A 72,089-nucleotide genomic window follows, 5' to 3' on the forward strand; every position below is an offset into this window, starting at 1 on the left:
CCATAGCCAAGAAAGGTCGTAAAATGGGGCAAAATTCATAATGGTTTCACTTAACAACAGAATTTTTGGATTCAGTTGTGGTTGTAAACTGAGGAGTACAAAAAGTGAATTCTTCTTAGATTCAGTTTAAAAATCCTACTTTTAGAACTGGAATGGCTTTAAAATAATCAAAACTGTAAAAATAGAAAGGGAGCTCAGTCTCAGCTATATCAATTTAGGAAGCTGGCCCACAATGTTTGTTTTGAAAAACATCAGATTTGCCCCAAAAAAGTACGGTAAAATTGTAGTAGGAAGATCTATCATAATTATAGGAATTTTGCTCAGAAAAAATGATTGATCTACAAATGCTTTCAAGCCAAGCTTTTGCTTTTATCAAACAAGCAGTAACTAATTTAATTGCAGGGTTTTTTACTCATTCTTTATCACACCTGGAAATTGCTTTTCCTTTTCACACTTTGTACTTTGTATACTTTGTTTCTGTAAGCTGTCTTTAATACTGAAAGGCACATCATCAGTAAATGGTTTAAACATGCTTGAGATAAACACATGTCCATCATTCAACCAAAATAAAAAATATAATAATAAATTGCAAAAGGCAGCTTTACTTAAAACAGCTTACATACTGCGACAATACCTTTAACCTCATCAAACATTCACATCTGTCTACCCCAGGTCCTTGGAAAGGATTCTTAGGTGGATAAAAATGCCAAATCCAGTCTGAATACCTGGCTGATTGTGCAATGAACACATTGTAATTCAAAAAATAATAAATTAATTAAAAAGAAAACAAAAAAAAAGCGCAAAGGGCAGATTTGATGGGCTACTAGGGCTTTTTTTTTTTTTTTGCTGTCAGCTTTCAATGTTTCTATGTTTCACATATTTCATGTTTGGTTTGTTCAAACATATCCATGAAGAAAAACTTAGGAGAAAATGGAAAACACCAGTTGGTTAGCATCCATTAAAATCTACGTAACCCTCAAGATATAACTGTACTATGCTGAGACTCCAGTCAAAAGTGTACACTTCAATATCAGATTACAACACTTCTTGTTGAATTCAACTTTTGAGGTATGCACAAGGATGCTGTTCCGTGCCCAAAAATCTGCCACTGAAATACCAAGCAGACATGATGCTCCTTCCCTTCCAAATCCCACAGGCAGGGTCAGCCAGGTGTTTAGAATAGAATAGAATAGAATAGAATAGAATAGAATAGAATAGAATAGAATAATTGGAAGGGACCTTGGAGGTCTTCTAGTCCAACCCCTGCTTAGGCAGGAAACCTATACCATTTCAGACAAATGGTTGTCCAAGCTCTTCTTAAAAATTTCCAGTGTTGGAGCATTCACAACTTCTGGAGGCAGGTCGTTCCGATGATTAATCGTTCTGTCAGGAAATTTATCTTAGCTCTAGGTTGCTTCTCTCCTTGATTAGTTTCCATCCGTTGCTTCTTGACCTCTAAGATTTGTTGAAAGGTCATTCCGGGTTGACGGCTTCGCCTTAAGAGTCTGGGAAAATTAAAGGTGAGTCAAGACGTCTTACTATCCTTTGCTTCCTGACACTTATAACCACCGCAACAACAACAATAATAATAATGCTCGACGTCCGGGCGGAGACCTTTTTCGCTTTCTAATCCACCCCGCCTATGAGAGGGCGGACCTGTTGTGCCACCCAGGACAGCGGCCGGGGATAAGCTAGGCGAATAATCTTGCCCCACTCTCGGACCATCTCGGAGGACTCGGCATGATCCGCTTCGGCACCCCCTCCTCCTCGGACAAGCGCCGCCAGCGGTGCCGGAGCTGGTACTGGGGCGGACTTTTGCTTTTCTGGGCCGTGGCAGAAACTCGAGCAGGTGAGGAGTCAGCCGCTTGACAGGGGAGGCAAAGAAAGCCCTTCTCCCGGCCACTTGCCGCTGGCCCGGGAAGGGGATCGGGGGGCTGAGGTAGCCGCGGGAAGAGGCGGCTTCCCGGGAGGAGGACGTTTCCCGCGCCCCCTCCGCGTGGTCCCGCCAAGAGAGCTGTGCGCCGGGCGCTCGGCGATCCCCGCGTTACCGCGCAGCCGGGAAATCTCGCTTTTGGTCCGCATCGAGGAGGAGAGGGACGGCTCCGTCGGTTCCTCTCGGATCTCCTCTGGCTTAAGCGAGCCCTTTTTTTAAAAAGACATCAAGAAGACCTCCGTTTGGAAATGGCGCACGACGCAAATAACTCCAGAATTCCTATTCTAAATTTCAAAAAGAAACGTGTTTTTAAAACAACCAGAATAGATAGTATGGAACGGAACTGTTTCGAATTCGACTTTTGCCTAATGAGTAAAAAGAATAAAAGCAACAAGCAGCAACATTCGCCTTTTTTGAGGGGTAATTCTCTGCTGCATATATTACAAAGCCACGTTTCCGAGTATTAAATCCTGAACTGAAATCAATAATAAGCAGAAATTTTAGAGTGTGGGGCACTTTTGACAACTTTCAGTAAGTCTTCCATCCCTCGTTTATTTTCAAGAGGCAAATATATTCCTGTTCCATTATTCGAAAAATTGCTCACAATATATAAGGGATAAGATACTTGTATACAGTAGGTAGTGTGATTCCGAATAAACTTTGAAAACTACATTTAAATTTGTAAACACAAGGGAGGATTGGTTGCCCTCTTGAATATTATTCTTTTTTAAAAAAAAAAAATTGCAATTAGAAAAGGAAAGCCTATGGATCCTAAGAATTATTACTGCAATATTAGAAGAGAAGATGTTTTGTGATATATCATGTAAACTTCAGTTTCAGTGAGTTTTACAGTAAGTGTTTTGTAGGCTCGAAATATTTATAATTAGCATATACAGATATGTCGGCACCATGGATTAAGAGAGTGTATAAACTTCCATTCCAATGAGTGCTAAAATACATAATAGAAAAATTACCATGGAAAAATATTTTGTAACTTGATTTGCATATTCAGCCAGCACATCTGCAGTCAGTAGCTGGATAGATTGGCTACTAGAACAGAGTTTCTCTGCCCATGAAGTGTTGACTCTGAGGGTTAAGTTTATTTATATTTACTGTATATTTTATTTATATTGGTGTACCTGAGTGTCAGTTACTTTACTCGTATACTGATTGTATCTGTTTTAATAGGTATTTTTATCATACAGATATAATCCATAAGGAGTTACTTGTGACCAATCAGCATTGAATCTACTTCCTTATATTCATAGGATTTGCTATTAATATGCTTGGAAAACATACAAATGAGGATGATCATAAGTAACATAAAACTTTTTAGAGCATATATTTATAGCGTGTTCTTTGCTTGCCCTTCTTTGTCCACTAACCATTCCTAGCATCATTGCCTTCTCCAATGAATTCGCACGCAGAACATGGCCAAAGTAAAACAGATGTAGTCTTATGATTTTAGCTTCCAGTAGTGTTTCTGGTTTTTGATGATTTAACACTCTCTGTTAGTCACTCTGGCTGTCCATGGTGTAGACACACACACACACACACACACACACACATATACATTCCACTGCTTAAATATTCTCCTAGCATAATTCCTACATAGCACTTATAGAGGTTGATTTGTGATTATTTATAATGGCTGTGATATGTTTCGCTAGATGATAACTTACAAATAAATGTGAATGCCAATTCAGAATGACTAGCTTTCTTAGTGTCGTCTTAAAACCATTTCCAGTGTAACTGTTCTAATAAATTTGAAGTACTCAGTTTATTGATTAAGATAATGGAAGACAGGCTATAAGAACTAGAAAATACACAGATAACAATTTGATATCTGTGAAATAAGAGACTTAAAAAGAGAAAGTATCCAAACTTTCTGAACTGAAAGGCATATTTCATAAATACCTTATCTTATGTTTTTCTGTGTATTTAATTATGTATATTTAACTTAATCTGTAAAATAAGTTATTTCTTTCCAACCTTTGAAAAGAGGAGCACAATTCATGTAAGGTAATATTATAACTTAATTATACAGTAATATTCTCTTAAATTTTCTGGGACAGATGGCTGTGTAGTATTATAATTTAATGTATATTTAAAAAAGGAATATCATATTTTCAGCTGCACTCCAGAAAAAATGAGAATAATACTGGTAGTCTTCAACTTACTGTATAATCATTCATTTAGGGACCGTTCAAAGCTACAACAGCACTGAAAAAAAGTGACTTTATGACCATTTTTCACATATATGGCCATTGCAGCCATCCCCATGGTCACATGATAAAAATTTGGGCACTTGGCAACCAACATGTATTTACGGCAGCTGAACTGTCCCAAGACCATGTGATCACCATTTGTAAGCTTTCCAGACGGCTTCCGACAAGCATAGTCAATGGGGCAAGCCAGTTTCACTTAATGACATCATGATTCACTTAACAACTGCAGTGATTTTTTTTAACAAACGTGGCCAAAAGGGTCATAAAGTGGGGCAAAACTCACTATAACTGCCTTGCAATGGAAATTTGAGGCTCAAATATGGTTATAAGTAAAGGAGTATCCTTAGATAGACCATGGTCTGGCTTAGAAGGATTAAGTAGGAAAGTGTCAAGTGAATTCTCTAAGATGAGCAACTGGAGTGGTGCTACCAAGAAGGCCGCCTACAATTAAGTTGATCCAAAAGACAAAGGAGGCCCTCTGTTAAGGATACCGATTGGTAGAAACATACAGACTTCCATGCATCCTGGCTTAATGGAGTGAAGAATCTTTAAGATTAGAAACATCAATTATTTGAATTTGGGCTGGTTTGGACCCAAGGCAGTGTTTTTCAACCTTGGCAATTTTAAAATATGTGGACCAACTGAATTCTGGGAATTGAAGTATTAAAGTTGCCAAAGCTGAGAAACACTGATATAGGGAATGCAAGAACAATTGACAAGAATGGTTTAACACTAACTCATAATAATCTTATAAAAACTGTATACTTATTTTTTAAAATAATTTGGTCATATCAGTAGATTAAATAATATCTATAAATTATGAACCTGTTTCTTAAGAGTGATTGTAAGAGTTGGGGGACAGCTGCTTATTTGGATGAATTACAATCTACAGAATCTTTTTAAAAACTGTTTAAATGTAACGATTTTTCTCCTTTCCCTGACCATGTCACCAGCTGATTTACAATTTTCATCTGATTTGTTTCAAAGTCCTGAAACCAGATAACACTTCAATTGAAATAGTTTAGAAAAATATAGTCTTATCAATGAGTGTCAAAAATTATATGATAATCAAGTATGTGATCTCTTCCTTTTTTATGTAGTATTCAAAATTCTCACTTTCTCTAATAATAATAATAATAGTAAAGTTGGAAGGGACCTTGGAGGTCATCTAGTCCAACCCCCTGCTCAGGCAGGAAACCCTATACCATTTCGGACAAATGGCTGTCCAGTCTCTTCTTAAAAGCCTCCAGTGTTGGAGCATTCACCACTTCTGGAGGCAGGTTGTTCCACTGGTTAATTGTTCTAACTGTCAGGAAGTTTCTCCTTAGTTCTAGGTATAAATAAATAAATAAATAATCAGAAATCATTTTAAAAGTAGGTAAATTTATTTTTTTCCATATAATTTTATTAAAACTTTGAAGAAAGAAGATAAAAAAACTAATAGAAACTAATATAAAAAGAGGAAAAAAGGAAAAAAGAGCTCACAAAAAGAGCTAAAAGTGCAAAAGCAAAGAAGTAACTTCTGGGTTTCTTCACATCAGTTATAAGTACAAATAAATTATACTACTTGGTTGCAAAATACCTTATTTTTTCCCCTAAAATATCCTGACTCATCATCAAAACCATAAATCATAAGTTCATTTTTTCTCTTACTCACAAAAACTCTATGAAGGACTTCTAGTTAGCAATAAACACAGATATTGTTTTTTTCTCTAATCAAATAAGTCAATTTGGCCATTTCTGCAAGTTCTATAATCTTCACCAACTATTCCTCAATTGTGAATAATACCAAATCTTTCCATCTTTGCACATATAATAATTTTGATGATATTGACTTAGTATTTGTATTTGAATCCAAACTTTTTGAGTTATTTTTACAAGTCCACCAAGTGTAGTAAAACATCTCTTCTGGTTTTTCACTTTTCCAACATAAATTAGTAATGTCTTTATACATTCTAGACAATTTTTTCTGGTGATGTGTACCAATACATAACTTTATAAAAATTCTTCTTAAGATCATAACATACAGTGATGTAAATTTCAATCTTTTCAATCACATATTTTCCCATTGTTTCAAATACCAAAAGTAGTTGAAGTTAGTTGAAATTTTAATGATTAAATTACTCAAGTTTATTTTCAAGAAATGATAAGTTGTACTGCATATCTCAGCATTCTTAAATTACATTGTTACTTTCTGGGTATGTTTTGAGTGATAGATTGGAAAGAATAGATATGGGTATGATCCCCTTACCCAAAGCCACTTTTATATAATGGTCAAGGCATCTGGCTGGAGATTTTGAGTTCTTGTCTCAGCTTATGCACTAAAAGTCTGGATGATCTTGGGTCAGTCACTCTCTCTCAGTCCTAAGAAGGAGGCAATGGCAAACCACTTTCGAAAAATCTTGTCAAGAAAATGTCAGGGACTTGTCCAGGCAGTTGCTAGAAGTCAAAGCTGAGTCAAAGGCACACACACAAAAAGCAACCCCTTACAGTAAGGAAAGAAAAGAGACTGCTTACTGCAATGTACTGAATCTGCTTTTCATCTGCCACCAATGAATGCTTAGCACTGTAAGTTCCATAATATAATATCAATATGATTGTAAAATATATGCTGCTTAATCTTCACAATGTTAATTACATTTTGTTGGAGTAATGTTATAACAAGGCTGTCCAATGCAGAAAACACTTTAGTCTTAAATTAAGAACTAAAGCCTTTAGTATGCAAATTGTAAGTTAAGATGCTGACCTTAGCTTCCATGCTATGTAACCATGCCATGTAATCAGCATGTTTTGCTGGCTCACATACTGCATTTGTGTAAACTTAATCTCCATGTCTACACATTCCCTTAGTCTTTTGGATCAGAAACAGTATAGTCTGTGGATTTGAGACAGTATTGCAAAAGCTGATTTTCTTGGTATGGTTTCATTTTGATTAAAACAATAACTGTCCTAGGTTTGTGAGGAAACTCTGTACAACATGAAGTCTACTGAGAAAAATATAATGAATTTAAGACAGCAAAGATGGATTTAAGAATTATGAATGATATATAGAAAGGAGAGTATGAGTATATTCCCCATATCTCCTAATTTGTTAAAAATATTTATAAGCAGCTTCAAAATACCCCAGCTTTCTAACACTGCATAAAGGGGCACTAAAATGAATAATCCTGTATTAAAATACTTTAAAAAAAAGTACTGGCGATTAGTCCATCCTACATGTAGGCAATAGAAGGTGAGGAGTCTCATGGCCCCACTCTCTGTCACTATTCTTGCACCACATGGCTGATGCCAAAGAGGTAAAGCTGCTGCACCAATCAGCTGTATAGTGGTCAGTGGCACCGGGCAGGCACAGCAATGGAGCTGGATGTGCATTGTTGCTGCTGGCAAACTTTTGTGGAATTCACTCTTTTGGAAGCATTTCTTTGTGTGTGACTTTTTGGGAACTTATGAGAAAAATCAATTCATTCTTTTCACTTTCACCTCATCATTGGAAAATGTAGCTGAATGTGAAAAGACTTTCCCAGACAAGATGGATTGCTCATTTTGAAACTATGCCTGTAGTAAATATAAACACTGAAGCATTAATGTCAACCTTTGAAATGCTGTGAGATCTCCCCCCCTCCCAAAAAGAGGGTCAACGGCTTAGATCAGGGGTAGGTAGCCAGCTCAGGAATTCTGGGAATTGAAGTCCACGAGTCATAAAAGAGCCAGTTTTGCCTACCCCTGGCTTAGACTTTGCTCCCTGCTCTATGTGATTTTTCTTTCCTGAATTATTTTGTGTTCCTGATGTGAAATTTTAGATAACGTTAATTAGATACAATATTTGCAAACAGCTGGGATCAGTCTTGAACAATGTACAATGTGAGCCCAAGGCTTAAAATTTGTTCCTTGAAGATTAGCACTTAGAAATTGTGGAGAAATTAACTATGCAACAAGAAAATCTCAGGAAATAGAGATTAGCTGAAAAAAAAAGAATAAAATGTTGAAGAAGAATGCCAGGAGAAATTACAAACATGTTGGTCTTACACTGCCAGAAGAAATCTAAAGGGCAGTGTTTGAATGCCTTGAACATTTTCACCAAGAACTAGATACTTATTCTAAAACGATGGATTTAAATAATATCAATGTTCACTATCATTCAGCCATTTTCTTTGATTTTTTTTTAGAAAAAGGAAAACTTAGAAGTTTTTCCCAAATAAAAATTTATGATGACTTTTCTGGTGAAAGTATTTTGTGGACATTACAAAAGAATAAGTGCAGCAGAATAGGTCAGATGGTTTAAATGCTTGAAAGCTGCTAAATATGCATATAAATACTTAACACTGTGAAATAAACCAAATTATATATTGTTAAGGAGTTTTGTATGTGTGTTTCTTTGAATCAGTTTTGATTCCTGGTGACTGCCGGGACTAGAGCCTGCAGTTTTCTTGACAAGATTTTGGGGGTGGTTTGCCATTAGCTCCTTCCTAAGACAGAGAATTCCCAGAGGTTTTTAGTTTGTTTTCAATAAATATGTACAATAAATATTTACTATATAGGAGTACTATAAGAACATCTTTTATATATAGCAGCCCCTGAATTTGCCACTAGTAACTAGGAATTTTATGTATGAGTTACTAGATATTGTCACTTTCATATTCTCATGTAGCAGTATTATTCTCTGGCATATATATAGAAATATACAGCAATAGTAGTGTCATTTTCAGTTCTACACACATGCTTACACTACTGTAAACTCTGAAAACTTCACTAAGTCATTGCTCTATGTAGGACTTTTCTGCCAATTATTGGCTGCTCTTCCAGCTGATTCAGGTCTCTAAATTAAGATTCTGGATCGAAACATAGGTCAGTCCAGAACCTGATTGGGGAGAGAAATGGATTAAACTAAGAACTATGGGGCTAGAGAAAAGGGAAAATTCAGATTCTGCTCACTAAGGACAACCGACAACATAATGGTAATATGGTTCAGATTGTACTCCCAAATTACTACATCTTGTGGCCTGCTTAAAGGGAAAGCATTACTTTAACATCAGAACAGCTAAGGAAAACTTTGAATTGGCTTAGGTATTTGAGGATTAAGTTGAAGGCAATATCATGAAAAACAGCAGAAAAGTTACCAGGGCATATTCCTGTTGTGGCTTAGTTTAAGCAGGAAAACGTCCTGGGAGAAATCTGAATAGGTCTGCTAACTGTGCTGTCTTTGGAAGTTGCATGACAAGCACCAGAATTCAAAACTGCTTGTTTCTTAATTGTTTAGCTAGTAACTCTGAGAGGCAATTACCAGTTCCTATCTGGAATTGGTGGTCTTGAGGATCCTTCTTTAAATTTCTGCATATTAAAAAGCAGCTTAACTGGAGAAACTCCATCTTTCCATTTGTTATCAAGGACTATCTAACTTAGGGCTGCTGAGGTTTGTGGCAATCCCACAAAAGGGAATACATTATGGAGGACAATTGCAACAGACAAGACAGAAAGCAGAATGAAAAAAAAGCTGAAAATTCGCCAGATTCATTGTACTTATATAGTATCAGTAAGGTGCCTTTAAGAAGTCACAAAATAGTTATGAAGGCGATGGCTCCCATACCTGTAACACCAGGGGATTATTTCAATCTTAAACCAATTTAACAGGACTAAAAATAGTGCTACACTGTAACACAAGTGGGTATAGGAAATATAAAGTTCACTGAAGCTATGGAAAATTTTGAGTCCAAAATATGCTGGGTATCCCTGACTGCCTAGATTTACTGAATTCAGCAAAGGCAGTTAGAGGCAACAATGATGAAACACAAAGATAGCAAGCAAAATAACTTTGAGCCAATGTTACATTTTAGATATACTTATTTGGGTGTCTGAGATTCAAAAATTTTGAAAACTTTTTTGAAATTTACAAAATATATAAAGCTGTATTTAAAAAATAGAGAACTGTACATATTAAAATAGTATCTCTGGTCTTTTGTATTTTGGCTGTTAATTTTGTGGCAGAAATGAAACTGGTAGTTTCATTTGTTCATGTTTTCTATCTGTGGTTTTGTACTGATTGAAAATGGTTTTGCAATAATAATAGAGGAAGTGAAATTATTTAGTTCTTCTATTTGAAAGAATAAATAAATATAAAAAATATATATAAAATATAAAATATATAAAAATATAAATTTTTATAAAATAACATTTTTTAGTATTTAGCAAACAGCATGTTGTCTGGATTCATGTGTTTAGAAAACAATCAATAATAATTAGTTTCTATATTTTCATAATCAATATGTTAGTTAATAATATATTTCTTAAACCTTCTCTTCTCCAGATAGTCTTCTTCTTACTAATACATATTTAATGTTACATAGTACACATTATGTTCCTTTCTCTCTAACTCGTTTTTCTAGCCATTGATAAAAATTGTCCCATGTTCTAAAGTATACTGAATCTTCTTTCTCTTTTATCTTCAATGTCAACCTGTCCATTTCTGCACAAATTAAAATTTTCTTAATTAATTCTTCCTCTGTTGGTAGATTTTCATTTTTCCAATATTGAGTAAATACTATTCTTGCTGCCGTTAATACATGTAAAATTAAGTATATACATTCTTTCTCATATTTTCCTACTATTATGCCTAACAAAAACAATTCTGGCTTAAAGTCTATATGTTTTTTAATCATTTTCTCTAACCATATATGTATTTTTGACCAAAATCTTTTAGCTTTAGAGCATGTTTACCAGATATGATAGTAAGTACCTGGTTTTTGTTTACATTTCCAACACTTACTAGACATATTTTTAAACATTTTTGCTATCTATAAAATATTTTGTATAGGTTTTCTTTATAGGATGCCGCTTTCATTATTCTAAAGTTTCTTTCCCATAAGTTTTGCCAATTTTCTAATCCTGTATTATATCCAAAGTTCTTTGCCCATATTATCATTGTTTCTTTTACTTGTTCCTCTTCCATCTTTAAGCTTAACAATGTTTGTAAAGTTTTTTAATCAGCTTTTCATCTGTTTTCAGCAGTATCTGGTCAAATTCTGTCTGTTCTTTGTAAAATCCTGTTGTTTTAACATTTTTTTCACATCTTGTTTGAATTTGCAAATATGACCACCATGATAAATCAATACCCTGCTCTTCTAAATCTAGTCTATATTTCAGTTTCCCTTCATTGTCCAGAATATCTTTATAGGTCACAACTTTCTTGTAATTAATCAAGTTTGGGTAAGCAAACGCTTCCATTGTTGAAAGCCATCCAGGTATTTTAATATAAATTTTCGCTTTTATTTTTTCCCATTCTAAGAAAAGTGCATTTCTTATATAATGATTTTGAAAATATCTATGTATTTTATTCTTCCCATACCACAGAAAGGCATGCCATCCAAGTTGTAGGTCATGTCCCTCTAGGTATAGCAATCCTTTGTCTCTAAGCATTATCCATTCTTTAAGCCAAGTTAAAATAGATGCTTGGTAGTATAATGTCCAGTCTGGCAGTCCAAATCCTCCATTTTCTTTTGCTTCTTGTAGCATTTTCAGTCTAATTCTGGCTTTTTTCCCCTCCAAATAAATTTCAGTATTATTGTATTTAGTTCATCAAAAAAGGTTTTTCCCAATCTTATAGGTATTGTTTGAAATAAAAAAAAGTATTTTTGGTAAGATATTCATTTTCACTGTTGCTATTCTCCCCAGCATCGAAAGTTGTAGATTTTTCCACTTTTCCAGATCTAATTTTATTTGTTTTAATAATCTTATGTAGTTATTTTCTTTTATTGTTGCATATCTTGTTAAATGGATTCCCAAATATTTAACTTTTTTAACTATTTGGAGGTTTGGGTTTTTTTGCTAGTTAATTTTTTTGTTTTTCTGTAAGATTTTTAGTTAAAACTTTAGTCTTTTCTCTATTTACTTTCTACCCTGCTATTTCTCCAACCTTTTCTATTTTCTCCATAAGCTTGATGTTTGTTTCAAGCAGTTCTTCTAATATAAAAACCAAGTTGTCTGCAAATGCTTGTAGTTTATATTTTTCATCTTTTATCTCCAGTCTTTTAATTTCTCTACCTTCTCTCCACTCTCCGTGCTCTAGGATCCAGAGGGAGTGGCCCTTGCTCTGAGCTCTGTCTCTCATGTTCATCCTGTCCCCAGTCCTAGGCCTTCAATCCCATCCATGAGCAACCTGCATCAATTCCCGCGCAGGATAAGGTTGCCGCACCCACACCCACCTCCCCAAGCATTTTTTTTTTACTAACCTGCCTTTCAGCTGCATTCCATTTCTCCGTTCACTTCTTAGCCTTCGCCGTATGTTTGTGGGACTATCAGTAAAAAAACAAGTTCCATCAGACTTTTTAACTTCTCGCGAGATCTCAAGAAGTTAGAAAGTCTGAGGGAACTTTTTTTTTTACCGATAGTCCCACAAACACGCGGCGAAGGGTGAGAAGCGAACGGAATGCAGCTGAAAGGCAGGTTAGTAAAAAAACACTTGGGGGAGGCGAAGGCATCTGGGCAGGGATGGGTGCGGCAACCTTACCCTGCATGGTGGTGGGATTGTGGGGCGCATGCCCTTCCCATGCCAGGCCAGCCCCTGCACCCCTGGGGCGGCCGTGCTGGGCGGCAGTGGGCAAGGTGTTGAGGTGGGGGCCAGCAGGCTGACCAAAGCAGCAGTTGGAATGCCAGAGGCTTGGGGAGAGAGGGCGCTGAAGTGGGCGGTCGGGCCACTGGCAAGAGCAACACGTCTGAGCGGAAAGCAACCTTGGAACAAGTGGGGCAGGTAAGGAAAGAAATCCTCGTTCCCCCCAGAAATTGCCTTTCTTTTCTTACCTGACTTCCAGCCCTGTGCCGTTTTTCCTTCGCAATCCGCCACCGCCACGTGCAAGGAAACAAAGGAAGGTTTTTTGGGGAAAAAAAGGTCAATCAATCAATTCCAACTTCTCGTGAAAGATTACTGATTACTGGAAATAGGGTTGCTACCTTATCAAAAAATTTAGCCACTATTGTGTTTACTTATGATTGTTTTTTATGATTGAAAAAATAAATAAAATTTCTTTGAAAAAAAAAAATTTTTAGCCACGATTCCAATAAAACGTATTGGTATATAGTTTTTTGGTTCATCTGTTTAGGTAAGCGAACTATAATGGTGACTTTCCATCTGACTGGAATGCATTCTGTATTGTTTATATGAGTGATTTTAAGATCAAATAAGGATGTAACCATCCTCTGTTAAACTGCAAGTCCAAGACAAGCGACTAGAACAGACATGTCAAACACAAGGCCCAGGACCGGATGTGGCCCGCGAAGTGGTTTCATGTGGCCCGCGAAGCCATCCTGGAAACAGTGAGAGAACGGCCCCCTCTGCCTTGGCCCTGTCCCAGGCCGGCTGGGAGCCAATGTACAATTTTGTGGTGGCCTTTCAGTCTTAGCTCCATAAGCCCCCCCCCTGCATGGCCTGAGAGGAACAGTGAGGCTCCTCCAGTGGACCATGCCTTGGCACTTGCCCTGGTCCCACCCCCTTCTGCCAGAGACTGTCAGATCTGTCCCACTCCTGCCCAGGCCCCCACAGGCACCCTTGACGCGAACGATGTAGAGCTGGCCACACCCACTCTATCCACACCCACCCAGTAGGCCGCACCCACCCTGGCCACACCCACCCAGCCCCCTGACGGCAACCGCAATGCTGATGCAGCCCTCAATGAAATTGAGTTTGACACCCCTGGACTAGAATGTTGCATGGAAGGAAACAGATTTCTAACTACAAACAATGACTGAGAAAAGTATATCTTCCACCCATCATCCTCTTTATAATTTTTTCATAATCAAGGAATTGGAGTTTTTAATACTATATTCTGATTTTCTAATGATCTTCTTTGTATCCTTACAGATATCCACTATGCTACTGTATATTGGTTGGAAGCTGAAAAATCTTTCCAAATTAAGGATGTATTAGACAAGAATGGCGATGCTTATGGCTATTACAATGACACTATACAATCTACTGGATGGGGGATTCTTGAGATCAAAGCAGGCTATGGTAATCAGCCCATAAGCAATGAAATACTCATGTATGCTGCAGGTTTTTTGGAAGGCTACCTCACTGCTTCGTAAGTAGTTTGATAAACTAAATTGACATTGCTTAATTGATGATCTAAAATGAGGGTTGAACTTTTGGGATTATTGAAAAAAATACACTCCCTTGTTACTTACTTAGCTGTATTCACAAGTTCCAAAATAACTTGCCTCCAAAATAGAGACATAAATCCATTTTGAGCTACCATAACAGAATCTTGCAAATTTGATTGTGTTTCTCTTCCTCGTGTGAATTGTAACTTAACAAGGCATTAAGGCAAGTGATGTCTTGACTAAACATTCCCAAACTTAAGTTATTCTAGATTTACAGGTTGGGAATTTGAGGTCCAAAATTTGAAGGGCACCTAGAAGTGCTTTTTCCAAAAAGCAACTGGACTTTCTTGGCTTTTTTCCCTTTGAAAATATTTTGCTTCTCATTCAAGAAGCTGCTTCCATTGTAATTGTTAGAACTGTTATAATGTTAGAATTGAAGAAGCTTCTTGGATGAGAAGCAAAATGTTTTCAAAGGAAAACACCAAAAAAGTCTAGTTGCCTTTCGGAAAAAGCACCATTGGAGCAACCCTGACCTGGATGATTGAGAATATCCATAGACATATTGGAGGACATTATTTTGGGTTAGCGCAGGTTTTGTGATAAATTAAGGGGAACACTGATAATCAGAAAAATAAATTATTTAAGTTACAAAAAGGTTTCAGCTGGAGATGTAGTGGTCTTAGACAATATTGAAATCATCTCCACATTACAAAATGTTGAGCTTCTCTTTCTCCCTCTCACAAATATAAAGAGACTGCTTGTATACTGATGCTTGCACCTTTTCCTCTTCTTTAGAAAGGCTAGGTTAGTGCTCTTTCAATGAAATGGTACCGTGAAGTATCACAGTACTCTCAGAGCATTTTTTAAAAGTCAAAATTGTCGCAATATAATGTTGGTATTGCATGCCACTACTCCAGGTTGCATGTGATATGTCATTCAAAGCTTGCTTCTCTTTTTGTCAAAGGTGCATACTCAAAGGAGAGAGTGCATTTTCTTATCTCCAGTAATACTAGTATAATGCAAGAAAATCCTATTGAAATTACAATAATTAAAAAATAACCTAATGATGTGACAAATAGTCTCCTACTGAAATGTCATTGCAGTCTAGAATCCATAGAACAGTCTATTACACTGTTTCCTAGCCATGGCATATTTAAGATATATGGCTTTCAACTCCCACAATTTTGTACAAATCTATTATTTCAGATATCTAACTTTTACGTCAGTGATGCACTTTGACCCCAGGGCTGCATGCTGGCCCCCAAATCCTTCTCTACACCCCCCCCACTCCCCTGCAAAATACATTAACATGGGAGAGGGAAATGCATATGAAACAAACACAAATGAAAAAAGTTATATTATCTGCATTTAATTTAATTATATTGTATACCTGTGTTGTAAAGAGAATACTAACTATTTTATTGACAATACACAACTACTTTCAATCTGCAAACCTACATATAAACTCCTGTAAGTCCTTTGGAAGACAAAAGGTTTGCTATGAGCAAACTATGAAAATCCATATGGAGTTCTTTCCAGATTATTTTTATTCTCTGAATTCATTCTTCATTTTTTTATCTCTATGGTTTGTTGTTTTGCCTATAGTTTTGAGGAGGCAAACCAAGATTATTGGGCAGATTTAGCATGCTGCTTGTAGCACTAAATGAGAGAAGATTCAAGCTAATTTAAGAAAATCTTATAAAAATAACTTGACATATATAGTTTTACTTAGGGTTACTGTGAGTAGGGTGGGAAGCCTGCTTATTGTTATTTCACATACAGAATGAAATTATGTGCAGTCTTTCTTATTCTTTATATTAGAATGTCACAACTGTTGCTGTACTAAAGATACAAGTTAAGTAATAAAATGCATCAAATTTGTATATTATACAGTATATTCATATTGGGAAGGCAAAACAAGTGGACTAAAATATTTCCTGCATATTTCTTTCAGGCACATGAGTGACCATTTTGCAAATCTCTATCCTCAGATGATTAAGAATGTCATCATTGAACAAAAAGTTAAAGATTTTATGCAGTATGTATTCTATTGTCAAAAATGTTTCTATTCATAAGTAGCAATAAACAAGTACCATAATACGGCTTTAACAATCCCCAGTTATTGAATGCTTTACTAAGCTAATTCCACTTGCTCCAGCAATACATAACTAAATGAGGAGCAGACAAACAGAATTAACATGACTCTGCAAGAACTGAAGCTAAAGCATGTGATACAAGGAAAGGCTATGACATAATCGATTTACTACATTTCTAAAATGCCACAAGCCTTTTTGGTTTTGATGCCGAGTCAGGGTCTCCAGCAGTTTAGCGATCATTATATTTAGCAGAGTTATCTGTGATGTTCGAAATTATCAGTGATGTTTGAAATCTGTGATGTTTGAAATGATCAAAGCAGCACGTTGAAGGGTGACTTGATGTAGTTTGTCCTTTGTTCTGTGACTTAATTGTTTAATAGCCTGAGGACAACATAATCCTAAACATATTTATTTGTAAGAAAGTCCCACTGAGTCATAGAATAGAGCAAACCTTAAGTATAAATCTCAGTAGTTTTGATAAAATATATATCTTAAACTCAGATTTGTTCCTATATAGGAAACAAGATGAGTGGACGAGGCAACAGATTAAAAATAACAAGGATGACCCCTTCTGGAGAAATGCAGGCTACGTTATTGCTCAGCTGGATGGGCTGTACATGGGAAACGTGGAATGGGCTAAACGGCAGAAAAGGACAGTAAGAAGCAATATGTTGTCTTTAATTTTCAGAAAGGGAAATAGAGTTTAGTTTAAGATTCAAGTTAAGACCAAGTCTTTCTGCTTTCTATACTGAATATGTAAAACATCCTTTATGTTACAGCTGTTCCATTTGATATAGAACTTGGTACAGCATTACAGTGGAGCGTTACTCAAGAATTCTCTAACCATTTAGGAAGCTTAGATGGAAGATGAAAGTCTCTCTGCAGTTGCTATACCACACTCGGAAGGTGCTGTCATTATTGCTCTAATTTTTGTATGGGCTGGGTGACCTTCTGAGAGTCAACAGAATGTTGCCATTGTGAATTAGCAGGAGGAGAATTCACTGGATAAAGCTTTCACCTTTATTTCCATACTCAGGCACAGCACGACAGTAAAGATATGAATAACTAAACAAATTTTCTTTCTTTGACTCAGCACTGCAAGAAAATATGGAGCGTGGGGCTAATGGAATCAGGGTCAATATCATTTGAAGTGAAAATAGCATTTATCCCCCTTGAATTAATTTTTCTGAAAGCGATTTACAGAAAAGTATTTCTTGACTCTATACATAATGTTAATAAAAACATTTTTATGAAGTAGAAGTAACATAACAGTTGAAAACTATTGGCCTCTACTTTTAAGTTCTAGAAGTAAACCCAAATAATTGCCTGTATTTTTGATTTAAGATTAACCGTTGGGCTAATAATCCATATTCAAAAGAAGGAAATACCTATCCTTTTGGCCCTCACCGTATTAATAAGCATCTATCCCCCTCTGCCCCCCCGCCAGCCTTAATTTAGCTGTATTTGTAATGATTTGCCAATGATGCCACTGGCAGAAATATTGTTCAATGCAAAATACTGACAGTGTTTCCCCAACAAATGCATACATTTTGCATTGATCTTATAAGTAGGAATGTACTCTTTTTAGTGCCTTATTTGTTAATATACATAAAAACCCAGTTTTAAAATATGTAGTTTGTTTCATTTTTTTCACTATGCCAGGCAAAATCATGAGAACAGTATTAAATTATACTCTTTGCAAATGATGAAAATAGAAACCTGTTAGACAAATAAAAGACTACTTGTTTCTTCATATTTTGGATAACTCTATTGGACAAAGTAAGCAGCATATTTGTTCTTTAACATTGAAAGATTTTATAATAATCAATATGTAATTTTTTACTCTATATTGATAGTCAGGTACTGTTTTATTGTTGAATTTGTATTCAAATGATATATTTAAAAGTGATATATTTCTTAAAATAACAAAAATAAGATATTTGAATACTATTTGGATAATTATGTGTAGTTATATTTGGAGACTTATTTGTATACACCCAGCTATTTTGTTTGTTCTCCAATTTTAATATTGGCAAATGAATTAAATTTTCTCTGCCTCATACCTAATGTCAAGTTCCAGCTGAGAAGCCCAACGAAGCAAAACACCAGAGTCATTGCTTTCTTTAATGTTAACTTTATTAGGCATTAGCAAATCAATAGAAAAGAAGCTAGCTCCGAGAAAATGGTGGGAAGCAGTTAATTAAAAGAGTGAAATTTTCCTTTCCCTCTCTGACAATTCAGGTCATATTGTTCAATATGTTGTTGTTAGTTGCGAAGTCGTGTCCGACCCATCGCGACCCCATGGACAACGTTCCTCCAGACCTTCCTGTCCTCTACCATCTTCTGGAGTCCATTTAAGCTCACGCCTACTGCTTCAGTGACTCCATCCAGCCACCTCATTCTCTGTCGTCCCCTTCTTCTATTGCCCTCAATCTTTCCCAGCATTAGTCTCTTCTCCAGTGAGTCCTTCCTTCTCATTAGGTGGCCAAAGTACTTGAATTTCAACTTCAGGATCTGGCCTTCTAAAGAGCAGTCAGGGTTGATCTCCTCTAGGACTGACCGGTTTGATCGTCTTGCAGTCCAGGGGACTCACAGGAGTCTTCTCCAGCACCATAGTTCAAAGGCCTCAATTCTTTTGCGCTCAGCCTTTCTTATGGTCCAACTTTCACAGCCATATATTGCAACTGGGAAAACCATGGCCTTGACTATACATACTTTTGTTGGCAGGGTGATGTCTCTGCTTTTTAGTATGCTGTCTAGATTTGCCATAGTTTTCCTCCCCAGGAGCAAGCGTCTTTTAATTTCTTGGGTGCAGTCCCCATCTGTGGTGATCTTGGAGCCCAGGAAGGTAAAATCTGTCACTACCTCCATTTCTTCCCCATCTATTTGCCAGGAATTGAGAGGGCTGGATGCCATGATCTTGGTTTTCTCAGTAATTATTATGAGAAGAAACTTTAGTTCGCCAAAACAGCTCTTCAATGGCTTCGCTCTCACATGGATAAGGAGCACCTGTGGATCCAAAATTCTCCCCTCTTTCCCTCCCACACTGTTGGCAAGCTAGAAGCATACAGCAGTTCTAAAGACAGTAGGTTTCATAGCTTGACAGGTCACCCCACTGGAAGAAAAGGGAACCTGGAAAACAAAAAGAATACACATCAATGCTTGCTAATCTTTCCCTTGTACTGGTCCCAGCTTCCAGGGGTATTTTGTATGAAATTGTTTCACCAAACAATCCAATTTTATGTGCTATGCTTTTACCCATCTAGATTCTGACATTGGATTAAGTACTGCAGCTTCCCTTTGTGGATTCTGGAATTGAGGATTCACTTAACCTCATAATGCATTTCCCCTTCTATCACTATTGGTCTCAGTGTTAATCTCCTGTGTGGCTTCAGTAAGCTGCAGCGGAATACTGGGTGCACTTTGCCCAACAACCTTGGTAGTTTTAGCTCTACTCTTACTGGGTTAATGACTTTTACTATGGGGAAAGGACCTATGTACTTTGGCTCTAATTTCTCGCAACTTTGTCTCAGCTTAAGATACTTTGTAGACAGATACACTTTATCCCCTACATGGAACGTCTCCTGGGGAGCTCGTTTCTTAATTGCCTGTTTTTTCTGACTTTCAGCTGCCTTAGCTAAAGCCTTCTTCGCATCACTCCAGACCTGCTGGAACAAACCCTTCCAATCGCGTAGGGTGCTCGAGGAGGGAGGCTCCTATGGGCACTCTAGTATTGGCACAAATTCCACTCTTGTTGCTAACTTAAAAGGAGTGAATCTAGTACTGCTATATACTGCATTGTTATATGCCATCTCTGCAAACAGCAACGACTCTGCCCAGTTCATTTGCTGGTACTACTCCACTATGGCATTAGCTTGTTCTGCAGATCCATTTGTACTTGGATGAAAAGCAGAACTGAGCCCCTGGAAGGACCCAATCATCCTCACAAACTCTCTCCAGAACCTAGCAGTAAACTGGACCCCACGATCTGAAATGATGCATTTAGGTGCTCCATGCAGTCGGTAGATGTGTTGCAAAAACATCTTCACTAGTTTCTTGGCTGAGGGGAGGGCAGTACAGGCAATGAAGTGGACCTGTTTGGAAAATAGGTCTATCACAGTCCAAATCACAGTGCTCCCCCCACTTTCCAGTAGCTCCACTATAAAGTCCATGGCTGTCTCCTTCCACGGTCTGGCTGGGTCAGCCACTTGCTGCAGCAGCCCTGGATTGTTCTCTGGTAATCTTTTGCTGGCCGCACAAACAGCACAGCTCCCCATATAGATGTCTTTCTTCATCTTTTGCCACCAGAACTGACAATTAGCAAGATGCAGTGTCTTCAGGAACCCAAAGTGGCCTGCTTGCATAGCATTGTGGCTCCATTGCAGGACTTGCAGTTGCAGGTGGTCTGGGACATACAATTTGCCCCCCTTCCATGCCAGCCCCTCTCTCATGGTCAGCTCTTTCTGATGAGCCACAAACCATGTGTCGGTTTGTAGCCCTTGCTTCAGCTGTTGTGCTAAGGCATCAGTGGAGGGGTGAGCTCCTCTTTTTCTCCTGCCTTCTAGTTGTTGCTTGCCTCGCTTGCTGCCTATCGGGAATGACAGAACTCACCACTTCCTGTCGAGTGCTTTTGTATCGGGGCATATGGGACAAGGCAACAGCCAGGAAGTTCTCCCCCCCCCCAGAATGTATTTTTCTCTGGCTCTTCTATGATGGAAACTCCTTTATCAGGGAATGAATACAGGTAGTCCTTGACTTACACTTGGTAGCTTAACAGTTGTTTGAAATTATGGTGGTACCCCAAAAGTTACTTATGACCCAGTCCTGTAGTTATGGCTGCTGCATTCTCCCTTACAATCAACTACATGGATGCTGCAGTGCCACTCTGCCTATCTTCTCCCCCCTCCCGCCCACTGGGTCTCTGCCTGCTGTCCTTAAGCTGTCCTTAAGCCTGATTCCCACCCTACTAGGATCCAGACACTTAATGACCATTGCGACATGCAATTGTAATGAGCAGGCTCCATTTCTGCAGCACTGTGCAATCTTGTTAAGGCAACAAAACAGGGCAGTTTGTCTTTCACCTGTGCGGCAGAGACTCGGAAGCTCAAGGACTACCTGTAAGGAGCACTTTGAGCTACCAGAATCTGCTGATAAAGACTCAGACTCTTTACTCAGAAGCCTCACATCTGCAGGGACTGAACCAAGAAAATTCTTTTGCTCACTCATTGTATAACATTGTATAACAAATATTCTTTTGTCCTGTATCTGGTTATCTCTAAATGGGATCCTAATCAGTAAAGTTGTCTGAATAAAGCATGGCTGATAAATCAGTTTTAGATCCAATTTCCTTTATGAACTTTCTTTATGAACTACTATTTTTTAATTTTAATATGAATATTTAAACTAAAACATCACTGCTGTTGCTCTTTAGGTTTTCAGATTTCCAATTTGAACACAGGCTGGTTAGGCATGGATTCTTTATGCCTGTCATGTAGATAAATTCATGTAGATAAACCTGAATCTTAGGTATATTGTTATCTTTTTCATTTCAGCCTCTCACTGACTTTGAAATTAGTTTCCTAAATGCACTTGGCGATCTACTTGACCTCATTCCTGCTTTAAGAAAAAGTTATTTTCGTTCTATGCCAGATGTTTCCAGGATATATCAATGGGATATGGGTCATTGCTCAGCTTTAATCAAGGTGAGATGTCACAGCATGCACAATCTTATTGCACTGAGATAACTCAGGAGTAAATACAGTAAACAGTGGTTATAGTAAATCGTGGTTTATATTACATTATCTACAATATACACTAGGAACAAAATATATATCGTGGTAATACAGCAAACTCCAACACACAGCAGTTACAGCAGGAAACATATAAGAGAGAAAGACACTCCAGCAAAAGCCTTCCCTTTTATACTCAGTCTCTTAAAGGGATACAGACACAGACACAGACCCTACTGAGTTATTCCTATTATTGCATCATCCACCTTACAAAACACCAGCTGGTTAGCCTTTAAGTCATTACCCTGACACTCCTCCCATTTAAAGCTAAACAGCTGTTAACCCTAATGCTTATACATTGATGCCTGCCTGCATTTAAAACCTAGTCAACATATCGGCTTGAACAATTGAACAATTTTTCTCTCTGTACATTCCTGCCTTATATTGCAGTTCATTATTGTGTCCTTCTTCCTTCACTGGGTTTTGTGTAGCCTCTTCTTCCTGAGAACTAGTGCTACTTATTGGCATGAACACCTCGGTGTTAGCATGCACCCTGTCCCAATTATTTTGCTCTGCGAAATTAGCAGACCTTGAAATCACAACCTTTCTTGTTCTATCTGAAAATCTATATCCTTTGGAACCTGGCTCATATCCAACAAATCTAAGTTTCCTGGGCTTTTTCTGTCCTTTCCTTCTGGTGCCTTTGGGGATATGCACCCAGGCATAACTGCCAAATGTCCTTAGGTGAGCCAATGAAAGTTTTCTTCCATATAACATGTAATATGGAGTTTCATTGATAGTAACACTCCATACCCTGTTCACTAAATAGTTGGCTGTTTTTATGGCTTCTCCCCAGTATGTGTTACTCATTCCTGCATCTGCCAACAGTGAGCCCTTCATGGTCTGCAATATACCATTTCTCCCATCAGTCATTCCATTTTCTGCTGGTGTGCAAGGGTTTGTATGTCTATGCCAGAGGTAGGCAACCTCGGCTCTTTTATGACTCATGGACTTCAACTCCCAGAATTTCTGAGTCAAGGTTGCCTACCCCTGGTCTATGCTTTATGCCTAAATTTCTCAGCCACCTTTGGAAATTAGCAGACATGAACTCTGTTCCCCTGTCTGTTTGCAGCTGGTATACTTTATGGCCATACCTTCTTTCTACACATTTCACCCATTGCTTAAACTGTTGTAGAACTTCAGTTTTGTTCTTTAATAATTAGCAGAACCCATACCTGGTGTAGTCATCTACTAAGACAAGTATGTACCTAGCTCCTCCAAGAGAGGGCGCCATAGGACCAATTAAATCAGCATGCACTAACTGCAAAACCCTGTTAGTTGTCTCGTGCTTTTCTTACAGGATACACACTAGACTTCGACTCCTTACAAATAGCACAATCTAAATATGTGTTGCATTTTTTAATTCTAAGTCCCTCAGCTAGGTCGGGCATCCTCTGCAGCTCTTTAAAACTCACATGTCCTAACCTTCTATGTAATAAATGTACACAGTTATCATGCTTGGGAGTGTTTGTGAGTGTTCGTGCACAACCATCCTGCTGCTTCCTTAGTACATACAAATTATCCTGTTTAACACCTTGTGTGCAAATCCTCCCACCTTTCCTAATGGTGTATTGACCCTTTGCAAACATTACTTCATACCCCATACTATCCAAGCTTGAAATACTGAGTAAATTATGGTCTAACTCTGGCACATATAATACATTATCCAAAGTTTCCCCAATACCAGGCACATAAATTTTACCTTCTCCTTTTACAGCAGACTGTTGTCCATTAGCCAAGCTAACAAATGCTTGCTTAGCTGGTCTAAAATTGGAAAACATTTGTGGATCATTTGCAATATGCTAACTCACCCCACTGTCCAACAACCAAGTGTTTTTCTCAGTTAATGTTGTTGCCAGAGAAAATGTTGGTTGTGTAGCTCTATGACCTTGTCTCGCTGCTCCTCTGTTTCTCCTCTCAGGGCAGCATCTCTGGAAATGCTCTGTAGAACCACACATGAAGCAGCATTTCACCATGCAAATGTTCTCGGCTGCTCTACTGGCAACTTTGGACGTTGCAGTGTTAAGCCTGGTCTATACATTGCCACTCCCTCTCTGCTGCCTTTCCAGCTATTTCTGTTCCTCCTCCAGCAACTGGCCAGTCAAACAACTCATGGTTAAGTCCTTCTCCTGCATGGACTCTAAACTGGTCACTAGGACGTCCCATGAATTGTCCCATGAACTGAGCACCACATACACCTTATGTAACTCAGTAAAAGACATCCCTCTTTCCTCTAATTCTAGGAATGTCTTTCTCATGGACTGCAAATGCATAGATATGCTCTCTCCCGGCTTCAGTTATGGTTTATACAACTTTCTTGTCAGCATTACTTTGCTGCTCACAGTCTCTCTCACATACACACTGCGCAAAGCTTCCCAGCACTGCTTAGCAGACTGGAGACCCCTCACGTGTATCAGCTGGCTATCCTCTAAACTCAGGATTATACTGGCCAATGCTTTCTCATTCTTTCTCTAGTCCCCATCATCCAGGGCTACAGGTGGATCAGCAACTATCACCCACAACTCCTTCCTTCTCAGGTAAATCTCCATTTTCAGACTCCAGGTGAGGTAGTTTGTCTCATTCAGACGAGACACTGCAAAACCTCCTCCCATTACGCTGATGGAAGCCATGTTGCCTGCTTCTTTAAACCATCATAAACCACAACAAATCACAAACCTGTATCTGTATCTGAGTCAAACTCTCACTGGTTTTCTCCTCACACTGGGCCCATAACCTGTCAGAGTATGCACAGTCTTATTGCACTGAGATAACCCAGGAGTAAATACAGTAAACAGTGGTCTATAATAAATGGTGGTTTATATTACACTATCTACAATATACACTAGGAACAAAATACATACACATGGTAATATAGCAAACTCCAACACACTAGCAATTACAGCAGGAAATGTATGAGAGAGGGACACTCCAGCAAAAGCCTTCCCTTTTATACTCACTCTCTTAAAGGGTTACAGACACAGACCCTGCTGGGTCATTCCTATCATTGTATCATCCACCTTATATTACATCAGCTGGTTAGCCTTTAAATCATTACCCTGACATGAGACCAGTAGCAGCTGAATTAGGAACGAGGAAGTCACCAACCCACAAACATTGATTCATCTCTTTCAACATCTTAAAAGTAGCCTAATTCTATTTAATCAGAGGCTTTTCAATTTAATGCAGGATGTGAATCCAACATGAAATTAGGGAAACCAAAGTTTCACACATTACTAGGTAGCATGAGAAACCATAAATTTTAGATGTATTTTTAACAGATTGGCATTAAATGGCAGGCACAGTAGAATATACTGAAGAAATTAAGACATACATTTGTTTTTCGAATGTTTTGGAGCTAGATTCCTGCACTGAACAATGGGTTGGACTAGCTCAGGGGTGTCAAACTGCCGCCCACCTCATTGCCGTCAATGGCAAAATAGTCCTGATATGTTGCACAACATCACGTGACGTCGCGAGTTTGACATGTCTGGACTAGATGATCACCAAGGTTCCTTCAGTCCTAAGATTCTATTTCTTTAAATTCTTGGGGTTCAGATGTATGGCAAAGCCCATAAAATGGTTATTTCAATGTTGGTTTTTAATGTTGCTTCTAGTTTTACCCTGTCTGATGAATATGCACTGATTGTTATGCTATTTAGGTTGCATTATTTTTAATTGTTGTTGGCTAGCCAGAGCCATTATGATGAGATGGGTGGCCTTAAAAAAGGTAAATAAATTAATAGTTCTGGTTGCACTCCTCTGGACTGGACAGGTTCATAAATTGAGGGTCCATTTCGGTTTGCAGGTGTCAGCTGTGACTAGGAAGGCCTTTACATAATTCCATTTTATGTCTCAATTCCAAACATTCCCAGATCACGAAAACCAGTTCACAGTAACTTCTCGACTGAACAATTGTAATGCAATTTACATGTTTTTTTGAAAACTACTTGAAAGCTATAGCAGGTCCAGAATGCAGTGGCTTGAGTCTTATGGGTGCTTCTTATTTATCTCAGATAATACCATCACTGCAAGAGCTGTACTAGTTACTCATTGGCTTTCACATTTAATTCAAGGTTTTATTTGGCATTTTAAAGCCTGATATAGCTAATGATCTGGATAAATTTGAGATTGCCTGCTCTTAGGGGTCTCTGACAGAAAGTTCAGAAAGGAAGCAAGTTCAGATGAATTAATTCTACTTTATTGTAAGATTACATCAACAGAATCTTGCAGGTCTGAAAGTACATTTCTCCCCTGTTGCTTTTACAGTCCAAGAAACTAGGGAGGGTCCCTTCTGAGATGCTTGCCACACCCACATCCCTGCTGCAGGCTAAACTACCTCCTATCTGCTGGGTTCCCTGGGCTGTGTTCCTTCCCCTGTCTCTCAAAGTCATTCTTACATACCATTACAGTCTCTGTACAATAAAATCGTTTGGTATAAACAGCCATCATGTCCTGTCTTTGAAAGGGTATGATCATCAGGGACCATGTAGGCAGCCTTTTTCAACTGCTATTCCTTTCCTTTGAACAGATCTTCACCTGAGGTTAGATAAGACCTCACATGTACAAAAGAGGTGGGCTTGGTTTGCACCATTGCATCTGCCATCTTGCCAATTTTCACACACAAGCACGCCAGTGATGGTGTCCTAATTTCATCTGTGCAAGGCATGCTAAGAAAGCTAATTTGAAAAGTTTTCATGACTTCTCAGTTCTGTAGGTCTGCTGAATACAGTGGGGGCCCGCCTGCCCTCCATTCTTTCTTTTTTATTCTTATCCAATGGATAGCAGCAGGAGAAAACCCCCCCCCCACTTTCTCTCTCTCTCTAAATCCTTAGTTTTTGCAACACCTTCAAAATTGTGTAAAGTCAGTTCTTCTACTACTGTTTAATTCACACCACTAGTTGCATGCAGGCTGTTAAAAATACTAAGCAACAATTAATAATATGATTTTTTAAATGTTAAGTTCCATAAAAGAAAAACAAAAGCAATTTGTCTGTTATTTATAGATAATTAATTCATTCTTTTTCTCAGGTCCTCCCTGGGTATGAGAATATCTATTTTGCTCATTCTAGTTGGTTCACATATGCTGCCACTTTGAGAATATATAAACACTTGGACTTCAAAATTACTGATCCACAGACAAAAACAGGACGTGCCTCTTTCAGCAGTTATCCAGGTAATTTAGATGAGTGAAACATGCCATATGTGTTTCTTTGTCTGTAAGCTATAGCCTTTTCCAGTTTGGAGCTCTATATACACACTGAGCTTAGAGACATAAACCAAACAAATTTCTCCCCATTCATATTTGGAGTATACCATCCTCTATATTTTCTGGGCACTCGGTCTCTAAAAGGTTCACCATCACTGCTATAGGGTCTCCAGTTTGAGCAGGGGGTTGGACTAGAAGACCTCCAAGATCCCTTCCAACTCTATTCTGATTGAAAAGACATTCATGTTGTGCAAATGAATGATTCCATATAAATAACACCACTGAGAAGGTCTTTATCTGATTGTGTTGTGTTGGAGAGACTGCAAGAAAAGCCTCTTTGGAGACTTGTCCAGTCCTGCCCAATCCACATTTCTAGAAACAATTGTAAAATGCATGACAGATAAACTTTAAATCTCTTCACAGATAGGTCCAGTATAGAAAAGTTCACCACTTCCAGAGTCTCATTGTTGAATATATCATTTAGCTGAATTTAGTTTCCTTTCATTTATAATCAGTTGATTCTGGTGCTGCTGTTGCTGTAGATTCTTTGTTTTTATCCATTTAATTTCCTTCATTCTGGAAATAAAGCATTAGAATAAAAAAATATGAAGGATTTCTTTTTGAATAAGAAACTTTTTGAAAATTCTTGTTTCAGGCTTTTTGGTTTCCCTTGATGACTTTTACATACTTGGCAGTGGATTGATTATGTTGCAGACCACAAACAGTGTATTCAACCTTTCTCTTCTTAAAAAAGTGGTACCCGAGAGCCTCTTTGCATGGGAGAGAGTCCGTATTGCCAATATGATGGCAGATTCAGGAAAGACCTGGGCCGAAACCTTTGAAAAACAAAATTCTGGTTGGTATATTTGAATGGGAATCTTTTCACCCATGGTTCTATGGGGGGGAAGTGCAGTAAAGATTTAACTATTTTCTCACTGCTCTTTAGGTACCTACAATAACCAGTATATGATACTCGATACAAAAAAGATCAAATTACAAAGAAGCCTTGAAGATGGGACTCTTTATATCATTGAACAGGTTCCCAAACTTGTAAAATATTCTGATCAAACAAAAGTTCTTCGTAATGGTAAATACGTAAGAGTTTTAGAATAATGGAATACGGGAGAGGGCCAAAGATAAATAACCTCAGCTTAAACTTCCTAATAGAAATTGCAAATAATCCCAACATTAGTAATTGCAATTTATCAGGAATTCAAAATTTGTATTTATAGAAATAATTATGCATGTGTGACACTTTAGCACTAAATACAAATATCCATTGTGCTACAGATGTTAGACAATGTAAATCCACAGTTTTTGATTAATTTGAAATTCCTTAAATACTTCAGCTTTGCCAAATGAAACCTTCTTTTATGAAATTTTTCTACTGTGCTAGTTTGGCTCACATTCTGTTCAGACTCAGTGTCTATGGAGATTCTCAGTCATCCAGGTCATAGTTATCCCAAAGTTGCTTTTTTCACGAGGCAACTGGACTTTCTTGTTTTTTCTTTGAAGACATTTAGCTTTTCATCCAAGAAGCTTCTTCAGCTCTGGTTGGATGGTGGGGAATGGAAAGAGTTATACTCCTTGCAGACAGCTGTTCATTTGCATTCTTTTAGCAAGTCATTAATGCTATCTGGAGGCTTATCTGTGTCCTCAGAGTCACCTGAGTGATGCAAATGTATGTGGAGCCTTCTTGGAACTGTTGAAAGGACTGTATTGTAGACTGGAGATGTCATATCCCTCCCCTTCTGTTGAGAGAGGGCTGCTCAATTTTGACATATACTACTTGCAGCTGAATTCAAGCAATGTACAAAAGCTCCAGGTGAACTCATTTACTGATAAAGCCTTGTTTTGACAGGATACTGGCCTTCCTACAACATCCCTTTCGATAAAGAAATTTACAATATGAGTGGATATGGAGAATATGTTCGAAGGCATGGTTTGGAGTTTTCTTATGAAATGGCTCCAAGAGCTAAAATCTTCCGACGGGACCAAGGAAAAGTAACTGATATAGAGTCCATGAAGTCCATCATGAGATATAATAGTATGTCATTTTAAATTTTTCTATTGATTTTTTAAGATTGTTTTCTCTTCTATAATAAAAAAAATCATTAACAAATATTTGTTTTGCAATAACAGTATGAGGTCAACTTTCCCAAACTTAAACTGTGAAACTCTTGGCCATTATCTGTTGACTCTTGTTAAAATAAAGAAAGAAATGTTGAATTTTAAATGCCTGATGAAGAATAGAATAGAATAGAATAGAATAGAATAGAATAGAATAGAATAGAATAGAATAGAAAACTTTATTGTCACTTTAAATGTACACTAATCAGCATACATTAAAATCAAATTGCATTGCATACAGGTCTCAAAGGGTCACCACCTCCAATATACACTACATAAATACGAACCAAAAAAATTGCATATACTATATACCACCATGCATATACCATACATGTGCATGGTGAGAAAAACGAATCTTGTGAGTTTACCAGACAGATGGCATAAGGAACAAAGCTGTTACTTTGTTATATTTTAGATACATTTAGATATGTTTTCCAAGTTCATGAGTGATAGGAGCCAAATTTCAATTAGTTATCTTTACACAGAGCAGACCCTCTTTTCTAGTCTCTTATTCTAACCTGCTCCATAGATAAAATCCAACTAGGGTGGCAAAATTGGCTCCAAATTCTTTGAAGGAGAGGCAAGAATCAAATGACAAACCTCTGACTGTACAGATACAAGGTTCATTCATGGTTAAGCAAGAGAGCAAAAACTTATCCTCTCCCCTTTATTTCCAGATTATAAGGAAGATCCATACACAAAACACGATCCCTGCAATACCATTTGCTGTCGAGAAGACTTGGATCACAGGACTCCGGTTCCAGCTGGGTGCTATGATTCTAAGGTAAACATTCCTTTAAAGCAGTGGTTCTCAACCTTCCTAATGCCGCGACCCTTTAATACAGTTCTTCATGTTGTGGTGACCCCCCAACCATAAAATTATTTTCGTTGCTACTTCATAACTGTAATTTTGCTACTGTTATGAATAGTAATGTAAGTATCTGATATGCAGGGTGTATTTTCATTGTTACGAATTGAACATAATTAAAGCATAGTGATTAATCACAAAAACAATATAGCAATGCTTGCTGGAGAAGCTTATTCTTCCTTGCTCAAAAATGTTGGGAGGGAGGGAAGGGGAAGGAAGGAAGGAAGATTGAAGGGGAAAGGAAGGAGATGGAGAAGGAAGGAGATTGAAGGGGAAAGGAAGGAAGAAAGATTGAAGGGGAAAGGAAGGAGATGGAGAAGGAAGGAGATTGAAGGGGGAAGNAAGGAAGGAAGGAAGGAAGGAAGGAGAGATTGAGATTGAAGGGGAAGGGATGGAGATGGAGATGGAAGGAAAGAAGGAAGGAAGATTGAAGGGGAAAGGAAGGAGATGGAGAAGGAAGGAGACTGAGGGGGAAAGGAAGGAAGGAAGCAAGGAAGCAAGGAGAGATTGAAGGGGAAGGGAAGAAGATGGATGGATGGATGGATGGATGGATGGATGGAAGGAAGGAAGGAAGGAAGGAAGGAATGATCTTTGGAGAGTCATGTTTTTCCAGATGGTGATGAACTGCAACTCCCAGCATTCCCCACTCTTCCACAGTGCTTTTTAGGGCTGCTGGGGATGGTAGTCCAGTAAGGTCTGGAGACACACACAGATGCCCTCCGACGGTGAGGGAGGTGGACCGGGTGGCGCAGGGGAGGCTCAGGCACGGCACAGAGGGCGGCCGGGGCAGAGCGTGGCTGGGCAACCAGGAGGCGTGGGGATCGGATCGGCGCCACAGCTCAGCTCAGCCAGCAGCAGCAGCAGCAGCAGCAGCGCGTTGCCCGAGCAGGGCGGGAAGAAAGGAGGTGGTGGCGGCAAGTCATGAAAGCAGCGTCCACACGTTCAGGGTGCAAACGCCTTGGACGGTTTGGCTCCCTCACCCCTTTATTTACTGATCTGCCACAAGCTTGTGCAAACAAGCCCCGAGGAGTTCCGAACGAGCGGTCGTTTAAAAAAAAAAGCTTTCAGCAACGAGGCAGAAAGGGGAACTCGCTCACGGCTCTTTTTTTTCCCTTTCTCGGTGACTGGGAAGGCAGCAGCCAGAGATGCCACTGCACAAAGGGAGGTGGAGTGAGGGGCGAGGGGGAAAACCTCACTCACCTTTCGCCCTTATCAGACCCGGTTCCCTTCTGGTTGACCCCCACCCACCCACCTGCCCTCTTCACCTCCCGCTACAGATCAACGCTACCCCTCGGGAGTGTTTCGCCAGGCTTTTTTTTTACCTTGGCCCTGCGCTTCTCCCAGACGGAAGCCAGGCAAGAGGACCTGAAAGACGCCGAGCTACCTTGCCAGCGCCCGCCGCTGCCCCGCTAGCCTCACCTTGGCCACCGCCCATTCCAGCTTCACGATACAGACTAGTACAGTATAAAATTTAATTCTTCCTTTAAGATAGAGGCAAGGGGTCTCTTTTAGTCCTAACCAGCCTGGCTAACTGTGGAGGATGTTCAGAATTGTAGTTTAGCAACCCTTGGAAGAGCTGTAGCCACTCCTATTCTTGAGAAATTAATTTTGACTAAGTAATATCATAGTCTTCATTCTTAACCTGTGTGTAGGTTACAGGATCCAAACTGACAAAAGGGACAAAAGGTTTATTCTCCCAAGCTTTCAGGCTTGTGCTGGAGTCCCATCATGGGGGAGCCACTATGAGCCCAAAAGCTTGGAAGAATGAACCTTTGGTCGTGGTAACTGACTCAGATTGGACCCTGCAACGTTATTGTGGGACATGTATATTTACCTTCATTCATGTTTGTAGTCTGTTTGGTTTTCTGGAAGGAAGATTCAGAAATTTTGAACATTGACTTATCATTTTTATCTTATGGTGGGATTCAAATATGTGAGCAACTGGTTCTCTGTGTAGAAGTCCATTCTGGGCCTGGGCAATAAAAAATTAGCTACCGGTTCTGCCGAAATGGTGCAAACTGGCTAAATCCCACCACTGTTTTTATCCATCTATTTTGCAATAGTACAGAAGACTCATACAGAAACAGAACATTGAGATATTTGTAATCACTCACTTTTTACTTCAGGATGTCAAAAAGAGGAATAGCAAGAATTGTGAGAGGAAATAGTTAAAGGAGTTAATTGAAATATGGGGAAAATGTGAACAAAGAAAGAAAAAGACAAAACCAACAAACAGAAAAAAACCAATCTGTATTATTAAAACCATATAGGCAATAAATGGCAAACACAGCTGAAGTGTAGTATAACTCCTATGGATGGGGACTCCACTCATTCTGGCTTGCGGTATTAGCTTGGTCTTAACCTTCTTTGTAATGGTTTGCAGGTTGCAGCCAACTTATGCTGAGGGGAAGATTATTCCAAAAAAGGCCACCATTGAGAAGGCACATCTCAGGGTCTCAAAATATGACATTATTTCAAAGAAAGGATCTGGATATGCCCTTCCAATTGCAATGTGTGGCAAGGAGAGATATTGTTGGGAGCAGGCCACCTTGCAAATATCCTGGTCCTATGCTAGGAGGGGTTTCATAGGTGATAACCAGCAACCTGAATTATACCCAGAAGCCAGTCAGTGGAGCTCATGAAGTAAAGTGTCACATGGGTATCACAAGAGATTCCCATTATTATTACACTACCAGTTGTTGGTTCTGGATGGTTTTCAAAGATAGCTGTATGTACAACACATTACAAGACTGGGTATCTTTGGGTCAGAGAAGAAACAGCATAGGACAATTGTTAAGATTCTCTCACTAAGGAGGTTGGTTGTTGAAATCTCACCATGCTTTCATTGTTAGGGAACATGGCTTAATATTTGATAGATAATCTGTTCATAAAGTCAGCTCAAGATAAAACCTGGATGAATCCAAATTTGTTGTCAAGCATCCTCATGTGCCAGCTTTCCCTTTTTATTTAGATGTAGGAAATTACTCAGGCCTCTCTCCCTGCTTTACACAGAATTAAAATACACAAAATCATATCTCACCAATATCAAATGTATAACTCAGTATCTCCATTCTGGTCTTCAATTCACCTTGCTGAATAAAGGGGCCTGGTTTGGGGCATATGTGATTCACTTAACATGGTTTGGATTGTCCTGGGACATTTCTGAATGATTTTGCTTTCTTTTAATGTCACATAGAAATCAGAAAAAGCATGAATTAAAATGACCTATCATATTTGAAGGAAATTTCAGAAATAATTTGCGAATGTTATATTTGTGAAATATCCATCTACCCCTTCTTTTCTTCTCTTTTTTAAAATTTTGTATAGGTAGCAGATATCAGTATGGCTGCAAAGTTTACAGCCTATGCCATCAATGGCCCACCTGTGGAGAAAGGCCTACCTGTCTTCAGCTGGGTTCATTTCAACAAGACAAAGCACCAGGGTCTACCAGAGTCATATAACTTTGATTTTGTTACTATGAAACCAGTGCTGTGAATAATCTGTATCTGAGGATTTTAACATATGCAGGAAAATTGTGTTTACATTTTTTCTGCCATATCAAATAAACTGATCTGGATATACCTTGATTTTACCCGTGGCTTCTTATGAGAAAGAGAAAGTCTGATATATGCAAGTAGGTATGGGCATAATAGCATATATAGCCCTTGGATTTTGTTCATTTTAGATAAATGATTTCTATGGAGCAAATAGCCTGATTAGGATGACGTATTGCAAGTGACTGCTGATTCTAGATGAATTCTGGCAGATGCTTAGAGAGATTTCCAGCAATCTCAGGGTAGAGTTGCTGAAAAATAATAGCTCTCTGATACTGTCTCTTGATGATTTGGCATTGCCTCCAAAAGAGCAGGTTGGGATGCAAGAAACCTATTGGACTTATGGCTGTTTGATGAGCAACTGAAGACTGTAACCAGATTTATGCTTTCACCCAGTTCTGGTTAGTGCAGTAGTTAGAGTCCTATCAGGAGTGAAAGAACCATGCAACAGCCTTCTATACTTTCATCACTTCCTTGGACTACTTCAAATGTACTTTGCTTAGGGATGTTTTTGAAGATCATTCAGAACCTTCAATTAATTCAGAATGCAGTGCCCTGGTTAATAACTGCCATTAGGAGCATATTAAAACTCCAAACCCTATACTGGCTGCCTACCACTGTCAAGTACAGTACCTGAACTGTAATTGAGTCAACAGTAGTAACTATGAGAAGGATCTAGGTCTTGTGGACCATCATTTAAGTATGAGCCAGCAGTATGTTGGCAGTACCAAAAAAACCAATGTAATCCTAGACTGCATCAACATAGGGATAGTGTCAAGACAACAAAAAATGATATACCATTTTACAGAATGTGAGGCCATACTTGAAATATTACATCCTGTTCTGGTCACCATGATACAAAAAAGATGTTGAGTCTGGAAAGTGTGCAGAGAAGAACAAACAAGATTAGAAAAACACCGTTCCAGATGGAGTAACTCCTTCAACCTATGTTGAACAACTGGTCCTCATCTTTACCCGTATCTTTAATAAATCACAGGATATGTGCTATGTCCCTTGTTGCTTCAAATGCTCTACTATCATCTCAGTTCCCAAGAAACTCTCCATTGGGGAGCTGAATGAGTTCGGACTAGTCACTCTGACATCTGTAGTTATGAAGACACTTTGAGATGTTACTGCTGGTCCACCTGAAAACCATCACAGATCCACTCTTAGACTCCTTGCAATTAGATCCCTTTAGTAAATAGATCGACAGATGATGCTATCAATATGGAACTGCACTATATTTTGCAACATCTTGAATCCCCAGGGACCTATGCATGGGTCAATTTTGTAGGCTTTAGCTTGGCATTCAATACCATTTCAGGAAAAAAAACTCTAAACTGATTCAGCTAGCTGTGTCTGTCCATACTTGTATGTGGATTATTAGCTTTTTGACAGATAGGAAGCAACAGGTGAAGCTATGGAAAATCATATAGAGCACCTGGACAATTAGCACTGGCGCCTCTCAGGGCTGTGTGCTCTCTCCATTGTTTTCTCTATATATACTAATGACTGTATCCCTAAGGATCCTTCTGTTAAAGTATTAAAGTTTGCAGATGATACAGCAGTCATTGGTCTCATCTGAGATTGTGATGAATCTGCATATAGATGGGAGGTTGACCTGGCCCTGTGGTGTAGCCGGGACAATTTGGAGCTGAACATGCTTAAAACTGTAGGGATGAAAGTGGATTTTAGGAGGAGCCTTCCTATTCTTCTATTCTTCCTATTCTTACTTATTTGACAGCACAGTATCAGCAGTAGAATCTTTCAGGTTTTGGGGTAGTATAATTTCCCAGGATTTGAAATGGACACCTAACATTAGAACCATCATCAAAAAAGGCACAACAAAGAATGTTCTTCCTGCGTCAACTCAGAAAGCTCAGACTGCCCCAGGAGCTGTTGATACAGTTCTACAGAGGAATAATTGAATCTGTCATTTGAATTTCTATAACTGTCTGGTTTGGTACAGCAACTAAACAGGATAAGTACAGACTGCAGAAAAAACAATTGCAACCAACCTGACTTCCACAGAAGACCTGTATATTGCCCAGGTCAGAAGGAGGACTGAGAAAATAACTACAGACCCCTCAACTACAGATGCCTAAACTGTTTCAACTACTTCCCTTGGGAGGCTGCTATAGGCATTGTATACCATAACTAGACACAGGGACAGTTTTTTCCCTTCATACCATCACTCTAATCCTCACAGTACTGTCTTGTCTACATTTATTCACCCATGTTGTAAGGGTGTAGTAATATTATTATCCTTCTCATCTTCTTTACTGCCCTTATTGGTATCATTATTATGATTATTATTACTCTGTTGCTTTGCATGTATACCAGAAGCTTTTGTACCAGAGACAAATTCCTTGTATATCTAATCACACCTGGCCAAATAAAGCATTTTATTCTGCTTTGCTCTAGATGACAAAGGGTCTGGAGGCTAAATCGTATGCCAAACAGTTGTGTCTAGCCTATCAAAAAGGATTGGGGATGGGGAGGAGAGATGATAACTGTCTTCCAGTACTTGAGAGGCTGACATAAAGAAGAAGGGATTGACTTATTCTCTTAAGGTACCAGAGGGCAGGACAAGATTTGCAGAAGCTTGATAGTGAGATCCAGCCTAGAAGGAGAAATTTTCTGACACCGAGAACAATTATTCAGCAGAATAGTTTGCTTTCTGGGATTGAGGGTGCTCTATTGCTGGTGTTTTCAAAAATAGACTGGACAACCATTTAGCTAGGATGGTAAAAGGCTCCTGTTTTGAGCAGAGGGTTGGGCTAGAAGACCTCCAATATCCCTTCCATCCCTAGGATTCTATAATTCTACTGATTCAAAGTACTTATTGTTAGCTATGCAGCCCTATATGGCTTGGCACAAAACTATTTGCAGAACTACTTTCTCCAAGTAGAATCAACCCAGGAAGACTGATATTCCCTATCTGCAAAGTACAGGTGGTAGAGCCTTTTAGACAATTTTTCCCCCTTAACATTTATATTATGAACAAACCTCTCTTAAGAATTTTGATTTGCCCATGTTTTAGCTTTCTGGGGAACTTATCTAGTAAACTTGTATGCCATCAATCTCACCTTTCAAATGTTTGAAATCATTTGATATATGATGAGTGACAGCATGTCTGGTTTAAATTATTTTAGACTTACCATTGATGTTTTATTTTATACTCTCATTTTGCTCTTCAGTGTAGTAAACCATTGAGACTGTCAGTTGATGGATATAAATTTAATAAATATTACTTTATGCTCTGAAAGCAAGTATTCTGGACTGTTATTTCCATTCCTTAAACCAAATGCTCTTTTTATCTTCCAAACTAATCACACAAAACTCAAAAGTTAAAAAACCCAGTAGTTTATTTCAAAGTATAAATTTCAGGCGTATCAAGACAAAACCCCACTACAATTAACACATATACAGACACTAGTCTACAATGCATATAAAAGTTAGGAGAACTTGCCACTGTCCTGCTTAAACTGGACTTTTTGGTACAGCCTACATTATTTACATGTTCATCTGTTGAGGGAAAAAAAATCAGAGTGCAAATTTCTATAAGGAGTTTTGTGTAAGTTTATTTATCAGTGCTTATAAATTACCGGTCTAAAGAGTACCTCAGGTTTTGGCTGTCCAGTTGTTTTATTTACAGTTAAAATTTAAACTTAATCTTAAAATATATTTTCAAGCTAGCACAAGAAGGTAAGAAACCAATCATTCTGCTTTAAAATATAGGTGAGATCCAATGATAATACTGTAGAACATTTAGATTTGCACTCTTGCATATTTGTACATTACTCTCAACATAACTTCTATACTGCTAAAAATATGGTTATCCAATTTTCATACAACCCAAATATGAAGATCTTCAAAACAGCAAGATTTCATATGCAAAATGAACATCTTTGCCACTGAATGAATGAGAATACAAAGAAAGTGTAAGATGGCATCATCATAACATAATTTCACATTCTGGTTGTAGTTCTCCTAGCCAATACTGTGATATTGCGAGTCAAGGAATAAATATAAAAACTACTGAAGCACTAATTCTACATGTAATATGGATTCTAGAGTCACAGAACTCTTGGGCAAGTAATAGCAATTGATTTGATCAGTTGAACATTCAATGAACGGACCAATTTAATTTATTGTAGTACAACCCATGTTCTAATTCTAGTAGGTTGTTCTCAGACATTTTGTCACAATTTACCTTTAGTCTTTTTATGTATAATTTACAGAAATTGCCCAACACACTGAAAATACAAATTAATCAGGTAGTTTCAGTAAGCATTAAACATAGCATTTTTGTTCAGCATTCTTAGGGTGTTTGTTAGTATCACTGAACATATTATCCTCTGCCAGTAAGTTGCTAATATAAAAAGCACATGTTGCATCTCTTCCTCTCTCCACAATCTAAATTCAACCAATTTTTTTTGTATAAATTGTAATTTAGAAAAAAAATTGAAAACAGAAATAAACTAACAAGAGTTCCAGACCCAGATAACAATCATCTAGCTCACTTTCAGAATTTATAGTTTCTTCTGAAATGGAACTTGAATATCACTAGTAGCTGCATTCTCAGTATTAAAGAGCAGAACATTGCTGAATTATATATAAAACTTTAGTTTCATAGTGAAATTATAGTAGAAAAAAATCTCTAAGCTGGGCCAGACATACACTGCAGTGAAATAAGTATGGTGAGAAAAAAATACTAATATAGTACAATGTAGACAGTGTAATTTTCTTTTCTTCTTTAAGGTCTTTCAAAAAATATCTCTTCTATCCATACTATAACAAGCTCGCAATGCTGAGTGGGATGCAGTTTCTCAATGAGCACAGAATAAAAATTCAGCATCAGTCCAGTTTGTTGCCATGCAATCCTGTTTATAGTAGTTTATAGAAAAAGAATAGTTTCCATTATCTGTTGCAAGGACATAATAGTATCTACAGATTCAGATGTCTTTTTTGGGACAAAGGCAGAGAATTAAGCACAGAATAAAAAATATAATGTGGTTTGCCATTACTTACACATAAGATTTTTTTTCTGCTTTACTCTATATTGCTCTATATAATTTGTGAGGCATGTTGTTTTGGAAAATGTAGCATCCTACCCTATCAGTTGCAGTTCATAAATCTGAAGGCTAACAACTACCCTCCAAAATGCTAATTTAAGAAGTGCTGAAATTAACATCTGCTGCAAACTTACTTGAACATGGAACAAAATCTGATATTGGAAACTGGAACTGAAAGTTCTTGAACGACTTCTTATGCCATTTTTTAAAGTTGTAAGTCCTAGTATCCTAACCTCAAAAAGAAAGTTGCACACCTTATGAAAGTATACTTTACTCCCAGATGTTCTCAGGCTTGATTTTATTATCCAAGTACAAAAATTTTTTTAAGAAGGGCAAGTAACAATATATTGGCTACAAACAATAGGAACAGCCAAATTAAACAGGAATCCAATGCTTCTTGAAAAAAATAAAAGTATGTTTTTGTAATTAAATGCTCCTTCCAGTGATTTCTGATCCCTTTGATTGGCTGTCTATTGCATTTTTCAGCATTCAAATAGAAAAGGGCTAAATATGCCCCTCCCTCAGTATATAATAAAAATCTTATTGGTGACCATTTCAGAGATTAGTTTCTAGTTAACTAGTTGTTTTATATCAAGATAATTTTTGAAGGTAGTAAGAAAATGTGAGAGTATATGCTAATTACCTGCTATTGTGATTCGAAATTCATAATAAGAACAAAATTCACCCGCTCAAAAATAGTTTCTGACTACACCACTTACAGAGACAAGCAAAAGTTTCCACATAATTCTGAGAAAAATAAGACACAAAATGCCACAAGACTATGATTTTTCTTTACTGAAATACACCTTCCCATATAAACAGAATTAAGACCCTGTCTTCCGAAGCTAGCTTCTGACTGCCTTTTGAACTTTGTGTTTCTATTCCAACCCTATCAATTTCAGAACAGGAAGTAATAGGAAGTGTCAAGCAATGCAGTGAAGAGTTGCCACTCAGTATTTAACAGGAATTGTCAACCAGGAAGATAATGTATGTTCTATTTTTCTCTAGAATACAGTATGGTACAGTTTTCTTTGATTTCCATGCCAGGTGTAGATTATTTATTTTCAGTGGTCATGAGCTTTGCTGAATTGGAAAAAATGGAGGATCTATTCTGTTGTTTTGACTGGGTCAGTATAGAATTTTCATAAGGTTATTACACAGAATTCTAGGTATGGGTGTGTGTTAAAAAATGAAAGTTTATTTTTTGGCTACCTACCATCTTAAGAACAGCATGATGCAGCTAAACGTTGTGAGTGATGAATCTTCACAGATTAAATTTAATAAGTAATGTAAACTTTAGCATGAATTATTAGAAAACCTGGGCATTACTTGTCAAGTGAATCTGCGATGAGAAATTGTAACATTCTACGGTTGGCAAAAGAGCAGAATATTGAAAGGATGGCAAAGAAAGAGGAACACAGTGTGACTGCATTTATTTTGAAATTATTGTTTAAGGCACAAATAAAAAATTTTAAGAGAAAGGTCATAAAAAGAGAACCAGGAAGCTATTGAAAATGCAAATGAAGTTTTCTAGAAACCTAGCTTTAGTGTGGGCTTAAAAATACTACCAAGTTATGGTGACAAATAGATTGCAAGCCTGCCTGGAACTTTTTCATTCCAATAAGCAGACCCATGTACAAGGACTCGAAAACTGATTGTGGATAAGTTCCTTTGCCCTTTAGGAAGTAGATTAGATGTCTTGTAAAGTACAACAGGTCACTCTTCTAGGACTAAGCACAACCCTGAATCCAGGCTTCCCACCTAACCTGATTGTTATACTTTGCACTTGTGTCAATGTCTGATATTACTAGTGGACCATGTGAAACATGTCAGCCAAATTCCCAAGACTTTGTTAACTCACTATTTACTAGGTACAGTGGCTTGTAAGTAAAGGGGAGGAGACTATTTCATCAGAAATACAAGCTCTCTTGATGGAGGTTATGAATTTATTTCCGTTTTGGTTGTAAGTTTTGTAGTGTATGAAAGAGCTGTCCAAAATAATTCTATAGAGGAGATTTTACAATGAGTTTCATGCATGAGAACAAACTCAAACTAGAGCAAGCCACAGCCATGGGGCAAGAATGGAAGCTTTCAATGTCTTAAGTTTAACTGCTTTGGGAAGCAATCACATCTGTTGACTGGGGGTCACAGAAGGGTCCAAAGCGTCCATAGATGTCTTTAGCACGCACAGCAAAGTAATATTTGCTGCCAGACACAAACTGAGTAAGTGTGCATGCCATAGGCAGAGGAAGGGCTTTTACTTCCCCAATCTTTTTCCACTGAGAAGGTACAGTGGCACTTGGGTCCTCATGGTATGCATATAGGTGATAGCTATCCACACTGGCACAGCTCCGGTCCACTTCCAAAACACTCCAAGAAAGAACAATGCCATTTTGACTTTGCACTCGGGCTAGCTTCAGGTGTGGCTTCTGAGGCAAAGAATGGCTGGCAGCTTCTGGAGGCAATCGGGAGGGCTGCTGGGCCTCTGGCAGAGGGGCTGGATGCACAGGCCGCAATGGCTCCTAAAGGAAAGAGAAGTGGTGTCGTGAAGGTGGCAAAGAAGTTGCTTCATCATTTCAGAGACTACATGAATTGATCGCTCAACAGTTAAAAAAATCATGCACTTTGTCAAGTGGTAAGGAATTCCAGAAAATGGGAGCAGCCACCAAAAACGCTGGGTTCCGGAGGAATGAAAACTAGGAGGGTTCTTACAGAACCAAACAGGTCATTGCAAAAGAAGGCTACACTAGTCTAAGCAATTTAAGGATTTAAAGATTAAAATCAGCATTTTGAATTGTACTGTAAGCAAAATAGTAACGTGTTTGTATAATTTTCAGAAATGTCTACAGAATGAATAATTTGTGGCCCACATGTGGCCTCTAGATCTTTTTCTTATGCTCTCAGAAATAACCACATTTTTCTCTTTGCATGTGCACATGTCCTTAAATTTCCCCCTCGAACCCCAAAGAGGCTCTAATTCTGTCCACCCCAGTGATATCATCACCTATTTTTTTCTCCATCTATTAAAGCTTTTCACAGTACTGTCCCCAATTAGTTTTAAAATATTAGTGATCCCTGCATAAAAACATTTGATCTACTGTGTGGTTGTATCATCTTTTCTAAATACTCATTTTAATAAATAACGGTACTTACTGAATGTACTGGAGGAGGCCGATGATGTACTGTGAGTTGAGGTCCACCAGATCCTAAAGTTAACCCACTGTTTACAACATAAGCTGTTGTTTGAGGCATTCGCATGGTTACACCTATAAAAGACATTAGTATCAACGTATTTACTGTATGTCTTACTTTTTGGAAAGCTATTATAAACCATGCTATTTTAATAAGACACAGGTAGTCCTTGACTTATGTCTACAATTAGAATTTGGTCATTGAGCAAAGCGGTTGTTAAGTGAGATGCTTTTTTTTTAGAAATGTTTTATTGATATTTTACAATAACAATCTTTAGTGCCTAGTGTACAGTGTGTTGTCTTGGTTCATAAATTTTGAAAAAACAATCAATAGTAGTTAATTAACAGTCAATAATAATTAATTTTTGTACTTCCATAATTAGTATATTAATTAATAGTATATTTCTTTGATCTTCCCTTCTCCCAATAGTATACTCCTTCAACCTTAAACAAATATAATTCTTAATATTTTCAATACATAAATGATTAAATATAAACATTTTTTGTCATGTTTGTACAAATAATAATGTCCATATGACATTTTTTCTTATCAACTTGTGTTGTTTTTATAAAAATCATTAGTTTACCATATATCCTATTTTCATAATTCTTATTTAAGCTTGATTTCTCCTTAATATTCAAACAATTCTTATGTCATAATTTTCTCAATATTTATCATCTAAATATTCAGATTTTCCATTTAGATACACCATCTCAATGTTTTCATATTTCATGTGTTATAAAAATACTATACTGCTTACGACATCTACTTATAACATCTTTTCTGATCAGTTTATATTTCACTTATATTTGTAAAAGTTAATTTGTTAAATCACTATATATCCTATTTTCAAAGTTCTTATTTAAACTTAATTTCCCCTCAGTATTTCAGTCATTCCTTAATCATAATTCTCTTCAACTTAATTTATCTTTAAATTTCAAACTTTTCATTCACATAGATCATCCCAATATTTTTACATTTTATATATTATAAAAAATACTATATTACTTATATCTCTTATCCCTCTTATTTTAAGGCCCCTTTGTATCCAAAGTTATCTGTTCTTTTAACTATATTCGAACAAGTGTTTGCTCATGTAATACTCCATCTAGTAGGTGAGTCAAAACTCTTGAGTCTGTCTCTGGCCTTCTTCTTTTGCCAAGTAGCTTTCCAAATTGATATATTCTGCTTGCAAGGAAGTTCTTGTATTTTTCTAAGTGTTGTTGAGAGTGGAGAAGACAGAATGCGTAAAATATATGCTTTTTGTCTCCCAAACAAATCTAATATTCAAAGTACACATCTTATCTATTCAAACATATTCTATTTCTCACCATCTAATTAGTAATATGTATAACATTCTTATTTTTAATTTCCAAATATCTTAACCTTAGTATTCAGAATTTCTTTTTTCAACATCAGATGCTTCCTTTCTTTTTCTCTTAATGTCTATTATTTCATATTAAGCTAATACAATTCTTGTTATATCAGCTAGATAAAACATGTTCATTACATTTTTCAATAAATTTTTAGCTTATATATGTTTTAATTACTTTTACATTCAATCTTTGTAGAACAAATCAATATTCAGTTTTAACTTTTAATATTTATACTTTCAAGTTTTAAATGCTCAACATTTTCTTTATCTCAGTTCATAACAAAATGTAGAATTCAAAATATACATCTATCTATTAAAGTACCATATTTTCCGGCGTATGACGACTGGGTGTATAAGACAACCCCCGACTTTTGAGAAGATTTTCAGGGTTTAGAAAGTCGTCTTATACACTGGAAAATACGGTATAGTCTCCTTGAATCTTCACTAATAAGTCAAAACCCCAATTTTCTTCAGTCTTATTCTAGCTTTCTTTCTTTGCCAGTTCGCCTTCCATCTTTGCAATGTCAAATCATCAAATGGATCTCCCTCTGTTATTATACATATTATTTGGAATGAAAGGGGGCATCCAGTTGCCATTTTTTTGAAAATGCAAACAAATCTTCTTTCTTTTCCCCTCTCGGAGTAGTTGTCCTGGAATATTTATCTTCCCTTCAGTTTGTTCTTCTTGTTTCTCAAGTTTCTTCTGGTTTTTATAGAAGGTCTTTTCCATATTTTCAATCTCTTTTCTGGGTTTTCCATTAACTCTATTTGTTGATCAGTTGAATCTTCTGTAACAGTGTTTAATTGTTTCACTTCTTCTATTATATTGTGTAGTTGATTCTTTAATTGTAGTCAAAGTTTGAATTTGTGTATCTGGGCTGACATCTTGTTCTTTTCTGTAGCCTCTTATTTCACCAGTGGCTGTAAGAATAGTTTTAATAAGTGCTTTCATCAAATGAAGAGTCTGTTCCTGATCTTCATCCATGTTTTCTTTTTCTTTTTTTTAATAGGGAAGTGATTTATTGAAATATTTGGGTTTTTTAAAAAAAGATTCTCCCTGCACATATTAAAATAGTACAGATATTGGGGGGAGGGGGGAAGGAGGTAATTGTAAAATCAAAGTGTATCGTATTCACAATATCCTGTAAAAAGGGGTTCAGCCTGGATACCTCGCCTGAGCAAGGTGCATTGGAAATCTGACAAACGGGCATAAGCATCTCGCTGGTTTCGAACTGTCTCGTTGCTCCACAAACACTCAGCAACAGCCCCAGCTCTGGGCCACAGTCTTGGGTTTAAATTTGTTGCATCCACATATCTGCCCCACATACAGGCTTCTCCACCAATAACCAGCTTTTTTTGTTCTGTGCTGCCTTTGAAGGCCAGAGGCTCCACCCGATATGCTACCAACCAATCCTGCCCATAAGAGATGATGTTCAAGTGCCAAGGGGAGGATAGCAGGGTCCGGAAACCAGACTCCGTGACACAAGACATCTCCTCTTGAAAGGTGACGGGGATCCCTTTCCACACATGTATGACTGTATTAGGGTTCACCTTCACACCATTATCAAACACTTCTTGCCACACCATGTAACCTTTCTTGTAAGAGGAGACTATATCCAGCAGCCTTTGAATGTAGAAGGATTCTAATTTGGCATAATCTTGGCCAAATTGCATTTTCTGCATGAAAGCTTGGATGTTTGGGTTAGACCTCCAGCAGGTGAAATCCACCTCATCTCCTCCCAGGTGAAGGAAGAAAGCTGGGAAGATGGCACTAACTTCAGCAAAAAACGAAGCCATGAATTGGTAAGTGGAGTTAAGAATGGGGTTGACCGGCCCGTAGGTCCCGCTGGGTTTTGTGGATACGTAACATGGAGTCAACAAGCCTGGGACACCTGGTCCCCAGGAGAGTGTGTGTCCAGAAGTGTCAAATTCTGGAATAATTCGGATCCCACGCAACTGGGCATATTCAATCACCATCTTCACATCGTTAGCAGTGTATACGTGAGTGGCCGAGTTATAGGATCCCTTCAGGCTGAGATCTGGGAACACCATGCTTTCAAATGGAAATGATGGGTCGTCCACAATGTGCCAGTGGAACATGTTAAATTTGTTGTAGGGCATGACATCCAGGGTCTCCAAGATGACTCTCAAAGGCAGATAATGGCGAGATGTATCAAGGAGCAGACCTCGGTGAGGGAAGCAAGGGAAATCAACCACATCTGTCTTGTTGAGGTAGAATGTCCCATCTTTGTCCCTCCAGGCAAGCTGGCTGAAGGTCTCCAATCCTCTGAGGGCACCCCAGACGCTGGTGGCTGTGAGAAGCATCAGATCCACTGAAATGCTGAGCTTATAGTCCTCTGGAGATTCAAGGGTGGGATAGTTACTGCATCCTGCTTGGATCATGGAGACGAGAAGATCAGGACATAGGTCCTCCATGTTGCTCCCTGTTGTTTCCTTGTACCCAGGAGGGAAAAGCAGCTGCCAGTAACATCGGAACGCCCTATCCAGCACGTCACAGCCGGGCTCTGCCGCCGCGTGGTTGGCATTGGCGAATTGGAACTGGCGGGAGCTGAGCCGGCAGCGGCTCTGGGGGCCAATGGAGCTTCTTCCTTCTTCCTAATTCTGGATTGCTCTCATCACATCCTTGCACTCTAACATTCTATAGATTTAGTGGAAATATTCCTCTGTCCTTTCGGTCTGAGAACAGATGTTCACAGCTGTGATGAATGATATTAACATGAATTTTACGGGAGTGATGATGATCCTCATCAGCACTACCACCACATTGGTTAATATTTCAAGGCAGCGATAGGGAGGAAATGAGAAATAGAGATGGAAGGTATCATCCTTTTAAAGTTTAAGAAGCTACTATTCTAGCTTATCTGTTTGTACATCTGTGGCTATAAATGCAAAATTTAGCATGTTTTCTTAATAGTGCGTAAAATTAAAAGCTTTATAGTCAGAGAATAAGAGTAGTTTTGTCACTGAGTATAGGACACAGCTGGGCTTCTCAAAGCTGGTATCAGCCAAGGTTGCAAAAGTCTCATCTATTGTCTGGGCTGTGAGCCAAGTCTCTGTTAGGCAATAACAAATTGTAATATCAGGTTTAGCCACAAGGTGTCACCCATACCATTTAGGAATTTTACTTCTTTTTATAGATAAAAACCCAAATCTTCAATAAAAATAGAATAAAAAATAAGGAATTTTTTAGTTCTCAAACTTTAGGGAAATTAAAGTCCAATTAAAATCAGGTTAAAGTTCAATTAAAATCAGTTAAAGTCAGGTTATTCTTTCAGTATTTTAAACTCTCCTAGATAGTCAGTCGCCGCTGTTATTAGAGGGTGGGAGAGAATTCCCCTTTCCTCTCTCCACAGGTGGGGGGGAAGTACTTTAGGCAACTTATGCAGGTAAAGAAGATAATGGGATTTAAGAGAGGTAGATCTCACCCAGTCTCATCCATACTGCTTTGTAGGCGCCTGGTGGTAAGTGTGACTTCGGCTGTCTGCACTCTAGTGATGAGCCATATTATTATGGCCGATCATTCGCCCGCCTGTTTGGAGAGCTGCGCCAGATCTAGCGGAAGAGCTACCGCTCTCCCGCGATCCAGCGGAGTCCCCTTCTTGCTGGTCGCCCCCTACAGGGTGACTTTCGACCCTTTCCAGGGTCCCCCAGTGAAGCAAAACTGGATGCGGAAGACGGAGTTTGCCTTCCAGATGTCCATGGTGGCTGCGTCAGCAAACTGGAACTTGTTTGTTCATTCTTTACCATCATTTTCTGAGTGAGTTTGATTGTGGGTTTAGATTAGAAATGTGCTCATTTATGTCATCAAAGTTGGTTTTGATTTTGTGGTTTAAATCTATTGTCATTTGTATCTGTCGTAGCATTACATACATTTCCTCCTGGAAGGTATTTGTCTTGTCTTGAAATGTTGCTTCTGGAAGTCTTTGATATTCCAGGCTAAGTCCTTCAGAATGTGGTTTTCTGTCATTTTTTGATAAGTATGCAATATCCATGTTGTCTCTTCCTTTCAAATAGTTCTTCATCAATGCCATAGTCTCCACAATTAGCCTTGTCAAACCAGCCAAAGTCAGAATCCAAACAGCCCAATTTTGTATAGTTCTTATCTTTATATATAGTTTTTATAATCCACTGTATTTCCAATTGTCAAGGTATCAGTAAAATCAGTATTTTATAACAGTTCTTTTATTCAGGGATCAGTTGTCAACCAGTCAAAATTAAAGTTCAGTATATTTAGTCACCTAGAGTCCTTCCTGTAAATTCCCTCCTAAAAGATTAGCCCAGAGTCAAAGTTTTTCTTTTTCTGTAAACAATTCTTGAGTTAGGCAACAGTCAGAGTATTTCTTTTCCTTCAGACATTTTTTAATTTTATGGATGACCCAGTATGTATTCTTTCTTTGTTCCCACCAGCTGTCTTCTAGGGGTTTTTAAAGTTCAAGGGAACAGATTATTCTTTCTTTCTGGGCGTCTTGCCAATTTCTGAGTCAGTGTTGTTAATGTTCTATGCTCTAGTTCTCCACTAGGTGTCAGTAGTTATTTTCCAGCTTTTTCAGACAAAAATATTATTATTATTATTATTATTATTATTATTATTATTATTATTATTATTATTATTATTTCATCAAAACCTTTTAAGGTATAATCTAGATTTATCCAGACTGCAGTATTTTAACTTTGATTTCAATATATTTCTTTCCCCCTTAAAGATTAATTCGCCGCTTCCTTATATGAGGGATTGGGGGTGTAGTCCCCTCACTTCACGTTCAGAGGTTTTCTTACTTTGGGGATCTTTCCCAAGGACTTGGTTACAGAGTAGAGACAGAAGATCGATACTCTCACGAGTTCCAAGCACGCTGCTCACCGTTGTTCTGGTTCGTACTCTTGGACTTCGGCTGCAAGTAGCTTGGGCTAGATGCTGGTGTGCAGCTAGCTTTCTCCTGTCAGGTTAGGTTCCCCCGGATCGAAAGCAACGACCGCCAATGTTCTGTTATCATAGGGGCACCCCTCTTACTTCATCATCTCTTCGGGGCAACTTCAGACCCATTTAAGGTCCCCTGGCAGGATGAAATTGGCCGTGGGGTGCGGAGCTCCCCAATCCCACAGTCGTGCGCTACGGCACAAAACCGGAAAGCTAACTGCTTTGTTTAATGATTGCAATCCTGGCACTACTGGTTGTGGTCATTATGTGATCTAGAAATCCACTAATTATTTTTAAAGAAATCAGAGAGAAAAATCTAATTAAAAATCAAGTTGAGTTTATTTTTATTTATTTATTAAATTTATATGCCACCCGTTTCACTACCCAAAGAATGAAGTTGCAAAGTGATGTGCTGTTAACAAGTTTTTAACAACACAAAAATATATTGAATCTTTTTAATATTTTAAAGAGTTTTCATTGAAATATTTTTCATGTCAAACATTTATGAAATCATACATATTTCTTAGTAAACTATTGCACTGGAAATTAAAATTTTAAAAATTACTGCCTTAAAAATTGAGATCTACATTTTGAAAATATTTTATAACTATCTTGATTTTTATTAGCAACTGATAATTATAAGTTTCAGTTCACAGCTTATAAATGTATTTTTGAAAAGACTTCTTACCTGAATTTTGTGGGTTGAGCTGCCTTAAACCAGAATTCGGCATAACAGTGGTTCTCATGGGATTCTGTCCTGATGGTGCAGGAAGAGTAGTGTAGACTACTTGATGGTTAGCAGCTCTTGGTACTGGGAGCCTAGCTGTAGCCTGAGTCACTGGGCGATGTGTTACATTCACAGTTGTCTGGGCTAAGAGATAGGCAAAATAATAATAAAAAACTTATGTGTATGAAGACCAACACGTTAAAGAAATAGCAGGTGTAATTTCACATTGTTATGCAAATAGTATCTTTAGCCCCATAAAGCAACATCTGCCTACCCTAGGTCTAAACATCTGGCTGACTGCATGACCAACCATAACAACAATATAGAAAACATATAGAGTCAAATAAGTTTAAAAACCCAATCACATTAGCATTTTAGAACAGGATTTGTTGGTGTGGTTATTTCTACAGCAAGCTGCAGTCAACGTAATTAAAAAAATGCTGGCGATTCACAAGTTTCTAACAGTCATAAAATGGCTCCAATGTTATTCTTCCCTATAACTTGGGGGGGGGGGAATCAACAATTGAGCTGTTAACTTTACATGAAAACATTTGTTGCAACTTTCTAATTCCAGCTGATATTTCTAAGTTTTGATGGAAAGTCTACTCTTCATATATGGCTAGAGGTATACCTTCTACTTTCCCTTCAAATCTCTCAGTTCAATGAAGCAGTCCTGGAGGTAAAACATTTATCAGAAACAAGTCCAGCATGGCAGAAAGTAGATGAATTGTGTAAATGTACAACTGATCATTCAATGAACCACTAAAGAGACAAATTATCTGTTCATCTTCATTGTAATCTCTGTAAATAACATCACCGTAACTATGTCTAGTGTTTTTCTGAATCTCATATGGTTTCATCAATTCTCCATTGTCCATAATCTAGGCCTTCTTCGCATATAAATTTCAGGCAATGTATAAAACTCGTCCAAAGTCCATTTCAACTACTTTACATAAAATCCCAATTCAGATTACCAAAAGTTTTATGTCTAAAAAAATTAATACAACCTGTTTGTCATTGCATTGTTGTAAATATTCAGTTATATCTAAGATGATTCTTACATTGCCCTTTACTTATTCTTTAGAAAAAAGACAAAAGATTTAGATTCATTCTTTCATCATCAATAATAATTAATCTTCAAACATCGTATAAAATCTACTTGGTAAACCATCTGGTCCTGGCGTTTTATCTATTTTAGTTTTTTTAATTGCTTTATCCCTTTTACTATTTGGTGTTGGAACTATTAAACAGACACATTAGACAAGATAACAGAGTAAGAGGACTGCAAGTAAAGGCATATGTTACATGCTTTTGCTGAAGACTTGGTTCTGATTTTATAAAATCCACTGGAGGATATTGAATACGTTATGAGGAAGCTTAAAATATTTGGAGAATTGGCGGGGATGAAAATAAACAAAAGATGTAAATGTTGGTAAAGAATATGAAGATCAAAGCAAACTGGAAAATAAAACTAGGTTTAAGATTGTGAAAAAAGTGACTCTAAGGTGACCTGGGGGTGACTCTAATAAAAATTCTATTTTGTATAAAAGTAACTGTAAAAATATGGAATAAGATAAAGTGGATTTGCACAGATGGACAAACTAGATTTGCCACTGATGGGAAGAATCTCTGTTATTAAAGGAAATGTTTTACCCGGAATGTTATTTCTGTTTCAGATTATATAGATTCTGAACAAAGATCTCTCATTTGAACAATGGCAGGTTATTTCCAAAATTAAGGGGCAAAACAAGAATTAAATACAAGCTTTTAAAAGATGGAAAAGAAAGAGGAGGCATTGCTTTGCCTGATCTTAGATCGTATTACAATGTGTATTGTTTGGTATGGCTGAAAGATTGGATAACATCAAAAAAACGTTAGACCTTAAATATTTGATCTGAGATTTGGATGGCATGCTTATTTATGATACAATAAAGGTTAATCCAGGTTTTAAGAATCAATTTATTAGGATTTTCCCCAAAATGACATGTTGAGTGGCCCCGGGGGGGAGGGGGAATGTTTTTCCTGCTGGCAACAGCTGATTTTTGCCACCAAAGCGAGTTCTTTGGCAGCCAGCTCTCTAGATCTGAATCGGAAAAGCTAGTGATGACCCAACATGACCCTCGGAATCTTGAGGATTGCATTTCCCTGTAGAAGCAGTCAGATAGTCAGGTCTTCATCTTTCCTCTCAGCTGTAAGCACACCTGGGTTTTAATTGTATTTGAATTTTCTTTATCTTCATTTTTCTTTTAAAAGTTAATTGACTGATTGAAGGCTGATTTACCTTAACTCCTTGCTGGATTTTAATGTGAATTCTTTAATGTTTTTTCACCTACAAGTTCAAATTGAAAACTTGAATAAAACGTCTCATAACATAACAAGGGTTTTAAACCAACTTTAAATCAGACAGAAGCAACTGTAGTCAACCCAAACTCACAACTGCATGGATTGGAATGTAAATTGCTATTAGCAGATTTAAAGGAGAAGGAACTTGGTTTGGATATTGCAGGTTTTCTGAAGAAAGCTGAAGGGGATATGGATTCTACAGATTTGGAGTTAACAGAAATCGATGAGTGATGAATTGGACTTTCTTAAGAAGGTTGTTGGTGACTGGGGAATGGACTATACCTAAATGGAAAACAGTTTGGCCTGGAGTTTTCTGGGAAAATGGATTGACAACAGAGGTTTATGATTTTGAGGAATAAGTCACAATTGTTGGGAAAGTTTTCAATCAAAATCTTTACTTTACTTTCCATTTTGTTAATTGATAAAAATAAACTATTAACACTTCTATTTCTGAAAGCACTCCTAATGTACAGCATTTTTGCCCAATTGCCTAAAACCTTTGCACAGTATAGTGTGAGGATCCGGTGAAGGCTCAAACTGCCAATCATAGTCTGTAATAGTTGAAACAGGGCCAAAGACAAGTTGTAGACTGTATCAGTGACTTTTGCCTCCTCAGTCAGGACATGAAATGGAATGAAGAGGCTCGCACTGACCAATTCCAGGAGAGGCTCTCTTAGGAACTGCTGGATGAATTGGCCTGCACCAAATGCCCCTCAACCCTTCAGGAACTCATGCACCTGTGCCTTTGCATTGATACTCTGTAGCTGCATAGGGTTAGAAGATGCATGATAGTACCCAGGCCCAGCATTACGTTAAAAGGCTCAGGCCACACCCAAGGAGCCCATGCAAATTGGGGGCACTCAAGTTTGTCACAGATGGAAAAGGAGTGTCAGTGACAGGAAGGCCTTTGTCTTTAGTGTAGAGGACAGGGTCATATGGCTGCCAAGTGTCCTGCCATGGTGAGGAAGCTGCCAGTGGGAAACATCAAGGAGCCCAGCCTAGAAGGCTCAATAGGTCAAGCTCACCTGGCAGTGGGCCGGTCTCAGTAACCCCAAACCACTCCATCCAGGCACCTTGTGATGTCTGTTCTCCTGTCCATCCTGGGACAGAGATACAATCACACGGCTATGGTGGGCTCAGGGGCAACTGCAAATGTTATGGATGCAGCCTTTGTGGCCAAACAGGACATTCCCCAACATGAAGTAGTGCCACCTTTGCTGGGAGAGACAATGAATCAATGATAGGCTGCTTCATTTGGGACTGGTGGTCATGGTAATAGCTTCTCCCCATATACAATTAGGTAACCATGTGGAGCAGGTGGAGTTTTATGTGGTTACTGCGCCCCACTTTCCATTGGTATTGGAGCTGGAATGGCTGCAGGTGCATGATCTGCACGCATCATGTGGTCATCTGTGGTGACTGATTTTATAAACCCCAAATGCACTGGGCATAGGCTACATGCTTGCACTATGAAAAAACAAGGCGCAGAGCCCTTGGACTTCCCACTGGATATTGTAGATTGCATGGATGTGCTTGGAGAAAAGGAAGTTGATCAGCTGCCCCCCATTGCCCGTATGATTGTCCCACTGAGCTGATTTGCAGGTGGGACATGTTTATTTCCTGTCCAAGCTGGAGATGGCCGCTCTTCAAGATTTCATTGCTAAGAATTTGTGGAAGAGATTTATTAAATCCTCAATGCCGCCATTAGCCACACTGGTGCTATTCATGAAAAAGAAATCTGGGGAATTGAGACTCTGTTGCAATTATTGGAGGCTTAATGACAACATGATCCAAAACTGTCATCCCTTGCCCCTAATTTTGGAGTTATTGGAGAAGTTGTGTCAGGCCAAGATCTTTATGAAATTGGACCTGAGAAGAGCCTACAATTTAGTGCAAATCTGCAAGGAGGATGAATGGAAAATGGCTTTCTGGACGTATGACTATTTTGAGAACACGATCATTCGGATTCACCAATGCCCCTGGGGTCTTCATGCACTTTATGCATGATGTGTTCCAGACCTACTGGACCAATTTGCAGTTATATACCTTGATGATATTTTGGTCTACCCCATTGTGGAAGGAGCATTGGGACCATGTGCACATTGTGCTGCAGCATCTCTGGGAACACCAGCTTTTCACAAAGCACGAGAAATGCCAATTCGCATAAGCCACAATTGACTTTCTGTGTCATCAGATTTCTCCTGAGGATGTTGACATGGTCTCTGAGGAAGTCAAGACTCTACATGCCTGGCAACCTCCACATCGAGTCAAAGACATTCAATGCCTCCTGGGCCTTGCCAATTACTACTGAGCCTTCATTCCTCAATTTGCCCCACTTACTTTGCCCCTATCCAACCTCTTTTTAAAAAAGGACCATGTTTATGTGGGGTAAGGCTGAACAGGACACTTTTGACAACCTAAAGTTTGCATTTGCATCAGAACCTATCCTCAGACACTCTGACCCCATTTAGCCTTTTGTTGTTGAGACCAAAGCATCAGATGTTGTGGTGAGGCTGGTATTGCTGCAAGCTGCTGCACTGTATAGAACTTTATTTCCTTGTTTCTATTACTCCCACAAATTAAATTCAGCAGAGAAGCACTACCATCTGGGATAAAGAGCTTCTGATGATGAAGCTAGCATTTGAAATGTGGAGACTCATCTTGAAGGAACTCAGCATCAGATTGAAGTCTGAATAGAGCATAGAAACCTGGAACATTTAAAGACAGCGCAGAAGCTTAATCAATAATGGTCACTGTTCTTCGCCTGTTTTAACTTTAAGGTGACTTATATTCCGAGTGGACACAATCAGCAAACAGACAGGATCTCAAAAACCTGAATACGCTTGTGCGGAGGATAAGCTCTTGCTTCTGGATGTGCCATAATGTGGAAGGGTATATGGTTTCTTGTGTGGAGTGTCCATAAGCCAAAAACACTACTGGTGCTACTCCCGTACTGTTGCAGTCCTTGCCCATCCCTCAGAGGCCCTGGGGTGCAGTTTGGCTGGATTTTATTACAAATTTACTGGATTCCAAGAGAGCCATAATGATCTTGATTTTAGTCAATATACTGACCAAAATAGCCCATTTCAGACTGTGCTGGACTTGTGACAACATCGGAAACCACACAACTGTTCATCCAACGCATATTTTGATTACATGGGTTACCTAGGTCATGACAGATTGTGTGGTTCACTTCATAGCCCCATTTTGGGAGTGGCTGTTCTAGAAGTTGGAACTCCAGGTTTACCTTTCTTCTGCCCATCAGAAGAAGAGAACGGATGGATGCATAGAATGGATCCATGCCATCCTGGAACAATACGTCTGTTGTTTTGTAAACGTACAGCAAGACAACTGCCCGGACCTGTTGGCGGTGAATTTTGCTTATAACAACTTTCAGCATGCTTCAACCAAGATGATACCCTTCCTGGTGAATGACAGATCCATGTGTGTCTTTTTCCTCTAGCGATGTTGGACTCTCCTGTACCTTCTGTGAATAGTTTTCTCTAGGAGTTGACAACCAAATTGTAAAGTGTCAGTTAAACAAGGTGAATGAGGACTACAAATAGTCTGCTGGCCACCATCATAGGGCCATACCACCTTTGGCCCTGAAGACTTTTCCAGGGAAGATGCTGAGAATGTCCATGCCCCTCACTTAATTCATCAATACTACACCAAGTACCCATAGCAACTGGGTCCACAGTGAGCCAGGGAGGAGGGCCATGCAGGGGGGATACTGTTATGTCCCCACCCGAGACTGGCTCTGATAAGAACGAGCCAGAACCATCAGAAAGGGGTGATGTGAGGCTTCCAGAGAGGTGGAGCACACTTCACTAACATGGAGGCAGTCCTAGTTAACGTTGGGGAGTGGGATGAGCTTTCGATCAGATGAACAGCCGCCTGTGCAAGCAGAAGAACAAAAGATTGGCAAAGCACAGTGGCAAATCGATTGATGAAGAACAGCTGCCACTCCGCCCGATCTGCTGACAAGGAGAGCTCAACTCCAAGAGGCACAGTGGAGGTCAATGAGACTACTCTCGAGAAAGCAACCTTGCCCTTAGCAAGAAACAGCGGCCAGGAATGACTTGAGAAACAACTGTTCGCAATTTATGTCATATGTGCTCTTGACTTCCTCTTGCCTTAAACCTCTTGACTTCCATTGACTTCGTGCTTTGAACTCCGTGATGATTTCCTCATACCTCAAGCCTATTGACTTCACACTGACTTACGACTGGAAATCCAGCCCAATTATGGTCCTAAATCAAAGACTAGCTGTAATGGAAACTGGATAGCCCCTCTGTTACTAAGTTTGTTAGGACCAGGACTCTTTGATTTTCTTGTTGTCTATCTTCTGAAGAAGTGGGGAGGCTGTTTCTTGCTTCACTGATACAGGAGAAGTCTGCAGATGTTTTACACTATTGTGCAAACTGTCTTAAGTCTTTTTTGAAGCTCATTACATTTTAAGACAAACTGTATATAATCAGATATTTGACTCACTGGAGCAACTGGAAATTGTTTCTGAGGCTGATCCCATTAATGATACTTATGCATGGTAAATGTCTAAGCACTAGAGGCCCTATAAATCTATCTTTTTTGCTTTTTTATGGTGTAAGTTACAGCGGTGGCTTTGAAATCATTAAGGGGTTTGTTGTTATACTTTCTCTGAAGTGGAGAATATTAATTCCACAGTCATAATGGCAAGCAGGAAAATTGAGAAGGGTGATCATCCCAATTTCTGTAAAAGAAGTCAGAATGCAGATGAGACAAATTTGTTGGGTAACCTCAGTCTGTCCTAACCTCTGGCAGTGTACAGATTTTTTACAGCATAACCATTTCGAAGACAGAAAAAGCAAAAATAATGTACACCTTTCAGAAGTAGGGCTTTGGAAATGACAGGCAACAGCTACGGTGGGAAAAGCAATATAACAGCTTGCTGGACCTCCATAATGAACTAGCATGTATATTTTTTAAAGATTATATAACAATGGAAAAAATGAAGACATAAACTGCAAGGTTTAAAAGATAATGGAGCAGGTGAGTTATTTCCAAGTACACAATTCCTTCCAAAAGCAGTTTAAAAAGTTAAAAAAGGTTAAGACAAAATGGAGCTAAGTCATAGACATATTCAATGGGACCAATGTCTCTCACACAATCTCTGCTATCAAAGATTCTGATGAATTTCTATGCAGGTAGAAACCCCATAAATGAGACATACAGAAACAATGAAACGTCCTCTCTATATACAGTAGATGCCTAAGATTGCTTACAAAAGATTACAACCCCCTAAATCCTGCTCAGGTGATACATCCGGACATAGAACTGAATATACAAACAGAAGTGAGCAGCTGCTTCTCTCTCCAAGTTACAACCGAGATTTCAGTAAAGAGCCATGGGTACAGCCTATCTGTCTGCAGCTGGTTAAGTTTTACATACCTGTGAAGGTTCCTAAATGACCTGGAAACACTATTCACTAAAAGAACTAGAACAATTTACTGCTTTGAAATTAATTTTTTTATAATGAACTATTAGTCACTTAAAATCAATGTGAGCATGTACTAATAGCTATAAATAAAGATAAAGGTTCTGAATGTTAGAGACGTTACTCACACTGCCCCAAGGAAAATCAATAAAGACTCATCTGCCAGCATTAGTGAATTCTTAACAAATCAAATATGATCATTTTCCCCCCTTCAACAAAGGTGCTCAACAGAAAGCTTTCAAAACATTTTTTTTAAATTACCTGTGGGGAGAACATGTATGGTGGCTTGTGACAGGCCACTTGTTGGCACACCAGCTTGTTGGAGAGGGGTTGTCTGTACTGGATGTAAGGGGCGAGCAACAGATGGGGCTGATAGGCCCATTCCAGAATTGCTAGATTGGTTCTGGTTCTGCTTCTTGCCATCTGTTAGGAATACAAAGCCAATACAGAAAAAGTATCTGGAAAAATATCTAGTATTATTCCACTGCAAGTAGTTTTCTGGAGAACATTTGCTATTCACCTTCCTTTTTTAAATAAAATAATCTAAACAAGGATATATATTCTTTCTTATTATTCTGCAAAGTTTGCTGGCCTCCATCTTCAATCTTTTATGCCAAAACATTCTCCCGTAGTATGAATGATAATGGGATCAGTCAGGGTTCTCTGACATAACTATTGCCATTCATATTAGATAGCATTATTAATCGGTAAGAATAGAAAAAAAGAGGAGAAATTTGTCAGATGAACTGTATTTTTAGTGAAAACTGTTGAGAAGACACTCCAAAAGAATCCTGGAAGAGATGAATTATCTAGACCCAATTTAGTTAGGCTTCAGGCTATGTTTCAGTACACATTCAGCACTGGTCACATTTGCTGATGATCTGTGACACATCCAGGATAGAGGCAGTGCATTTGTTGTGCTCCTTGATATCTCAGTTAATTCTGATGTCATCAATTATGGTATTCTTATGGATTGGCTGCAAAATTTGGGAGCAAGGGGCACCATTGTGTGGTGGTTCCCCTCCTCTCTTTGTGGCCAGCTACAATTAGTGTCAGTAGGCTAGGGGGAGAGATCTCCCAAACACTGAAAATGTCATCTACATTATATACTATTTTCCTTATGTTTGTGCTGTCTGCAAAATCTTTTCTAAGCACTTCATACATTTATGAATATGCTGGTGCTTCACATTATAGTTCCATCTAACTTGATGCAGATTGATATGCACTTCTTAGATATAACTGTTCAACAATCCCTGCATCCATCTAATAGTAACATAATCCTGTTAATCCTTTGTTACCTTCTCCACTAGAATTTCAAGGGACACTTTGTTGAATGCTTTGCTGAAGTCAAAGTAAACTATGTCCATTGAATTTCTGAACTGGTCACTCTATTAAAAATGGTGCTTAGGTTGACTTGGAATGGTTTATTTTTGATAAACCCATGCTGGGTTCTACCAATGTATTCTTTCTTAAATGCCCATAAATCAATTGCTTAAAAATTTGTTCAAGGATAACATCTAGCTGACCAGTCTGTAGTTTCCTGGGCTTTTTTTTCTTTCCGAAGATAGGAACAAAAATTGTCATACTACATTTTTTTGGTGTTATATTTGTTCTCCATGATTTTTCAAAGATAACAAGAAAAAACTTCCACAAGCTTGGTCTTGGATTCTTTAAGTTTGTTCATGATAGCCAGGTGCTCCCTACATTTTCTTTTTTATCTTGGGTTGCCACGCCTTCCTTTTGTCTATTGGCCAAGTCATAGAAAGACAGGCAGTATGGCAGATACTCATGTTTAGTACTTTAAAACTCAACATCCAAACCTTAAATTGTGTCTAGTAAGCAATTAGTGGCTGGACTTTGTAGAGGCATTATATCATCCCCATATCTTACACTGCTGAAAAGTCTGGCTACTTTATATTTTGTATCAACTTCAACTTCTGCCATTTTTCAAGAGTAAACTCGTGTAATAATACTGCAGTAGTTCATTTTCCCAGTTCATTTTCCAGAATTACACTAAATAATTAAAACGTAACTCACATCTTATATTGATGCGTACTTTTTTTTTAAAAAAATCTTTTAATCTTTTACAAAGAGCCCAAATGGATAGCCATGTTGGTTTATCATAGCACTGATAGCAAATGTGTTTAATAATACCTGACAAACAAATTTATGAAGGCATAGACGTTCATGAGCTGCAGTAATCATGCATGAGTTACCATGAAAATATAAAACTCTGTTTTGAATAATACTTTATAGTAAAATCATTTTAATAAACAAATATTTATTTTTGATTTTAATAACTTCTAAAATTAATATGTTGCAACATAGCTTATTCTTACTTCCAGTAACCAAATCCTATCTTTGGTCAGGTATATCCTTTCAATTACCTTGAGAAGAACCATCATCTTCATCATCTAGTGTGAGATCAATTACTCCAGCTGCAATACCTCCTGTAACCTTTCCAATCTGGAAAATGAAAAAAGCAAGCAAACAAACAAAAAATTACCCACACCCATTATTTGTAATGGTTTTCAATTTCCTTTTAAGATATAACTGACATAAACTATTCCAACAGAGATCCATGGGATTTTAATTACTCTTTACTGAAATGTACAATTAGTTGTAATGGCGCTAACTCTAATACAATTAATTTGATGCAACATAACAAGATCAAAAAAAGATCAAAAAACTGGATTAAGAACACTGAATACTTGCAATATTAAGAACTAGAATGCCTTAAAGAAATACCTATTAAGAACTAGAAAGCCTTGCAAAAGCCGTGATTTATAGTGACATATTTCTAAACAGTAGAAAAGAGTAGCCAATTTAACGTTTGTATTCCAGAATACTCCACCTTATTTTTTTTTGTACCATGATAGTTTGAATTAAATGTTTTAGGATGACCATACAGTTGTAAAATTTTGTACCTGGTTTATTACAACTACAACAACATGATTTGGTTTGTGGGTTCAAAATTAAAATATCAAGAAACAGTAATAAATATCTATGGTCATAATACTGTGAGAAGTTTTTTTTAGAAAGAATGCTAAAATACTCTATACATTTTAATACATAAAACAGCACATACCCATAAAAATTTAAAATTAAAATACTTTTCTACAATTATAATGCATGTAATCATTTTGAAAGAAGTACAGTCATATGCTTATAATAATGAAAATGATTTTAGGTAGAGGAAACTGCACATTTCTTTTTATAATCATTCTTAGAAATTTAAGCATTCAGTTATATGTTATATACTAAGCTAATCTTCTAAATAATTATCTAGTTTAAATTTAAGAATAGCTCCTACCACTATCAAATTCAATACTGCAACTTCTACAAAATGCATTCTTAGTATAATTCAAAGTAAACACTGAATGAAATTTTCAACAATTTTTACTTGGCACATGTAAGAAAATTACTTGAGATAGCAGCGACAACAGAAATAAGGAAAAATGCAGGAAATAGAATAGTAACAAAAGCTCTAGACACTGTGTACACAATTATTAGGCAAGTGAATATTTTGGAGTATTAATTTTCTTATTGACTGCTCTCAGTCAATCTAAAATGTTAATAAACCTCAAACCTGAATATTTAAGAAAGTAAAAGTGACGTTTTGGCTTTCTTAGACTATCTATATGTGCACAATTATTGGACAACTATTAGTGTGCATAATTATCATGCAACTAAATGAAAAACAAAAGTTTGCCCATCTCACTCGTTTATTTGCATCTGTTAAAGTGAGAATAATAAACAAACACCTCAAAATGTACAAATAAACATTTCTGACTTTTAAAAAAAAACCCTAACAATCAGTGACCAATATAGCCACCTTTTCAATCAGTCATGACCCTTCCATTCATAGAGTCTGTCAGTTTCTTGATCTGGACGATCAACGTTTTGTGCAGCCTCCCAGACACTGTTCAGAGATGTGTACTGTTTTCCTTCAACGTAAATCTCCCATTTAAGAAGGGCCCATAAGTTCTCAATAGGGTTTAGGTCAGGTGAGGAAGGGGGCCATGTCATTATTCTTTCATATTTAAATCCTTTACTGGCTAGCCACGCAGTGGAGTACTTCAATGCATACGATAGAGCATTGTCTTGCATAAAAATTATGGCCTTCTTGAAAGATGCAGACTTCTTCCTGTACCACTGCTTGAAAAAAGTGTCTTCTAAAAACTGGCAGTAGGTCTGGGAGTTGATTTTGAGTCGATCTCCAACCCGAAAAGGTCCAACTAGCTCATCTTTAATAATACCAGCCCATACCATACACCATCTCCACCATGCTGGCATCTGAGTCAAAGTGGAGCTCTATGCCGTTTACTGATCCGGTCACGGGCCCATCCATCTGGTCCATCAAGAGTCATTCTCATCTCATCAGTCCATAAAACCTTTGAAAAATCTGTCTTTAGATATGTCTTGGCCCAGTCTTGCCATTTCAACTTATTTGTATTGTTCAATGGTAGTCGGGTTTCAGCCTTCCTTACCTTGGCCATGTCTCTGAGCACTGAACACCTTGTACTTCTGGGCACTCCAGATAGGTTGCAGTTCTGGAATATGACAGCACTGGATAACAATGGGTTCCTGTAGCTTCACTTTGGATTCTTCTCAAATCTTTGGCAGTTAATGTGCACCTTTTTTCGTTTCATGTGACCCTGTTGACTATTTGCAACAAAATTTTGATGGTTCTGTGATCACACCCCAATATCTTAGCAATTTCAAGAGTGCTGCATTCCTCTGAAAGACTTTTTACATTTTTTTATTTTTTAGAGTCTTTTTTGACCCATTTTGCCTGAGAAAAAGAAGCTGCCTAATAGTTATGCACACCTTGACATAGGGTGTTGATATCTTTAGGCCACACCCTCCCTCATTACACAAATACACATCACCTGATATTCTTATACCCACTAAGCATTCAAGTTTATACAGTTTGGAGATGGAAAATATGCATGAAAATGATATGGTCAAAATACTCACTTGCCTAATAATTGTACACACAGTGTAGAACAGGGGTCCCCAACCCCAGGTCCGTGGACCAGTACCAGGCCGCAGCATGCCAGCAACTGGTCCGCACAAACAAGCAAAGATCCATCTGTGAGATGCAGGCAGCACACAAAACCACGCCCCCTCCAGTCTGCGGAAAAATCTTTCTCCACGGAACCAGTCCCTGGTGCTGAAAAAGTTGGGGATCTCTAGTGTAGAAAGCTCAATGAGCACATAACAGTCTATAGGGAGCCCTCGCCAGTAACAGTAATTGGGACCATAATTGCTGTTGCTAAGAAATGCAATAATAAAGTGTAACATGATGTGACCATGCCACTTAGCAATGGCAGTTCCAGCAGACTCTGGTTGCTGTCATTAAACAAACCACTACGAGTTGTTCAGTGATGACCTCATGTAAATGCAACTTCCAACTTTCTGCCAACTTCCCCATTGACTCTGTGGGAAACCAACAGGGAATGTTGCAAATCGCAATCATGTAATGCTGCAATGGTTGGAAATGTGGGCCAGTTGCCTGGATTGTGATCATGTGACTATGGGACTGCTTCAATGGCTGAAACTCTGAGGACTATTGTACCACTTGTTTTGCACTGTTGCAGTTTGAATAGTTGCTGAACAAGTGGTTAACTGAGGACTACCTGTAATACTACTTCCGTTACCACCTGCCTTTATGTAACTTAATTGGTAGCTGTTGTATATCCTGACAATAAGGTATTGTTGGGTGAATTAATAATTTTGTTGCCCTTTTCTATAAACTTTTTCAGCTTTATGATACCTGTTTTGAGAAAGTTAGTAGAACTGTATTGAAACTATCATTTTATAATATATATTTTTTAAAAATGTCAACATCTATTATAACTGTCATTGGGGGTATATTTTGGAGGAATTATGTTAGATGCAACTAAGATTACCAAAGACATGCATAATTTTGGATCTCAGATTACCTAGTACTTTATACTCTAGTATAAAAACTTAGAAAAGTTTTTTAAAGCTCTTCATAGTCTATTCATGGTTTCACTGAATTGTTAGGTTTCACATGGACCTTGTTACCATAACGTTTTCAAGATAATTTATAATCAAAATAAACTGCCAAGGTTCTACAAGATGATTATTCCACTTTTTATTTCTTTTCTAGCATACAAGCTGTGCACCAGGTACTTGTCTCTTTTGTTGCTTTTCAATTAATCACTATTCTATAAGACAACCTATCTCTTGACTGCTACATTTATCTCCGAGACTTTGGAGAGGAGGATGAGATGGACTGATAATTTATTACAATTTTATTTTTTATTTATTAAATATGTTTGTTGCCCATCTCTCCACAGGGTGACTCTGATTTACAATATTAAAATGAAACCATAAATATATAAAAAATATAAAATTACATTAAATTTACAATAAAATACAAGTCATACTTGAAGAAGGGGAGGAAGGGAATGGAATATATGGAGTTGATCAATCACATCCAGTGTGATATTCTCCCTTTGAGAGCTCAAGCCAACTGACAGAACAAAGTCTTCAGGTTCTTGTAGAAAATCAGGAGAGTGGGAGCCAATCTCATCTTGGGACAAGATGTTTCAAAGGGTCAGGTCCATGCACCATCCAGAATTCCCTGACTCAAGGGGTCCACAGCATGCCACGTCTGCCGGCATGGGTGGGGAGGGACTCTCCCATAGGAGTGAGATGGTTCCTCAAATAACTTGGACTCATGCCATGCAGGACTTTATAGATAATAACCAATGCCTTGAATTGCAATCAGAAGCAAACCGGCAACTAATGCAGCTCTTGAAACAGTGGACAATTTATAATAAAATTTTTACAAAATTTAAAAGAGGAAAATTTATACAGATTTATACATTCTACAACTGAATGTTTGACAAGGAATACTACGCTTTTTTTTTTAACGAAACATATCAAAAAGCACAAATTCTTTTCCACTTTCTCACTATTTAAATTTGTAACTGTCCTGTGTAAACTTGGATATCAAGAATATTTGTAGCTCAGGGTCGAAATAAGGAGTCCTTGGAGTTCTCTGAGCTTGGTTGCTTTCTTGCAGATGTTTCATTATCCAAACTAGGTAACATCATCAGTACTAGTAAGGAATGGGGTTTGCTCTCAGTCTGTATTCTTGTTGATGGGGGTGGTCTTAGAGGGTCCTTGGTTTTTTAATATTGTTTATATGTCTATGTGTCTCCTACATGGATTACTGCCTTGTCATGGCGAAGGGGCTTGCGTAACTCAATGAAGCTATGAGCTATGCCGTGCAGGGCCACCCAAGACAGTCAGGTCATAGTAGAGAGTTCTGACAAAATGTGATCCACTGGAGAAGGAAATGGCAACCCACTCCAGTATCTTTGCCATGAAAACCCCAAGGACAGTACCAAAAGGCAAAAAGATATGACGCTGGAAGATGAGCCCCTCAGGTCGGAAGGTGTCCAATATGCTACTGGGGAAGAGCAGAGGGCTAGTACTAGTAGTGCCAGAAAGAGTGAAGCGACTGGGCCAAAGCCGAAAGGACACTCAGCTGTGGATGCATCTGGTGGTGAAAGGAAAGTCCGATGCTGTAAAGATATTTTCTCCATAGGAACCTGGAATGTAAGATCCATGAATCAAGGCAAACTGGACGTGGTCAAACAAGAGATGACAAGACTGAACATCGACATCTTAGGAATCAGCGAATTAAAATGGACAGGAGTGGGTGAATTTAATTCAGAGGACCATCAGGTATACTACTGCGGGCAAGAATCCCTCAGAAGAAATGAGTAGCCTTCATAGTCAATAAAAGAGTAGGAAAAGCAATACTGGGATACAATCCACAAAATGACCTCAGTGCAAATCCAAGGCAAGCCATTCAGTATCACAGTGGTCCAAGTCTATGCCCCAACCAGTGGTGCTGAAGAGGATGAAACTGACTGGTTCTATGAAGCCCTACAGCACCTTATAGAATCAACACCAAAAAAATGATGTCCTTATCATCATGGGGGATTGGAATGCTAAAGTAGGAAGCAAAAGATAACTGGAATAACAGGCAAGTTTGGTGTTGGAGTACCAAATGAAGCAGGGCACAGGCTGATAGAATTTTGTCAAGAAAATACAAGGGTCATAGCAAACACTCTTTTCCAACAACCCAAGAGACGGCTCTACACATGGACATCACCAGACGGTCAACACAGAAATCAGACTGACCATGTGCTCTGTAGCCAAAGATGGAGAAGCTCTATATAGTCAGTAAAAACAAGACCAGGAGCTGACTGTGGCTCAGATCATGAGCTTCTCGTTGCAAAATTTAGGCTTAAATTGAAGAAAGTAGGGAAAAACATTAGGCCACTCAGGTATGAACTAAATCATATCCCTGATGAATATACAGTAGAGGTGACACATAGATCTAAGGAATTAGATATGATAGACAGAGTGCCTGAAGAACTATGGACGGAGGTTCGCAACATTGTACAAGAGGTAGCAACTAAAACCATTCCAAAGAAAAAGAAATGCAAGAAAGCAAAATGGCTGTCTGAGGAAGCTTTGCAAATAGCTTAGGAAAGAAGGGAAGCGAAAGGCAAGGGAGAAAGAGAAAGATACACCCAATTGAATGCAGAATTCCAGAGAATAGCTAGAAGAGATAAGAATGCCCTCTTAAATGAACAGTGCAAAGAAACAGAAGAAAACAATAGAATAGGGAGAACCAGAGAGCTCTTCAAGAAAATTGGAGATATGAAGGGAATGTTTCATGCAAAGATGGGCATGATAAAGGACCAAAATGGCAGGGACCTAACAGAGGCAGAAGAGATTAAGAAGAGGTGGCAAAATTACACAGAAGAACTTTACAAGAACGAGCTTAATGTCCCAGATAACCACAATGGGGTGGTCACTGACCTCGAGCTAGACATCCTAGAATGTGAAGTGAAATGAACCTTTGGAAAGCTGAGCAACAACAAAGCTAGTGGAAGTGACAGTATTCCAGCTGAGCTATTCAAAATCTTAAAAGACGATGCAATAAAAGTGCTACACTCAATTTGCCAGCAAATTTGGAAAACTCAACAGTGGCCACCGGATTGGAAAAGGTCAGTTTACATTCCAATGCCAAAGAATGTTCAAACTATCGCACCATTGCACTCATTTCACATGCTAGTAAAGTTATGCTTAAAATCCTACAAGCTAGACTCCAGCAGTATGTGGATCGAGAACTTCCAGAAGTACAGGCAGGATTCTGAAGAGGCAGAGGAACTAGAGATCAAATTGCCAACATACGTTGATCATGGAGAAAGATAAGGAGTTCAAGAAAAACATCTACTTCTGCTTCATTGACTATGCTAAAGCCTTTGATTGTGTGGCTCACAACAAATTGTGGCACGTTCTTAAAGATATGGAAGTACCAGACCATCTTATTTGTCTCTTGAGAAACCTATATATGCGGGTCAAGAAGCAACAGTGAGAACTGGACACAGAACCACTGATTGGTTCAAAATTGGGAAAGGAGTCCGGCAAGGCTGTACTCTGTCGCCCTGCCTATTTAACTTATATGCAGAGCACATCATGAGAAAGGCAGGGCTAGATGAATGAAAAGTTGGAATTAAGATTGCTGGGAGAAATATCAACAATCTAAGACAGTGATGGTGAACCTTTTAGAGATCAAGAGGCCAAACTGCAACCCTAAACCCACTTATTTATCACCGGGTGCATGGCTGTGGTGGTCATGGCAGATTGGGTGGGTGTGGCCAATGTGGGTGTGATCACCTCGATGTTGCTCGTGGGGAGGGACGTCTGTGGGGGCCAGGCAGGGTTGTGGAAGATCCAGGGGGTCTCTGGCAGGTGGGGCAGTGGGCAGGAGGCTCATCCTGCGGGGTAAGGCGAGGCAAGGCCATTGTCACAGAGAAAGGTGAGGCGGGGCTGGGGCGGCTGTTGTCTGACACCATCGGCCCCTACACACAGAGGCCAGCGAGCGCATGGGTGCTAGGATGCATCCGGCCATGTGGGACCTCGGCCAGTTAGCGGGCAGTTAGTTGAAGAGGGACAGTTGCCATCTCCGGGGCATGGCGTGCGTGCCCACAGAGAGAGCTCTAATGCCGCCTCTGGCACGCGTGCCATATGTTCGCCACCACTGACCTAAGATATGCAGATGATATTACTCTAATGGCAGAAAGTGAAGAGGAACTAAAGAGCCCCTTGATGCGGGTGAAGGAGGAGAGTGCAAAAGTTGGCTTGAAACTCAACATTAAGAAAACCAAGATCATGGCATCCGGCTCTCTCAATTCCTGGCAAATAGATAGGGAAGAAATGGAAGTAGTGACAGATTTTACCTTCCTGGGCTCCAAGATCACCACAGATGGGAACTGCAGCCAAGAAATTAAAAGATGCTTGTTCCTGGGGAGGAATGCTATGGCAAATCTAGACAGCATACTAAAAAGCAGAGATACCACCCTGCCAACAAAAGTATGTATAGTCAAAGCCATGGTTTTCCCAGTTGCAATGTATGGCTGTGAAAGTTGGACCGTAAGAAAGGCTGAGCGCAAAAGAATTGAGGCCTTTGAACTATGGTGCTGGAGAAGACTCCTGCAAGTCCCCTGGACTGCAAACCGGTCAGTCCTAGAGGAAATCAACCCTGACTGCTCTTTAGAAGGCCAGATCCTGAAGCTGAAACTCAAATACTTTGGCCACCTAATGAGAAGGAAGGACTCACTGGAGAAGAGACTAATGCTGGGAAAGATTGAGGGTAATAGAAGAAGGGGACGACAGAGAATGAGGTGGCTGGATGGAGTCACTGAAGCAGTAGGCGTAAGTTTAAATGGACTCCAGAAGATGGTAGAGGACAGAAAGGCCTGGAGGAACGTTGTCCATGGGGTTGCGATGGGTAGGACACGACTTCGCAACTAACAAATATCTATGTGTCTATTGATATGGCTAATTTATCAGAGTGCCAGGCTTCTAGAAATTCCATAGACATAAACAATATCTATAATATGCAAAATAGACACTCAACAGGACAAAAAGGAAACAAAAGATCAAAACACCTCCCCACCAGCAATCAGCACCCTACTGAGCATTGATTTGACTCCAAGATTAACATGATACCAGCAATCAAGTAAACAATACTCCAATCAAGGAACTGCCAAACAAGCCAACCATAAACAGCCCAACCAAAGAACCTCTAAGACCACCCCCACCAACACTGACAGGGCAAGCCACTAGAATATAAACGGAGAGCAAACCCCACTCCTTGCTGGCACTGATGATGTTACCTAGTTTGGGTAATGAAACGTCTGCAAGAAGACAACTAAGCTCAGAGAACACCAAGAACTTGGCTATAAAATCTTGGTTTCATTTTCTACTTTGGAAGGTATTTTTGAATCAGAGTTTTCAGGTTAAATGCCACAGAAAACTATTTCAATGAACTAGGAATTATGTGTGAAATCTAGGAATGTGCAAGGGAGAGAGTATAGGAGGGAGTGGCAGCAATTAGGTTCATTTTCATTCATAATTATATTTCTTACTTTCACATTAGCTAATTTCAATTTAATTTTTAATTTCTATTTTAAAACTGAATTACAAACTGATTTATTTTTTCTAAAAGAGAACCAATAAATATGAAAAATAATTCAGCTGCAAGTTTCTATTTACATCAATAAGAGTAATAAATAACAAAAGACAAATAGTTTGCTATTTTCATCAGTAACAGCTGCATATTTTCCATAGGTTTATTTACAGATTTAGTAGTCTTAATATTTTGCTCAAGTTTTCTTTTTAGGTTTTCCTTCTTATAACTACATTTTTAATATGTTACTACCATTTATTTATTTATTTATTTATTTATTTATACCCCAACTTCATGTCTTTTATAAATAACTCAAATACTCTTTCCTCCTCTTATTTGCCCCACAACAACAACCTTGGTAAGGTGGGTTGGGCTGAGAAAGAGAATACTTGACTAATCTGAATTTTTATATTAAAAGGAAAGAATATTTTTTTAAGTAGATGGCTCCTTTCCACATACTACATCCATAAAATGTTCTACTAATCTTAGCTGTTACAGTTCCCTTTTAAAGCAAAATAGTTTGAAATTATTTTATAAAATTTAGTGTAATTTAATTACTGCAGTATTTTTGCAAATGTCAAAAAGCAAACCACATTTTAAACTGTACCGGTTACACTTTTCTATATACATTTATATTTGTCGTCGTTCTTCAGTCGCTAATTCATGCCCAACTTTCCTCGACCTCATGGACCACAGCACACCAGACGCCCTTGTCCTCCACTCTCCCGGAGTTGACCCAAACCCATTCCCACACCTGTATATACATACACAAGCACATTTTCTAAAATGGATAACATCATGCAAAGTGCAGAAAAATAATAAGAACTAGCAACAAAAATACATTCCATGCACATGGTAAGAAAAAGAAATACAACTAGTTTAATATATGCAATATCTTTCAATTTGTTTCCCTGCAGACCATCCTTGCTTTTACCATATACTCAGAGATTTACTCATACATTGATTTGTTCTTGAAAATGTTCACTTCTTTTTGAATTGTAATTGACTACACTTTACTTCTATTATATACTGTTCTTATAACATCCAGTAAACATCCATTAGTTGTACTTATTGATGACCTTTGGCAGAATCAGGATGGATGAATAGGCCATCCTGAGTCTTCATGAAATTTTCAGAGGCTATCCCATAAGGAAATGACATCCATATTTTAAACATTCCTTCAATTACAATCTATATATGACAGCCTTTTAAAAAGCATTTTAGCATTCTTCAAAATATTATATAATCACTTTTCCTCCATTTTTTCTTAGACATTCATAACATTTTTTCAATTTTATTTTTTAACATACATTATTATTCCCATAAAAAATATCTAAAATACTATTTATAGGTCTTCTTTGTCTCAGCTTCATATGATATCATTTATTGTGTGTATTTTTAATTCCATTAATTGTAGTGGGATTTCTTGTTTAGTTCTCTTCATTCAATTTTCAAAAATAATCTGAATCAAAATTGGTCTACAATTCCTTTGCCTGCTTTAATTATTCCTTGCTTTCTATTGAAATAGCAACATACATTTGTGTTAAGCACACTTTTATACATATTACATTGTACAGTCATTTTAATAATAATAATAATAAAGTTGGAAGGGACTTAGAGGTCATCGAGTCCAACCCCCTGCTCAGGCAGGAACCCTACACCATTTCAGACAAATAGCTGTCCAGTCTCTTCTTAAAAACTTCCAGTGTTGGAGCATTCACCGCTTCTGGAGGCAGGTTGTTCCATTGGTTAATTGTTCTAACTGTCAGGAAGTTTCTCCTTAGTTCTAAGTTGCTTCTCTCCTTGATCAGTTTCCACCCATTGCTTCTCATCCTGCCCTCAGGCGCCTTGGAGAATAGCTTGACTCCGTCTTCTTTGTGGTAGCTCGAGATATTGGAACACTGCTATCATGTCCCCCCTCGTCCTTCTCTTCGTTAAACTAGACATACCCAATTCCAGCAACCGTTCCTTATATGTTTTAGCCTCCAGTCCCCTAATCATCTTTGTTGCTCTTCTCTGTACTCTTTCTAGAGTCTCAGCATCTTTTTACATCGTGGTGACCAAAACTGGATGCAGTATTCCAAGTGTGGCCTTACTAAGGCATTGTAAAGTGGTATTAATACTTCACGTGATCTTGATCCTATCCCTCTGTTAATGCAGCCCAGCACTGTGTTGGCTTTTTTGGCAGCTGCAGCACACTGCTGGCTCATATTTAAGTGATTGTCCACTAGGACGCCGAGATCCCTCTCACAGTTACTACTATTGAGCAAGGTACCCACTGTACTATACCTGTACATTTGGTTTTTCTTACCTAAATGTAGAACCTTACTTTTTTCACCATTGAATTTCATTTTGTTAGATAGTGCCCAGTGTTCAAGTCTGTCCAGGTCCTCCTGTATCTTAAGCCTGTCTTCTGGAGTGTTGGCTATTCCTGCCAGCTTGGTGTCATCCGCAAATTTGATGAGTTCCCCATCTATCCCCACGTCCAAATCATTGATGAAGATGTTGAAGAGCACTGGGCCTAGAACAGAGCCCTGGGGCACCCCACTACAAACTTCCCTCCATGTAGATGCGGTTCCATTGAGGACCACATGCTGAGTACGGCCGGTTAGCCAGCTACGAATCCATCTGGTGGTGATGCTGTCTAACCCACATTTTTCTATCTTATCGAGTAGTAGGTTGTGATCTACTTTATCAAATGCCTTACTGAAGTCCAAGTAAATTATATCCACAGCATTCCTCTGATCCACTAATTTTGTCACTTGGTCAAAGAACGTAATAAGGTTTGTCTGGCATGATCTGTTTTTGACAAACCCATGTTGGCTTTTAGTAATGACTTTGTTTGCCTCTAGGTGTTCGCTGATTTGTTGTTTTATTATCTTTTCCAGAATCTTCCCAGGTATTGAGGTCAGGCTGATAGGTCTGTAATTTCCTGGATCCATTTTTTTTCTTTTTTTGAAGATGGGAACTACATCAGCTCTTTTCCAATCCTCTGGTAGTTCCCCAGTGCTCCAAGATCTTTGAAAAATATAGTTCAGTGGTTCTGAGATCACATCTGCCAGTTCTTTGAGAACCTTGGGGTGTAATCCATCTGGTCCTGGTGATTTGAACTCGTCTAGGCTGGACAGGTGCTCCCTTTCATTTTCTTGCCTATCTTAACTTGTGTTTCTATACTGTTTTTTATGGCACTATTTTTGATAGGTTGGTCTGTTTTTTCCTTTTGTGTAAAGACAGATGCAAAAAACGAGTTAAATAGTTCTGCTTTCTTCCTATTGCTAGTCACCTTCTTACCACTTTCCCCCACTAATGGACCAATCGTTTCCTTCACTTTTTTCTTGTTTTTTACATGTTGAAAGCAGCTTTTTTTTGTTATTTTTGACTTTGGTCACAAGCCTTAGTTCATTTTGAGCCTTGGCTTTCCTCACTTCATCTTTGTAGGCTCGGGCTATTTGTTGATATTCTGATTTAGTTATGTGCCCCTCTTTCCTCTTTTTTTCCAGCAATCATTCTATTTCTTCCCTCATCCATAGCCTTTTCAT

At 38.3% G+C, this 72,089-nt stretch overlaps 2 protein-coding genes and 1 pseudogene across 2 annotated transcripts in view; 1 reads left to right on the forward strand and 2 right to left on the reverse strand.

Annotated features, from left to right (window-relative positions):
* The first annotated feature begins 1,668 nt into the window (after positions 1–1,668).
* Positions 1,669–33,923, forward strand: PLBD1 (phospholipase B domain containing 1). The gene is made up of 11 exons (XM_015832149.2): positions 1,669–1,849; positions 14,009–14,228; positions 16,202–16,285; positions 16,861–16,999; positions 21,896–22,045; positions 27,161–27,305; positions 27,994–28,194; positions 28,285–28,425; positions 29,200–29,385; positions 30,146–30,252; positions 33,664–33,923. The coding sequence occupies exons 1-11, from the start codon at positions 1,741–1,743 to the stop codon at positions 33,829–33,831; spliced, it is 1,650 nt and encodes a 549-aa protein (XP_015687635.1). The 5' UTR covers positions 1,669–1,740; the 3' UTR covers positions 33,832–33,923.
* Positions 33,924–40,384: 6,461 nt separating this feature from the next.
* The window catches only part of ATF7IP (activating transcription factor 7 interacting protein), an 82,985-nt gene continuing 51,280 nt past the window's right edge, over positions 40,385–72,089 (reverse strand). The window contains exons 11-15 of the mRNA XM_015832150.1: positions 59,405–59,483; positions 57,279–57,440; positions 49,160–49,342; positions 42,122–42,234; positions 40,385–41,490 (exon numbers count right to left, since the gene is read on the reverse strand). Of these exons, the coding sequence (XP_015687636.1) occupies positions 41,074–41,490; positions 42,122–42,234; positions 49,160–49,342; positions 57,279–57,440; positions 59,405–59,483 (954 nt within the window). The 3' untranslated portion in view covers positions 40,385–41,073. The remainder of the gene's footprint in view (positions 41,491–42,121; positions 42,235–49,159; positions 49,343–57,278; positions 57,441–59,404; positions 59,484–72,089) is intronic.
* On the reverse strand, positions 44,591–48,597 carry LOC107302972 (annotated as a pseudogene).

Source organism: Protobothrops mucrosquamatus, unplaced genomic scaffold, assembly GCF_001527695.2.
Source record: "Protobothrops mucrosquamatus isolate PMUCROS unplaced genomic scaffold, P.Mucros_1.0 scaffold_309, whole genome shotgun sequence".
Classification (NCBI taxonomy): Eukaryota; Metazoa; Chordata; class Lepidosauria; order Squamata; family Viperidae; genus Protobothrops; species Protobothrops mucrosquamatus.

What these genes read in the sequence shown, in the direction of transcription:
- PLBD1 (XM_015832149.2), top strand. Translation starts at nt 1,741, where the DNA reads ATGATCCGCTTCGGCACCCCCTCCTCCTCGGACAAGCGCCGCCAGCGG. An exon ending in CTCTTTCAGCAGTTATCCAG is followed by an intron (nt 27,306 to 27,993) that starts GTAATTTAGATG and finishes TTCTTGTTTCAG; the next exon opens with GCTTTTTGGTTTCCCTTGAT. An exon ending in CTGGGTGCTATGATTCTAAG is followed by an intron (nt 30,253 to 33,663) that starts GTAAACATTCCT and finishes AATTTTGTATAG; the next exon opens with GTAGCAGATATCAGTATGGC.